At 42.0% G+C, this 72,089-nt stretch overlaps 1 protein-coding gene across 2 annotated transcripts; it reads left to right on the top strand.

The window, feature by feature from the left end:
- Positions 1-35,324: 35,324 nt before the first annotated feature.
- MANEA (mannosidase endo-alpha) lies at positions 35,325-67,379 on the top strand. Of its 2 annotated transcripts, none has more exons than XM_054022263.1 (5): positions 35,325-35,519; positions 39,731-40,320; positions 46,068-46,177; positions 54,246-54,322; positions 59,899-67,379. In XM_054022263.1, the coding sequence occupies exons 2-5, from the start codon at positions 39,774-39,776 to the stop codon at positions 60,533-60,535; spliced, it is 1,371 nt and encodes a 456-aa protein (XP_053878238.1). In that variant the 5' UTR covers positions 35,325-35,519; positions 39,731-39,773; the 3' UTR covers positions 60,536-67,379. The 2 variants fall into 2 exon arrangements, with proteins under 2 accessions (XP_053878238.1, XP_053878239.1); XM_054022264.1 differs by lacking the exon at positions 35,325-35,519 and adding an exon at positions 35,707-35,879.
- The last annotated feature ends 4,710 nt before the right edge of the window (positions 67,380-72,089 follow it).

Here is a 72,089-nt window from a genome sequence, read left to right as displayed (position 1 = left end):
CAGGAGACAGAAATGCATGCACTCTATAGCAGTTATATAAATGGCATAAAATCTAGTAGTAACCCTCCCTCCCATTAGTAAGCACTTCAACGTCAACTTGCACACATATAATTGAAGAAAACACTGATGGCTATACAAATATTTGTATTACATGTTAAATACTTATTTGCTTAAAAGGACAATAGCTTGAGTGGGATTGTAATCCCCTGTCCCACAATTATTGTACATCCTCATTATCAGCACTAAATACATATTTTCATACAAAAACAAAGTTATGGCTACAAAGAGCACTCAGTCAGAAAATGTCTAAATTTTCTATGTTTCTATGAAAAATTACCTTTGTTGCCTGGTGCATATGCATTTTGATACAGTCCTTAATCACATGCTATTTTCCCCCCAGAGGACCCCTGATCTATTCAGGACCTACTCCAAAGCCTTTCTTTTGCCTTCAGTGGGCTTTGGGTCAGGCCCTCAGTGAGTAAGACAGCTGTTGTATTACTATCAGTTAGTTACTTACATTGCAACAACACTCACAGGCTCTATTCCAGATCAGGGTACAATAGTGTTAGGTGCTATATGAACATATGAGACAACACAATCCCTATCCTTTATGTTTATCCTTAGTGTTTAGCAAGTGGACCTCTGCTCCCTCAATGCTCAATGAATGAGGCAGGGCTCCTGAATCAATCTGTTAACTACACACCATCCTGTCCAATTAGGATACAAAAGTGTCCTACCATGAATTCAGATTTACACCACAGTAAGAGAGTAAATAACATTTAGGCAGAAACAAGTCCCCAAGCCAAGCCACAGAACCATAGACAATTATATAGCTACATACACAGTATGTATAGCAATACTGTGTCTTAAGATGTTTCCCCATATCCTACTGTTGATTATTGCATTCTCACAGTGCTGAGAAAGTTTACTGGGTTCCCTACCTCCAAAGTTTTTTCCACCAAAAAAACTTTAGGAATAATTTGCTCTGTGCCACAGTTAGTGAGCAGTCATCGTTCAGACAAAATTTCCCTTTAAATTGATGAGTTAGGACTACAAGATATGGCCCTCTAACAGTTACAAAGAGAAAAATAATACAACCCAAATTGATAAATTACAATAAATTAAAATATAGAAAAATTATGGCTCAAATCTTAAGTGGGTAATTTGATCTAAAAAGCTATTGCTGTTACAGAGAAGAGGTGCCATTTATTCAGTCATACATGACAGGAGAATCTGATAAATTATACGTAGTTTAAAAAGAAAGAACAGTACTAAAAGAAAAAAGTGCTGTAAGTACATTAGTGCTATACAGATTGTAAACTACTACAGTGCAGTCAAAACTCTTCTAAATTCTTGAGGAATGTTTGAATAGTTTGGTTCTCTAAAACACTTGTATATATTAACTACATTTTCTATTACAAAATTGATAAATACATGGAAGAGCCTGAAGACATGAATACAGAGTCCATATACTGGTACAATATGTCCAACATACAGCACACCGATATTTCTCTGCAAATTGTAAAGTGTTTTTGCAAAAATTTTACCTATCTAGACATCCTTATTGTAGGAAAGTTTATTTCACAGATCCCTATAAATGCAAGAGAAGTCCTACACAGAAGCGTCTAAAGCAGTAACTATCATTTGAAACAATTGTTTTATGAAAGAACTCAAGGAGAAAACCTGGTAAAGTCATCATATGAACTATTAGGGTCTATGCATGACACAAATATACTCCCCTTATTTCAGTATTAAAGGGAATGGCTTTCTGGATGGGTCAGGCCTAGCTGACTGGCAGAGGAGTGGCATGAGTAATTTCTGATGAGGCCGAGTGGGCTAGCTCCTTTGTTTTGAGGATAGCTGTTAAGCTGAAAACAGGAAAGACAGAATGTGGTAAGAATGAAAATGTGATAATGAATACCTGTGGAAATGCTAGTTTACCCTTTGAAACAGAAACTGAAGACCAAAAAGAAACACAGCAATATGGTGAAACAAGTAGTACTATTTAGCTACAATGGTAGAATTAGGGTGACCAACATTCTAATTTGTGAAAACTGGACACTAAGCACCGGAAACTCCTTGCCCCCTGCTCTGCCTCTTCCCCTGAGGCCCCGCCCCTGCTCCACCTCTTCCCCCCAAGGCTCCGCCCTGCTCCACCTCTTACCTCAAGACCCCACCCTGTCACTCGCTGCTCTCTCCGCCTCCTTCCCCCCACCATCTGAGCAGGGCTTTAAAGGTGTGGGGTTACTGGTGTAGGATGTTCGAGGGAGAACTGCACTCTGGAGTGGAGGGTGACAGGGACAGGATGGGGGGACAGGGTTAGGGAACAAAGGAGGCTGAGAAGGGGGCTCAGGCAATGAACCTGGCCACCGGCCCGGTCCTCAAATGCCGCATGCTTCAGGATCTATCCCCCCAAGTGCCAGCCGCTGATATCTCTTTCTGCCAGAGCTGGGCAGTTCCTGAGTGCTCCTCCAGTTCCAGCAGCAGCTGCTCATCCCACTCTCCCAGTGGCAGATCAGAAGCCAATTGTGGACAGTTACTCGGGTAACTGGACTTTTGGTGTCCATTCAGTAATACTGACCGGACATCCCAGCAGGTCCCCTTTTCCACTGGACTTTCCAGTTGAAAACTGGACACCTGGCAACCCTAGTAGAATGCAGCTGTAGGAAAAACAATTTCACTACAGTATCTGTGAGTTTTCTAATATCAAGATTGTTAGTAATCTCTGCAACATTTGGTTTTGTATTCTTTTACAGATCTTTGGGAAAGGCTTAGGAGAGTTACTATAAACACAAAGTTCAGGCACCATCAAATTCTTGTAATTTCTAATACTGTGAATTCCCCATTCCCTGAAATGACTCCAGTGCTTATTGTTGTTTTGTGAATATGAAAGGGCTTTATTTTTTTTTAAAACATAATATTTTAAAAAACACAACCTGAGAAGCAAGTCATAATATATAAGCCTTCATCTCTGCCAGAAATCCTTCCGGGCCAGTGCCTTCAGAAAGCCTGAACATTTGTCAGTTGTCAAGTTTACAAGCAACATTAGTTAGATGTTAAGCTTTAGTGTAAGTGATGGACCCTAAATTCTGGTTTTGCTTTAAATCCTGGCATGTAAAGAAAGATGTTTGTATGATTTACTGTAACTCATGTCACTAACTCATTGGCAGTACATAACACCTTTGTATGTCAAGCAAAAATTCACTGCCTCCCTGCTCCCAGCATCATCTGACTTATTAAACAAAATGCAGACACGTCAGAAAACACCACTAAATATTACCACCACAGAAGTTCAAGCAGTAAAAGGCTTCAGTGAAAAATACAATAAAATAAACCTTTTAATGTATGTAAATAACTTCCCATATATATTTAAGGGTGGGAGGCAGTGCGGTCCAATGAGTAGTACACTAGACTAGGAATCAGAAGACCTCAGTTCTCTGCCTGGCTGTACTATTAGCCTGCTTTGTAACCTTGGGTAAGTCACTTTACCTCTTTGTGCCTCTATTTTCCCACATTTGCAATTGGAGCAGTGATACTTAGCCTCCTTTGTAAACTGTTTTCATATTTGTGGATGAAAAGTGGTGACTAAGACACAAGGGCAACATTTCCAAACCTGATTACCTAAAATTAAGTTCTATATTTTGATAACTTTAAAAAGTGGCCAGAATTTTGAAGGCTCTGAGTAGCTTCTATTAACTTTTATGGGATTTTAAATGTTGAGCACTCCTGAAAAGCAAGTCACTTTTGTTTAGCTGCCTCAGTATAAGTTTTGGAACCTAGCTTTAGGCACCCAAGTATGAAGATTTTAGCTTAAATATATTAGTCACAGTGATTTTATTCAAAACATGAAGGACATTTTGGGCTTAGAGCTGTTTTTCCATTTTTTTCTAATCTGTCAAACCACACCATTACGATGAGGGACAATGTGTTAAAATCATGGCACTGAACCCAGTCTAACAAGCTAAAGGTTATGTTAATGCTTTGTTTTCAACTTATATCAGTGATGTGAGATCAAGCAATTGGGACTCTAGCAGTGATTCATCGGACTTATGACATTCACTATTATCTTTATGACAGTTATTGCAAAGAGTAGATTCATGCTTTGATATTTTATATGCTCATTACAATTTTTAAAGGAGAGACTAGAATTTTAAAGCCACCTTGCCAGCACCAATGCACGCTGTATATCATTTATTATTTTTCCAGTTATGTTTAAAATACTAGATCAAACCCCAACAAATTATTCAACGTTTTTCTAAAGGTTTTCTATGGTATTCTCCATGTGCACATGAGCATGTGCTTGGCGGGTGGGGTGGGAGGGGGTGAATGCGAATGGGGGGAAAGGACTGATGAGGCTTTACTGCCGCAATCTCATCATGGCTTTAATGGAGTGGCTCTATATGGTTTCTCTGTGTTGTTCCATATATTTGCTCAGTTAAACACAAAATACTGTATATAACTGAGCTTTAACTGTACAAATTAAATGCTTTTATTTTTTTCTATTTCCTTGTCAAAAAATCAAACTTGCTACAGTGCATTTATGATCACCATGTTGTGCTCATCTGCAATGGTAATTTGTGTTTAGAAAGCCTTTTTGTGCCCTGTAAACATAGTCTTATGTTTTGCATTTATAGTAGGATTATTTTAGTCTGCATTAACAACTGACATGTTACCCTTGAAAAGCTTTAAAGTCATGATACTCACTTTAAGGCTTTAAGACCCTTTAATATTCAACACTTGTTAATACAGCACAATCCCCTATAAATGCTTGTCCACCACTGCTATAGTGTATGGCAGCAATCTGTTCCTAAAGGAAATCTGCAAGTTATTTCATTTATATTTCATGCTAAAACGCTTATGCAGAAACACTTCCAACTTTTGAGAAATATGTAGAGGACAGCCAAGCTTCTTTCTTATTTTGCTACAAAAAGAAATACCCTGGAGATCTGAATCTTTCATATATCCTGCTACCACCTTGCCAGCACTCATTTCTAAATGACAGCCATAGAATTATAAAATTTCTCATGCATAAATATCAAAAATGAAATTAACATGATCCATGAATGAAAGCCCTTCAAAGTTGTACTGTACACAGCCCTAAATTGATTCTATAAATAGATTTCAAAACATTGTTTGGAAAGTTGGTAAAATTTCAGATGCTGTTCAAGGAGCTAGGTAGGACATTGTAAAAGTGAAGATGTTGATACCTGGACCTGTGCTGACAAGATAAAAACTGGATTTTTAATGGATGGATAAATATAATATATACAAAAGCCATAACATTAGATTGAAATATGGGAATAAATGATATGTTTATTAGATGAATAGCCTATCAAATGAACACTTTGATTTAATGGACAAGATACAAAATGTACCCATCTTCCTGATTTCTCAGCCAATCTGATTTCTCCTAGTAAATGCAACAAGCATTTAAAAAAATAATCAATGCACCTAGATCATGAAACTGAAATTTTGATTCCAGACTGTCATCCAAATAACTTATTTTGCAATGTTATCTCATTGCTGCAATTGTACTGTATCTAAAAGTGTTCAGGTCATCAAGGAACTCTGTTAGCTGAATACAGAAAAGAGATGGTCTCTCATGCAATGAAATGCCTAATGTTTTAGTTCACTCTTACTTGTGGAGAAGGTTAATAAAATCATTGCACAGAGAATGCACAGCAGTTTTCACTCTGAAGGATATTACAATATTTAATGATCTTATCATTCACCACTGAAAAGCAGGTACTTCTGCAGTAAACAAAGCAACTAATTAACAGTGCACAGCAACATTACATGATAGGTTAGATAAGAACATGAAGTGGCAAGTCTCTCTACAAATAAGTACAGTAAGCAGTAATACAGTCCTACAAATTTAATAATTTATTTTTCAGATATTTTTATAGTAGTAATAAGCACCTAAAATAGGAGTTCATCATAGGATTGCCTCCCTCATCCCTGCTAAGCAAATCTAGACTTTGCATTCCATTTCGTGAGGTGATTACAGATGGAGAGTGATGTTTCAAAGCTTTTATGACAAATAGGACCAGATGAAGGTAATCTGGTGCCCTTTACCACACTCCAAATTGGACTCCTCTATGATTTCACCTCCACCCTGTCATGCTGTCCCACCTTAGGGTGGCAGGGATCACCCCCACACAAGCCATTATCTGGACTGGTGGAGGACACACCACCATTCTTTTCTGGCCAGGCTTGAGCTCTTCATTCCTCAAACTCGGATAGATGTCAGTGTATTGGTTACATTTTGTTGATGTTTTCAAGAGTCTGTTCATTGGAGCAGGAGGACTGCAACCTGGGTCTCCCACCTTCCAGGTAAGGGCCCTATCCACTAATCTGTAGAGTCACTTTTGTGCTAGGTCAATGAATATTTAAGTATTTATACACAGCAGAACAGCTTTAAGTGGCGAGACTGTGAAAGGCCTGCTGTAGAGAACTCCAGAGCCGAGTGGTAGGAGCAGCTTCTTGGGAGGAAGAAGACCCAAGTTCACACAGGCAGAAGGGGAATATGACCCTAAGTCTCACGCATCCCGTGCGAGTGTTCTGATCACAGGTAAAAGGGGGGGAGGGGAAGTACTAGCACCACCTCCTCCTCTGCTCTACCCACCCTCTGTGTGGATCAGACAGGCTCTGAAGGCAAAATAGGTGGGGAAGTGCCTAGTGTCAAGGTTTACATGCCTAGCTGCCAAAATTTGGGTGTACTGAGGACTAACATGGAAACTTAAATGTCTGGGGACTTCAGATACCTACAAGGTTAGGCAGCAGCTGTGCAGGACAGTGAATTGCAGTGGCACCTAAATGTTGGGTTTAGATGCCTAAATCCCTCTTGTGAAACCCATCATGCCTATGTGTTAATCCAGCTCTGTTTACAAACAGTGCAAGAGCCTCAGCAGGGAAGGAAGAGCAGGAGCTCTATGGGAAGAAGAGGGGGAGAAAACCTCTTTCCTGTATGCATCCTAAACTCTGGAGGAATAGGAGTAGGATTAAAGAGTGTGGGGGGAAAGTCACTCTCATAGAAAGGCAGAAGTAAGGAAGGAGACCAATCTTCATTTTCTTATCTTCCACTTCAAATGTGAGCATATGGCAGAGAGGAAGTCCTATGGCTATGCACTTGCTATCAGGAATCAGGACCTGCACCAGAGCTAGTCTCTAGGCAACCTAATCGGCACAGTTGACCTGTAGTAGGCTGCACGATTGGCTACATTGCCTGATTGGTGGGAAGAGTCAGCAGCTCTTAAGCCTAGCAGTCGTTTGGTGGCTGCTCAAACATTTCCATGTCCCTGCCTTCCTGGCTTCACCCCAGGTAACCTGGCTCTGACCATTAACTCTGATTATTGACTTCTGCTCTGACCCTTGACTGTGGCATCTGATCTCTGAGTCCTGTGCCAGCTAGTGGGCCTGACTTCTGCTCCCACCAGTAGGCATGACCATCCACTTCCTGGTCTCTGACACTCACTGGCTGATGTGTCAAGGGCTGAATACTATTACTAGTTGGACACACAAAAATTAGGCACATTTTTGAAAACGTTCCCCTTTTTTGAGTTTATCTGTTATTTGAAAAACTTCAGACAGTTTTAATCATGTTACTATCAGCAGGTACAGCAACAGAGTTTGGAGTGAGCCTTTCCATTAGAACCCCATCATTCTCAATTACATATCATGATTTTCTGACACTTTCATGAGTATTTTTCATATCTAGTCTTGGCCAGCATGGAAGTTTTTTTCTCGAGAGTTTCAGCAAACACCATTTACTGTTGGTGAAATAATTTCTGCATTTGTTTTGTTGGAAAACGTGTTGAATATTTTCCCACTACTTTTCCAACAAAAAAACAGAATATTTTTGCTGCCTAGTTGTTTCAGAAAAGACGCTTCACATTTTTCCTCACAAGGGTGTTGTGAAGATTAGTTAGTGTTTGTACAGTACTTTGAAGATGTATAGAGTTCTACAAATCCTAAGCATTATTATGATATATGAAAGCTATATTAGAGAATCTTGTAGGACACAAGGGACAGATATTGTTTACTATATGACATTTGGGGAAAATATATTATTTCTAATAGCAGCTCCTGTGGTTTCCCATGTGATTTCCTGTTTGTTTGGATATCTTAAGATTCTCACATGATAATATGTCACTAGTTGTGTGTTAAATCAAGCCACTTTCACCAGCTCCAGAATTTTTTTCTTTTTATTCAGTATTTCTTAATTAATATGTGTAACAAATAGGTTTTGTTCAATATCTTCATTAATGATCTGGAGGATGGCGTGGGCTGCACCCTCAGCAAGCTTGCAAATGACACTAAACTGGGAGTAGTAGTAAAAAAAAATGTAAAAAATGGAGATATGCCTATCTCATAGAACTGGAAGTGTCCCTGAAAGGTCATTGAGTCCAGCACCCTGCCTTCACTAGCAGGACCAAGTACTGATTTTGCCCCAGATCCCTAAGTGGCCCCCTCAAAGATTGAACTCACAACCCTGGATTTAGCAGACCAATCCTCAAACCACTGAGCTATCCCTCCCCCCTAAGATATGCTGCAGGGTAGGGATAGGATACAGAGGGACCTAGACAAACTAGAGGATTGGGCCAAAAGAAATCTGATGAGGTTCAACAAGGACAAGTGCAGAGTCCTGCACTTAGGACGGAAGAATCTCATGCACTGCTACAGACTAGGGACTGAAAGTTCTGGGCAGCAGTTCTGCAAAAAAGGATCTAGGGGTTACAGTGGACTAGAAGCTGGATATGAGTCAACAGTGTGCCCTTGGCACCTTATAGACTAACAGACTTATTGGAGCATAAGCTTTCGTGGGTGAATACTCACTTCGTCAGATGCATGTAGTGAAAATTTCCAGGGGCAGGTTGAAATCGTGGTGGAATTCTTCCAGTCTCCTTCCCATGGGTCCAAATGATGAAGATGTCATCAATGTAGCGTAGGTAGTGAAGGGGCGTGAGCTGAGGAAGCGTTGTTCCAGGTCAGCCATAAAAATGTTGGCATATTGTGGGGCCATGTGGGTGCCCATAGCTGTGCCACTGGTTGGAGGTATATATTGTCACCAAATTTGAAATAATTGTGCGTGAGGATAAAGTCACAGAGCTCAGCAACCAGACTTCAGTGAGAAACTGCTGAACTACAATTCATTTGCAAATTTGACACCATCAGTTTAGGATTAAACACAGACTGTGAATGGCTAGCCAACTACAAAAGCAGTTTCTCCTCCCTTGGTGTTCACACCTCAACTGCTAGAAGAAGGCCTCATCTTCCCTGATTGAACTGACCTCGTTATCTCTAGACTGATTCTTGCCTGCATATTTATACCTGCCCCTGGAAATTTCCACTACATGCATCTGATGAAGTGAGTATTCACCCATGAAAGATTATGCTCCAATACGTCTGTTAGTCTAAAATGTGCCACAGGACTCTTTGTCGCTTTTTACAGATCCAGACTAACATGGCTACCCCTCTAATAGTGTGCCCTTGTTGCTAAGAAGGCTAACGGCATTTTGTGCTCTATAAGTAGGGGCATTGCCAGCAGCCCGAGGGATGTGATCCTCTATTCGGCATTGGTGAGGCCTCAGCTGGAGTACTGTGTCCAGTTTTGGGCCCCACACTACAAGAAGGATGTGGAAAAATTGGAAAGAGTCCAGCAGAGGGCAACAAAAATGATTAGGGGGCTGGAGCACATGATTTATGAGGAGAGGCTGAGGGAACTGGGATTGTTTAGTCTGCAGAAGAGAAGAATGAGGGGGGATTTGATAGCTGCTTTCAACTACCTGAAAGGGGGTTCCAAAGAGGATGGATCTAGACTGTTCTCAGTGGTACCAGATGACAGAACAAGGAGTAATGGTCTCAAGTTGCAGTGGGAGAGGTCTAGGTTGGATATTAGGAAAAACTTTTTCACTAGGAGGGTGGTGAAGCACTGGAATGGGTTACGTAGGGAGGTGATGGGATCTCCTTCCTTAGAGGTTTTTAAGGTCAGGCTTGACAAAGCCCTGGCTGGAATGATTTAGTTGGGGATTGGTCCTGCTTTGAGCAGGGGGTTGGACTAGATGACCTCCTGAGGTCCCTTCCAACCTTGATATTCTATGATTCTATGAAAAGGGACTAAGATGCAAAGGTCAGATCAAGTGCTCAGCCACTCAGAGCAAATTGAGTTTGTTTCAGAATCTATTACAAATACCAGTAAGTAGTTTAGATCATAAATTTGGCCTCTTCTAAAATACTTAGTCTGGTGGACACTGGCCACTAGTATGTAAATATCAATTTACATTTAGAGTAAAACTGTCAAAGCACCATAGGCATTCAGGAATCTAAGTTCCATTTTCAAAAGTAGCTCAGGCACTCAGGGCCCACATTTTCAAAGGTATTTAGACACCTAGTAGGATTCTGACAAGCATAGGCACCAACTCCATGGGTGCTGTGGAGCTACAGCACCCACGGGGAAAAATTAGCGGGTGCTCCGTACCCACCGGCAGCAAGCTCCCCCTGCCCCCTCCTCGCCTCCTCCTCCCCCGAGTGTGACATGTCCCCGCTCCACCCCCTCCCAGCGCTTCCTGCCCGCCGCTTAACAGCTGTTTGGTGGCGCTTAGGACTTTCCAGAAGGGAGGGGGAGGAGTGGGGACTTTGCGTGCTCTGGGGGAGGAGGCGGTAATGAGGCGGGGCAGGGGGAGACTTGGGGGAAGAAGGTGGAATTGGGGCAGGGGCGGGGCCAAGAGTGTGGTGGGGGGGGTCAAGCACCCACATGACAGAGGAGAAGTCGGTGCCTATGCTGACAAGCACCTAAGAAGATTAGGAGCCCACTTTCATTTTGAAATGACCAAAAAAACCACCGTAAAAGCTAAAAATGGTCAAAATTTCTATCAGGGTGGTGTGGGGTTTGTTGTTGTTTGTTTGTCTTACGGGGATGTAATGTCTTCAGGTGTCAGTGCTGTGCAAAAAGCAACAGGAGGATTTTTCTTTCAGAGAATGGAGTGTCCTCCATTCCGGATCCTCCTCACATTTACACTGAAAGAATAACTGCACTTTGATGTGTGTCTACTAAAGTGTTGGAAACCCCCAATATATAGACAGAGGTACTAGAAGTAGTACTTCCCCAAAATGTGAAAAAATATATTCAGTTGAAAACAGGAGCTGAAATATTTTGAAAGGGCTATAAAGATATACAATAGATGAAGATCCAAGACCCCTAAAGCCCAACAGAAACAAAGCAAAATAAAATAAATCAATAAGCAAAAAACTAAACAGGAGGTAAAAGGTGAGTATTCTCCAGAAAACATATCACAAATAAGCAGGCACGGGTTTGAATCAGAATAACTTTTACTATTTAATGTTTAAACAAAGGATTCATGTTTACATAATCATATTCTTCTGGTTGTTAAATAAATAAAGCATGGCAAAAACTGATTTATAATTTGGAACATCCTGAGCACAAGTTGTGGTACTACCTGTGTCTCAAACAATGTTCAGTTTCTCCCAACAGAAAAAATGACATTCTTTATCAATCATTTTTATTTTGACTATAATTCATACATAAGACATGCTTCTCTGCCTGTGTGTTTTGAGGGCGCTGCATTGTCCAAACCAGGTGAAACTTTACCAGACAAATCTTGTGATGTGCTCTGATTTTAATCCCACTGAACTTCATGGCAATTGATCTCAATAGTGCCAAGGTTTCACCAAATGTCTTCCTTTGCAGCTGTTGCTTTACCCATAAAAGGCACTGTAACATGGGTTTTTTCCAAGTGCTTTGTGTATGCTCTTATTTTCTTTTCAGTATCATTCTATTCCACTTGTTTAGCCTTTCCCAAGAGTATTTTAGGACCCTTTATATGAATACTGTGTCATGAAGAAGTAATAATGACTTGTTTAAACTCACCTAAGCAGTAAGTCCTCATGACTCGTACATCCTATTTCAAGTTGGATGAAAGGCAGCCTGCTTTTGTATCCCTTTGTATACTGAATGGCTGATGCAACTGTAGACTCTGCAAACAAATACCAGAATATTTTCTTTTCCCATTTTTATATGCTTAGTCAATCAAATATAAAGGCTATGTGCCAGACACAGCTCTCAACCAAATTTTCTATTCACAGTGGAAAGTGCTACATTTACTTAATTATCCAGCTGACATGCTAAGATAATGGAACTGGGGAGTCCAAGGAATTACCACTTACACATCTTTTCAGGAGAAATCTTCCCCCAAATGCTCAGTGTAATGTTGGCTTTTAAAAAAAAAAAACTTGTATGCCAGTTGCCCATCGTTCTCCTTACAGAATTTTTGTTTATGTGGGAAGAGCTTCCAGAATGATCCACCAATAGTAGAAATTGAAATAGCTGAATATTAAATTAATAAAAACATAAAATCCCTAAATAACCAGCAAAGAATATGAAACTGTTGAGCGAGTCTACTCTCTATAAGAATGAATACCCTTTCCCAGAAGCAGTTCTACCTTCCTTGTATTTATAGATACCTGTTGTTCATGATCGAGCTCTATCCACTATGGTCTTTGGGTATTTTCTGTTGTGTTTTGATCTATAGTAATTTACCTTATATACTCATTCATAAGCCGAATTTTTTTAGTAAAAAAGGGAAGCACCAGAGAAGGGGGTCGGCTTATGAACGGGTATAGAGAGGGAGAAGTGGGACACAGCTCCTACCCCCAACAGAGGGAGCAAGGAGAAGCAGCAGAGCCAGAAGAGGCGGGGCCAGAGTCTCTCCACTTCTCTGAGTCCCAGCTTCTCCCCCCAAAAAAATTTCCCCACCAGTTGCTGTCCCAGCCCGGCAGGGTAAGCAGCTGGCATGCCAGGACACTTTGTTTACTTAGGTTTACCACCGTGCCTGCGGACGCTCAAGGTAAACAAACCATCTCAGCCCACCAGCAGCTTATCCTGATGACCCGGGAGCCAAAGTTTGCTGACCCCTGAATTATAGGATCGGCATATGAATGGGTTATAAAAAAATTCCATTTTTACTTATCCATCTTGGGGGGGGGGGGGGGGGGGCGGAGGTCGGCTTATAAACGAACTGGCTTATGATTGAGTATATACGGTAAATTGAAATTATCTGCTATTTAGAGCTATTTAGTGCTAAAAAAAGACAAACAAGTAATATGTATCTATTTTTCCTATTATATTTAGGTTCTTATAATATACCACATTGTGGTCTCTAGAGCATCTTCCAGCAATTGATTAAGCAAGATGATTAGTATATTATTTATGATTCCATCTCCATGCCTCTCCCTTTAGTTATGTTACGTTCCCCAAATGTGTCTGTTACCATAAATTTTTATGGTGATTTTGGCAACATGGACATTAGTGAAATTGCTCGTTTGTATAACATAAACAACATTTGCAAAAAACAAACAAACAAACAAACCACACCTCTGGGCCTGTAAGAAAATAATAAAGATATTGCCAAGAACTAGTTGTACATCAGTGAAACTATGGCGATCTCTTTTATAAATAAATGTTGATTCTGTATTTGTAATATTCAAGTTGTTCAGATGCCTGGATTAAAATTGAAGAGGAATATTTTAGTTCATGCCTGAGGATGGGGAAAATACCATCAAACCAAGTCATTGACTTATCTGAATCCCAATTATCTCAGTTCTGGACAAACAAGATTAAATCATCATCCATGCTGCCCAGTATGGAAGTCTGACCAGGAAAACAGACTTTCTGAAGAAAAATAAAGCCACCTAGGAACATGAGAGCAAGCATTCAAGTTAATTATTTTTGGAGAATCAGTTGTGAAGAAACAAAATATGGGTAATGAATATGGACTATGGTTAATAACCATAGTTGAACTGCTCCCCGGTATATAAGCAGAAATGAGGGGAGGCAAACATTCTAATGTCTCTGATGGAAAATATCAAGAAGGGATTCTTTTTAATAAAATGATAGTGAGAACATTATAACAATAATAGAGATGCTAAGCATTTCTGTACTCACTAATCCGCAAAGGTGCATAGGCCTTTAATATAAATAAACAGACCTAGCTCTCTTCAAACATACATTCCCCATTTTACCTCAGATATATCTGAATCTTGCTTACTTAATGTCATCTTAATCCATTATAAGCTTTCATTTTTTCACATATGCCTCAATAGATCATAAAAGGTGTGTGCATTCCAAGAATAGCTTGTTACAAACAGAATAATAAATACATAATTTAAGCAAGCTATTTGCTTATTTGCTTAGTGCATGTTTTGCATTACCCTAATATATTACAGTAGAGCAATATACATTTTATCAATTTGAAAAATTAACAAAATACAATTATTCCATTGTCCATAATCTCCTATGAATATCAATGTGGATATGTTGTAACTATAATATTCTAAAGAACATTCAACTCTACTGTTACAGTACAGATACTGAAGACATAAGCAAAGTCAAATGGTTTAATGCAGTCCAGGTCCCTTGAAGTTTCAATAACTATCAGCTGAAAATATATTCTATAATAGAGCTTGCTAATGATTTTCTAGTCCACTGACTTGAGTAAAGAAAGGACTTACATTTTCCCTTAGGCTAACTAGTGGATTTCAATATAAAGAGGAAGCAGATAGTGTGTACTAGAACCTGATTACTTTCCGCACTTTTAAATTTATACGATAATGAAGTAGCAAGCTCATTCTAGCCTATACAGGTTCTTATACCACACTCATCACCGTAATATCTGAGTGTTTTCCAGTAACGCACTAAGTGATGTGACTAACAACTATGTGTTTGTTCTGTCAACCTCTCCGTCAGAGGGAGATGAATGTGCTGTGGAGCGTAACTGCTGTCTCACCTGAAGTGGTATCCCATGTCAACTGTGTTGTTAAATGCTGCAGAGAGTTTTCTTTTTAAATCACAAGAAATTGTGAGTAGTGTAATTTGTATAAAACATTTATAATTAAATAACCTTTTGATTTTAACAGAAGAACTCAGAACCAAAGAAATCAAGAAGATTCCTTGAGTTCAAAAACAAAATCTACATTACCATTCTTTTAATTCGCATTTCAGGGACTGTTGGAATCTTTGGATCAGTGTTTTCCTCCTACCAACTCTGGCCAGGCACTCCTGGAGAGTGTTGGAATACTTGAGTCTGGGAGCTGTGCACATTCTGCCTGGCTTTTGCTTTATCCTCCCTCACCAATTACTCTCAGTGCTGTCTCTCTAGGTCATGTTGGCCATCCAGAACTGGCAACTGTCTGGGAACCAGAGATGCATTGGGTGCACCTTAGGACAGTTACAGTTACCCAGAACAGGAATTGGAAGAAACACCCTCTATGGCCTCCCCCTCCCTTCCAGCTACTTGGGCCTTGTCCACACTAACCCCCCACTTCGGACTAAGGTACGCAAATTCAGCTACATTAATAACGTAGCTGAATTCGAAGTACCTTAGTCCGAACTTACCGCGGGTCCAGATGCGACAGGCAGGCTCCCCCGTCGATGCCGCGTACTCCTCTCACTGAGCTGGAGTACTGGCGTCGACGGCAAGCACTTCCGGGATCGATCCCAGAAGATCGAACACTTACATCCGGACCAGGAAGTAAGTATAGACGTACGCTTGGGAGTGGCAGACGATAAAGTGAGTTGGGAGAAGGCTGCCTGGGCTGGTCCATGCCCTGACACTGGAGTCTCATCCTGCATGCAAAGAGGCATCTATCTGAGAGCACAGTTGTCTACCCCCCACTGCTGGGAGAACCAGAGCTGACACATGCTTCCCCATTAATGACCTTTCAGTTCCTCTGTGGAAACATTGTTTGGACTCTTACTCCATTCTGGGAATCTTGGGAACTTTCTCACACATTTGCAGCCTCTGGTATCCCTGAATGCTGGCAAACTGAAAAAAGCAGATGGCCAGGTATTTTGAAATTTTACCAGGCATTATCTACCTTGCCAGGCCAACCCAGGGGAGTATGAATTTGGCATGTAACTTCAAATTGCCCCTGTGGAGACAATGAAATTGGTTAAGGTCCCCATAATATCCAGAGACAACTTGCCTTTTATGCACCATCTGTCCAGGACCAGTGGACACTGGTGCTCTGGAAATATAATGGCCCATGTTGAAGTGTAGTATACAGGTTCTTTTCCCATCTGGTGTCTCCCTGCCGATAGCTGCTTCGGCCCTACAGTGGTCTCTCTTCCCATCACTCAGTTGGGTCATGATTTAAACCCATGACCTGGTGGGGTCCAAGAGCCCAGGCTTTAGCCTGAGCCCAAGCATCTACACTGCAGCTTTATAGCCCCATGGCCCAAGGCCCACAAGCCCAAGTCAGCTAACATGGGCCAGCTGCAGGTGTTTTATTGCAGTGTAGCATATACCCTAAGTGACCCTGGAATTTCTTCATTGACTAGGCCGCAGGGTACTCCAATGGCTGGTGAAACTGCACACCAAAACCATGGAATCCAGATGCATCCAAAAAGCCAGTGGGAAGCAATAGTCATTGCTATACTCAAACCAAGCAAGCAACTTGGGAAGCTATAGGCTGATATCACTCTTGTTCACAACCCTATGGGCAGGTGGTGTATGTGTGCATTCAGTGCAAGAAGCTCCTGGCCCTTAGAGACTGTGTATGGGCTTTGGAGACCAGAGTGGCTGAACTGGAAGAGCTGAGGGAGACAGAGAGGTACATAGATGAGACTTTCCGGAACACAGTAGAATGGTCCCACCCCTGGTCTGACAGCCTCTGTGCTGTTGAGGAGGATGAAAATCCCAGGAAAGGAGAGCATCTAACTGGAGCAGAAGGAAACAATCCCATAGCTTCCTTCAAGATGGTGGTATCCCCTCACACTGAGGATACCGCTCAGGGGGAGGGAACTCCAGTTATTAGGAAGAGACAGGTATTAGTAATAGGCAATTTGATCATTAGAAACATAGATAGCTGGGTTTGTGATGACTGGGAGAACCGCATGGTGACTTGCCTGCTGTGGTGACGACACAGGAAAGGAAACAGAACGCCAGGTCTGTGGTAGCTAGAGAGCTTTAAAAGCCTTAAGCAAAAAGCCTCCCAGGAAAACTTTTCTTGGGGTTTTTATTCTTTTCTTTACTTTGTTTACAACTTTTCTTAGTGGTTACATTTTTGCGCATAGAAAAGCCAGGCAGTATACATGCACATAAGATAACGAACCCATCTCTTGAGCGCGTGAATGCTAGCTGCAAGGAAACAATCAAATTAGCCAAATAAGTTTCCCAAACACAAACACTGGATTGAAGGTCACTCCTGCCTCGTTGCCATGGGAGCAGTTTGCCGCGCCCGTGGGCTGGCGATTCGGGAGCTATGCATTCCTACAGCCTGCCTGGTGCGAAGGTTGCGGATCTCTCGAGACATCTAGATAGACTTATGTGCAGTGCTGGGGAGGAGCTGGTGGTCGTGGTACATGTAGGTACTAATGACATAGGGAAGGATAAGAGAGAGATCCTGGAGGCCAAATTTAGGCTGCTAGGTAAGAGATTAAAGTCCAGGACCTCCATGGTAGCATTCTCTGAGATGCTCCCAGATCCATGCGCAGGGCCAGTTAGACAGGTAGAACTGCAGAGACTCAATGTGTGGGTGAGATGATGGTGTAGGGAGGAGGGGTTTAAATTTATTAGGAACTGGCAAAACTTTTGGGAAAGAGGGAGCCTATACAGGAAGGATGGGCTCCACCTAAACCAAAATAGAACCAGATTGCTGGCACTTAACATTAAAAAGGTCATAGAGCAGTTTTTAAACTAAGGGCTGAGGAAAGCCGACAGGTACGGAGGAGCCAGGGCCGGCTCCAGGCAACAGCTTAACAAGCAGGTGCTTGGGGCGGCCAAGGGAGAGGGGCGGCACCTGCGGCAATTCGGGGCGGCAGGTTCTGCCGCTGAACTGCCGCCGCTGATTGCGGCTTTTTTTTTTGCTTGGGGCAGCAGAAATGCTGGAGCCGGCCCTGGGAGGAGCACATGGTTCGGACATCGCTTAGGGGACGATCTATTAGTAGAAAATCTCTCTGTCCTATTGACGATGAGAGTATGGAAAATGATAAAATACAGGTAGGGTCTAATCAGAAACAGTCAAATAAAAAAAGAATCCCATTCAATTACATCGTGTAATGGCAGACAGCAAAAAGGAGACAAATTTTTGAAGTGCTTATATACCAATGCTAGAAGTCTAAATAATAAAATGGGTGAACTATTATTGATATAATAGGCATCACAGAAACTTGGTGGAATGGGGATAATCAGTGGGATACAGTAATACCAGGATACAAAATATATTGGAAGGACAGAACAGGTCGTGCTGGTGGGGGAATGGCATTATATGTGAAAGAAAGCATAGAATCAAACGAAGTAAAAATCATAAATGAATCAAACTGTACCATAGAATCTCTATGGATAGAAATTCCATGTTCTAATAATAAGAATATAGCGGTAGGGATATATTACCGACCACCTGACCAGGATGGTGATAGTGACTATGAAATGCTCAGGGAGATTAGAGAGGCTATTAAAATAAAAAACTCAATAATAATAATGGGGGATTTCAATTATCCCCATATTGACTGGGAACATGTCACCTCAGGATGGGATGCTCTTATTTTCTTTTCCTTGACACCTTAAATGACTGCTTCTTGGAGCAGCTGGTCTGGAACCCATCAAAGGAGCGGCAATTCTTGATTTAGTCCTAAGTGAAGCACAGGATCTGGTCCAAGAGGTGAATATAGCTGGACCGCTTGGTAATAGTGACAATAATATAATTAAATTTAACATCCCTGTGGCAGGAAAAACACCTCAGTAGCCCAACACTGTAGCATTTAATTTCAGAAAGGGGAACTACATAAAAATGAGGTTAAACAGAAATTAAAGGTTACAGTGCCAAAAGTGAAATCCCTGCAAGCTGAGTGGAAACTTTTTAAAGATACCATAATAGAGGCTCAACTTAAATGTATACCCCAAATTAAAAAACATAGTAAGAGAACCAAAAAAGAGCCACCGTGACTAAACAACAAAGTAAAAGAAGCAGTGAGAGGCAAAAAGGCATCCTTTCAAAAGTGGAACTTAAATCCTAATGAGGAAAATAGAAAGAAGCATAAACCCTGGCAAATGAAGTGTAAAACTACAATTAGGAAGGCCAAAAAAGAATTTGAGGAACAGTCAGCCAAAGACTGAAAAAGTAATAGCAATTTTTTTTAAGTACATCAGAAGCAAGAAGCCTGCTAAACAACCAGTAGGGCCCACTGGATGATTCAAGTGCTAAAGGAGCACTCAAGGACGATAAGGCCATTGCAAAAAAACTAAATGAATTCTTTGCATCGGTTTTCACGGCTGAGGATGTGAGGGAGATTCCCAAACCTGAGCCATTTTTTTTAGGTGATTGATCTGAGGAACTGTCCTAGATTGAGGTATCATTAGAGGAGGTTTTGGAATGTTTTGCGAATAGGGGCTGCTAACAGGGAGTTTCGCAAGGGAGTTCTCCAGGTGAAGGAGGAGCAATACAGCACCCTTTTGGGGTAAGTGACTGTCTGTAGTGTGTGTTTGTTTGTGTTTGTCAGTCTGTTTGTTTGTTTTGGTTGTTTGAAGGACCGTGTGCTGTGGCTGGCAGTTGGAAGCTGTGAGCTTCAAAGGAAGGTTTGAAAGCTAGAAGCCTCTGGTAAGTGGCTGAGCCTTCATCAGTGGGCGGGGCATTCATACAGGCCAGGGCTTTATAAATCAGCGCACAAGCGACCAGGGAGCTTTGCGAACAGGGGCTGCTAACAGGGAGTTTCGCAAGGGACTTTGGAAGGGGAGCAGGAAGGGGGCGAGGGTCCCTTGCCGGTTCCATCTGTTTTCTCTGGATTCCCCTTAATACCTATAAACCAATTACATCCAAAACTTCTTGCTTAAACAACCCTTTCAGCTGACAGGGGGCTGCAGACGGGAGTTTGACAGAGGGAGGCTTACGATGGTTAGGAAGACCCGCAACACCTGTGCCAGCACTGCTTCTGTCTCCTCCACCTGTGCCTGTAGCCAGGCAGAGCGCCTGAGCATGGATGCCTCTACCCAGATCCTGGTGTGGTTTTGCAGAGACTGTAACTTGCAATTTCCACTTACTGATATCCAGGCTGGGGGGACCATTCAATGTGAGAGGTGCCTGCTGGTGGAATCTCTCAGGCAGCAGGTGGGAGAGCTACAGGAGGAGGTGGCTAGGTTGAGGAGCATCAGAATCCACGAGCAATTCCTCGACAGTGTCCATGTGGAGACAGCTGAGGTAGCTGTCCCAGTACACAGGACTGCTGATACACCACTGGTGGAGGAGGAGAAGGCTCAGGGTGGACACTGGCAGCTGGTTACTTCTGGCAGCAGGCAGTGCTCCACCCCTGCTCCGAACCCTCCTGCCGTGGTTATAGGTAACCGTTATGCTCTTCTTGATACAGGAAAGAAGGAATCACTCCCTACAGTAAAGGAGGAGAAGCCTCGTACCCCTCAGGCTGGGAGGTCTGCTGCCACCACTGCGAATAGGAAACGTAGGGTAGTGGTGGTTGGAGACTCTCTGCTGAGGGGGACGGAGGCGCCCATCTGTCGCCCTGACATTTCATCTCGGGAGCTATGCTGCCTGCCGGGGGCCCGTATCCGAGACGTTACGGAGGCATTGTCGAGGATTATCCAGCCCTCTGACTACTACCCCATGCTACTCATCCATGTGGGCACAAATGATACTGCGCGGTGTGACACTGAGCGGATCAAGAGTGACTACAGGGCTCTGGGAGTACGGGTGAAGGAGTTTGGAGCGCAGGTGGTATTCTCTTCAATTCTTCCTGTCAAAGGTAGGGGCCCGGGCAGAGACAGATGCATCATGGAGGTGAATGCCTGGCTGCGAAGATGGTGTCGCCAGGAGGGCTTTGGCTTCCTAGACCACGGGATGCTATTCGAGGAAGGACTGCTAGGCAGAGATGGCGTTCACCTTTCGAGGAGAGGAAAGACCCTATTCGGACACAGACTGGCTAACCTAGTGAGGAGGGCTTTAAACTAGGTTCGACGGGGACAGGTGAGCAAAGCCCACAGGTAAGTGGGGAACATGGAGACCGGGGAGATGGGTCGGAAACGAGAGGGAGTGTGGGCTATATTGGCAGAGAGAAAGGAGGGTCAGGACAAAACTGGGAGGAAAGATCAAACCAGTATCTTAGATGCCTATATACAAATGCGAGAAGTATGGGGAATAAGCAGGAAGAACTGGAAGTGCTAATAAATAAATACAACTATGACATTGTTGGCATCACTGAAACTTGGTGGGATAATACACATGATTGGAATGTTGGTGTGGATGGGTACAGCTTGCTCAGGAAGGATAGACAGGGGAAAAAGGGAGGAGTGTTGCCTTATATATTAAAAATGCACAAACTTGGTCTGAGGTAGAGATGGACACAGGAGATGGAAGTGTTGAGAGTCTCTGGGTTAGGCTTAAAGGGGCAAAAAACAAGGGAGATGTCATGCTAGGAGTCTACTACAGGCCACCTAACCAGGTGGAAGAGGTGGATGAGGCTTTTTTCAAGCAACTAACAAAATCATCCAAAGCCCAAGATTTGGTGGTGATCGGAGACTTCAACTATCCGGATATATGTTGGGAAAATAACACAGCAGGGCACAGACTATCCAACAAATTCTTGGACTGCATTGGAGACAACTTTTTATTTCAGAAGGTTGAAAAAGCTACTAGGGGGGAAGCTGTTCTAGACTTGATTTTAACAAATTGGGAGGAACTCGTTGAGAATTTGAAAGTAGAAGGCAGCCTGGGTGAAAGTGATCATGAAATCACAGAGTTTGCAATTCTAAGGAAGGGTAGAAGGGAGAACAGCAAAATAGAGACAATGGATTTCAGGAAGGCAGATTTTGGGAAGCTCAGAGAGCTGATAGGTAAGGTCCCATGGGAATCAAGACTGAGGGGAAAAACAACTGAGGAGAGTTGGCAGTTTTTCAAAGGGACACTATTAAGGGCCCAAAAGCAAGCTATTCCGCTGGTTAGGAAAGATAGAAAATGTGGAAAAAGACCACCTTGGCTTAACCACGAGATCTTGCACGATCTAAAAAATAAAAAGGAGTCATATAAAAAATGCAAACTAGGACAGATTACAAAGGATGAATATAGGCAAATAACACAGGAATGCAGGGGCAAGATTAGAAAGGCAAAGGCACAAAATGAGCTCAAACTAGCTACAGGAATAAAAGGAAACAAGAAGACTTTTTATCAATACATTAGAAGCAAGAGGAAGACCAAAGACAGGGTAGGCCCACTGCTTAGTGAAGAGGGAGAAACAGTAACAGGAAACTTGGAAATGGCAGAGATGCTTAATGACTTCTTTGTTTCGGTCTTCACCGAGAAGTCTGAAGGAATGCCTAACATAGTGAATGCTAATGGGAAGGGGGTAGATTTAGCAGATAAAATAAAAAAAGAACAAGTTAAAAATCACTTAGAAAAGTTAGATGCCTGCAAGTCACCCGGGCCTGATGAAATGCATCCTAGAATACTCAAGGAGCTAATAGAGGAGGTATCTGAGCCTCTAGCTATTATCTTTGGAAAATCATGGGAGACGGGAGAGATTCCAGAAGACTGGAAAAGGGCAAATATAGTGCCCATCTATAAAAAGGGAAATAAAAACAACCCAGGAAACTACAGACCAGTTAGTTTAACTTCTGTGCCAGGGAAGATAATGGAGCAAGTAATTAAGGAAATCATCTGCAAACACTTGGAAGGTGGTAAGGTGATAGGGAACAGCCAGCATGGATTTGTGAAGAACAAATCATGTCAAACCAATCTGATAGCTTTCTTCGATAGGATAACGAGTCTTGTGGATAAGGGAGAAGCTGTGGATGTGGTATATCTAGACTTTAGTAAGGCATTTGATACAGTCTCGCATGATATTCTTATCGATAAATTGCGCAAATACAATTTAGATGGGGCTACTATAAGGTGGGTGCATAACTGGCTGGATAACCGTACTCAGAGAGTTGTAGTTAATGGTTCCCAATCCTGCTGGAAAGGCGTAACGAGTGGGGTACCGCAGGGGTCTGTTTTGGGACCGGCTCTGTTCAATATCTTCATCAACGACTTAGATATTGGCATAGAAAGTACGCTTATTAAGTTTGCGGATGATACCAAACTGGGAGGGATTGCAACTGCTTTGGAGGACAGGGTCATAATTCAAAATGATCTGGACAAATTGGAGAAATGGTCTGAATTAAACAGGATGAAGTTTAACAAAGACAAATGCAAAGTGCTCCACTTAGGAAGGAAAAATCAGTTTCACACATACAGAATGGGAAGAGACTGTCTAGGAAGGAGTACGGCAGAAAGGGATCTAGGGGTTATAGTGGACCACAAGCTAAATGAGTCAACAGTGTGATGCTGTTGCAAAAAAAGCAAACATGATCCTGGGATGTATTAACAGGTGTGTGGTGAGCAAGACACGAGAAGTCATTCTTCCGCTCTACTCTGCTCTGGTTAGGCCTCAGCTGGAGTATTGTGTCCAGTTCTGGGCGCCGCATTTTAAAAAAGATGTGGAGAAATTGGAAAGGGTCCAGAGAAGAGCAACAAGAATGATTAAAGGTCTAGAGAACATGACCTATGAAGGAAGGCTGAAAGAATTGGGTTTGTTTAGTTTGGAAAAGAGAAGACTGAGAGGGGACATGATAGCAGTTTTCAGGTATCTAAAAGGGTGTCATAAGGAGGAGGGAGAGAACTTGTTCACCTTAGCCTCTAAGGATAGAACCAGAAGCAATGGGTTTAAACTGCAGCAAGGGAGGTCTAGGTTGGACATTAGGAAAAAGTTCCTAACTGTCAGGGTGGTTAAACACTGGAATAAATTGCCTAGGGAGGTTGTGGAATCTCCATCTCTGGAGATATTTAAGAGTAGGTTAGATAAATGTCTATCAGGGATGGTCTAGACAGTATTTGGTCCTGCCATGCGGGCAGGGGACTGGACTCGATGACCTCTCGAGGTCCCTTCCAGTCCTAGAATCTATGAATCTATGAATCTATGGAATAAATTGAGAAATTAAACAGTAGTAAGTCACCAGGACCAGATGGTATTCACCCAAGAGTTCTGAAGAAACTCAAATGTGAAATTGCAGAACTACTGACTGTAGTCATTTAAATCATCTTCTATACCAGATGACTGGAGGATAGCTAATGTGATGCCAATTTTTAAAAAGGGCTCCAGAGGTGATCCCGGCAATTACAGGCCTGTAATCCTGACTTCAGTACCAGGCAAACTGGTTGAAACTATAATAAAGAACAATATTGTCAGACATATAGATGAGCATAATTTGTTGAGGAAGAGTCAACATGGTTTTAGTAAAGGGAAATCATGTCTCACCAATCTACTAGAATTCTTTGAGGGGTCAACAAGCATGTGGACCAAGGGGATACAGTGGATATAGTGTACTTAGATTTTCAGAAAGCCTTTGACAAGATCTCTCACCCAAGGCTCTTACGCAAAGTAAGCTGCCACGGGATAAGGGGGAAGGTGCTCTCATGGATTTGTAACTGGTTAAAAGATAGCAAACAAAGGGTAGGTATAAATGGTCAGTTCTCAGAATGGAGAGAGGTAAATAGTGGTGTCCCCCAAGGGTCTGTTCTGGGACCAGTGCTATTCAACATATTCATAAATGATCTGGAAAAAGGGGTAAACAGTGAGGTGTCAAAATTTGCAGATGATACAAAATTACTAAAGATAGGTAAGACTCAGGCAGACTGTGAAGAGCTACAAAAGGATCTCTCAAAACTGGGTGACTGGGAAACAAAATGGCAGATGAAATTTAATGTTGATAAATGCAAAGTAATGCTCGTTGGAAAGCATAATCCCAACTATACATATAAAATGATGGGGTCTGAATTAGCTGTTACCACTCAAGAAAGAGATCTTGGAGTCATTGTGGATAGTTCACTGAAAACATCCACTCAATGTGCAGCGGCAGTCAAAAAAGCAAACAGAATACTGAGAATAATTAAGAAAGGGATAGCTAATAGGACAGAAAATATCATGTTGCCTCTCTATAAACCCATTATACGCTCACATCTTGAATAATGCGTGCAGATGTGGTTGCCCCAGCTCAAAAGATATATATTGGAATTGGAAAAGGTTCAGAAAAGGGCAACAAAAATGATTAGGGGTATGGAACAGCTTCCTTATGAGGAGAGATTAATAAGACTAGGACTTTTTAGCTTGGAAAAGAGAAGGCTAAGGGGAGATATGATTGCGATCTATAAAATCATGACTGGTGTAGAGAAAGTAGATAAGGAAGTGTTGTTTACTACTTCTTATAACACGAGAACTAGGAGTCACCAAATGAAATTAATAGGCAGCAGGTTTAAAACAAATAAAAGGAAGTATTTCTTCACACAACGCACAGTCAACCTGTGGAACTCCTTGCCAAAGGGTGTTGTGAAGGCCAAGACCATAACAGGGTTAAAAAAAGAACTAGATAAATTCATGGAGGATATGTCCATCAATGGCTATTAGCCAGGATGGGAGGAATGATGTCCCTAGCCTCTGTTTGCCAGGAGCTGGGAATGAGCGATAGGGGATGGATCACTTGATGATTACCTGTTCTGTTCATTCCCTGTGTGGCACCTGGCTCTGGCCACTGTCAGAAGACAGGATAATGGGCTAGATGGACCTTTGGTCTGACCCAGTAGGGCCGTTTTCTCTGGAGAATCAGTGCTCTCGTCGAGTCAGTGATTCCCAAAGAATAAGCCTGATTTCAGCCAAAACACAGCTACTGTGACCAAGTTTTGGCACGTATAACACACATCAAGGCCAGATTCCAGAGGAAATCTAAGATGGGTGTAGCCTTTGTAGACCTGTCATCGGTCTACGATATGGTCTGAATTAAAGGCCTGATGCTGAAGCTCGCAAGGATCATCTCCTTCCTCAAAACACTATGCCTGCTATGGACGATGCTGAGCAATAGGGGGTTATGTGTCCCCATTGGGCGATGAAGTCAGTTCACCCCCAGTTCCTCAACAACGGACTGCCACAAGGCTCGGTACTCACACTGACACTCTTCAATGTCTACATGGGCGACATGCCACCCACAAAAATCATGCAAATTTGCATATGCATATGACCTTGTCCTTGCAACGCAAGCACCCACCTTCATCAACATAGAGCCCAAATTGAATGGGGACCTAAACAGCATGGAGGAATATTTCCAGAAATGGAGGCACAAGCCAAATCGCCACAAAACAACAGTCACTGCATTCCATCTTGATAACAGGAACACTATGCACACCTTGAAAGTGACCTTCTGTGGCAACACTGTCATCATGATCCCACTCCAAAATATCTCACAGTGAAGCTGGATCGCACGCTCACCTTCCACAGCCATCTGAAGAAGATCGCCGCCAAGACAAAGGCCAGGGTCAACCTGGTCCAGAAACTGGCAACCGCAAGATGAGGAGCATCAGCATCAGTATTATGGACATCAACAATGGTCCTTGTGTACTAGCCAAGTACTATTCAAAGGTATATCACACTCAACTTGTTGATGTCCAACTGAACACTGCAATGAGTGGTATGAGTGGTACAACTGGTGGGGGGGAGGGATAGCTCAGTGGTTTGAGCACTGGCCTGCTGAACCCAGGTTTGTGAGTTCAATCCTTGAGGGGGCCACTTGGGGATCTGGGACAAAATCAGTACTTGGTCCTGCTAGTGAAGGCAGGGGGCTGGACTTGATGACCTTTCAAGGTCCCTTCCAGTTCTAGGAGATAGGATACCTCCATTGATTTGATTTGATTAGCAACTTTAATGAGAGCCTTAACCCCAGGTGCCCTCTCTCCCCCAGTGCTGGGAAGGACCAGGTCCCAGGCTGGTGACACTGCTCTGCCAGGGCTCAGCCCTGCACACAGGTTAGGGAGCATGAGCAGTCCCAATGAGGAATGGCCAGACAGCGGGTCTGGGGAAGGCAACAGCTCCATCCTGTGCTAACTGCCCACACAGTCCCTTATGGCACAGATCTGTATAGAATCTACTAGCACATTTCATGTATGCTCCATCACATAGCCCCTTGTGCACCCCTACCCTCCTCGCACTTATGCTGATGCTAATGTATCCTCTTCTCCCCTAACCCCTGCACTCCCGTTCTGCGTCACTTCTCTTCTAACCTCTTCTATGCTCCCTTTTCCACTAACCCCCCTGTACTCCTTCACCCCTAATGCCTGCATTCCCTTGTGGCCCTAGCCCCGTGCACCCCCTCCCCACGCCTCCCAGATACTTGGCCGGTCTCATACCTCCAGCAGCTGCAAGTAACTTGCCAGAAACCAGCTGTGCCACCTATCCTCCTTCTGCCCTTCTCACCAGTACCATGATCAGCTCCCCCACCAGGATGCTGGAGAAGGGATAAACCATCTGGCAGGGTGGGCCCAGTATGCTGTACCAATGAGCTAGCCTGCAGGGCCACCATTTAGGGAGGGTGAGGTGCCTAACAGAATCTGAAATGACACCCCTGCTCCACTGTGGTATAAAACTGGGGGGGGGGAGGAGCAGGTGCCCCCTTGCCCTCCCTAAATGCCACCTCTCACTGCAAACACCTTGAAAAGATCCAGTTTTAAGAGGATGCACACTCTACGTTTTCTAAAAATCAGGCCCCTTTCAGGTATCTCAAGTTGAATGCCTAGAACCACTTGTCACTCTGAAAACCTTGGTTTATGAGAGTAAGCAGGAAACAACCATATGCCTGAATTTTACTTCCGGTTTGTTTGTGTGTACAGTAAAAATAGCAGATATGTTTAACTAGCCACAAAATAAATATTTCAGATTTGCAATCTGATGCCACTGACACCAGCTTCCATAGGCCATGCATTCTTTTCTCCCACAACCACCTGTCCTTCTACCCTATCCCTTACATATGCAATATCCTTTTGATCTGGTCTGCAAAGCTACTAACCCTTCCCTTTCCCCATCAAAGTCCCTCTGTAAAACCCACTTCTTCAGGAAAGCATACAAGAAGTTACCCAATTAAAAAATATGATTCCTTTTATTAAACCTCATCCCATCATGGAAGTATCTTATTGGTATTACCCATTTCCTCCCCCTAACTCTCTCCTTACTCTCTTGTGATCCCTTGTTACAGCATTGCTAATTAGTTTGTAAGATCCTCAGGGCAGGAAATATATGTTTATCTGTTCTGTGCAGCACTTCACACAATTAGATGTTTTAAGAAATGGTTATTGCTATTATGGATACACTGGACAAAGATAAATCACGCTCTGCCAATAATCTAATGACAAAAAAAAGTGTTAGTGACTGTTATAATGAAGTGCTTGTCCATTTGCTAGCTTAGTTGAAGACTTCCTCTTCTGTTGGCAATAAATCAGTTGCCAAGTTTGCCCATAGGCTTGAGCACAACAATAACTGCATGGAGTTCATCTCCATTTCATCACATAAAACTGTCTGCATCATGAAGGCAGATCTAATTAATTTGAAGATGTTATTGTTTTAACTGCATAATTAAGGAAATTACTGTTCTCGGCTGGCATTTTCCCAACTACTAATGCTGCTCAGTGGACTATATAATGCATACAGATATCTGAAGAAACTGCTGCACCCTGATACTGTACCTTCCTCTCAGTGATCTTGCTTTGCAGCTGCAAATTCTAATTTAAGATCCCAAAACAAGACCTAGTTTTAGGGAAAGCATTCTGTAGGTAGAACAGCTCTTCAACAACTTCATGTGTTGAAGAGTGGCTAATATAATAGTCTTTTGAACATATAAAGCAAACACTGGATAATGCTCTCTTACATCTACAAATATACATAGAGGGAGACAGTGTAATAGAGGAACCATATAATAGAGAGTGGTATCAGGTTTCCCATCCCAACAGGGGAGTTCAATATCACTGCCTTGGGGGGCAGTGTATGGTCCAATCAGGAACTGTGTTGTGTAGCTCAGTATTTTTTGACCCAACGACCTATCCATTTTTCTTTCAAGAAAATTTTAGAAAAAGGCAGAATAGTTTATTTCCAATTTACATTTCACTGAAGCTAGTAAAGGCACATACTATCTATCACCTGTCAAAATGTCAGCCTGAATACCGCATGGAGGTACAGTACTTAACTGGACTCACCCTGTGTAAAACCACTGACAGCAGTAGTTCAGTGACCCAACACTAAGGCATACCACCACTGTAGGTCTCAAAGAGAAGTATTTTTAAAAGCCTCAGAGAGATATCATGCCACAGAATGTACCTGGATCTCCAAGGAACACTAAACCCACTATCAGTGTCCCATATTCTCCTCTCTTTGAGCAAAAGCCTAGTCATAGCCCAACCCCTTCCTTTTAAAAGTTCACTTACTCAATTAATCCCAACTGCTAACCTTTCCTCCAGGCCTGATAACTTGGTACACTCCCTTTGGGGCAGGTGATATTCCTCACATAAAAAGGAATCTTATTAACCCTTTTCACTCCTTGCTGGAGACAAGGTAATACATCTCTTTCACAGGACCCAAGTAGTAAAGAATGATCATATTTCCACCTTTTGCACTGCACTGAGACATTTCTAAATGTGAAAATGTTGTATTGTGAAAAGTAACTTTCAAAATGTCATTGTTGGGTTCCATACTTTTTGTCCCTTACTAATTTCATATCAAATTGACTCAGTGTACAACTAAAAAACACTCTTTTTTAAATTGCCAGCCTTCTAAACTGAACATGGGATCTGAAAGTTAAGCTGGGCTCTTTGTTAGCTCAGGTATCAGCATTATTGTTAAAGATTCCATAGGTCAAATCTGATACTCAGTTCCACCTGCCTAACCTCATTGTCTTCCTTCAGGATGTTCAGCTAGGTGAGGGAAAATTTCAGTTATAGTCAGTGCTTCATAGAATGCTCTACCAGATTCAGCTCATCCCATCCTGCCCTGCCCTGGTTCCTCCACACTCAGTCACATCTACTTCAGGGACTGAATTAGCTGTCCAGGGGCCTCTTTAAGGAAAGAAGGTTACTGAACTTTTCTGCCATCTCAATTCCCCTCCCTACTGGCAAACTTTCAGTGACAAGGACCTGCAATAGGATCTCCATTAGGTTAAGCCATTGTAGACCATGGACTTACTCTAAGCCAGTATCTGCACTTTGCTTACCAACGTAAATCTTATTGAGGTACTGAGACAAACAATTTGTAATGGATACATACATTTTATTTCATTAGTAAAGCTATGGAAAATATTTATATAGTTGTTTCAGTGGGGAAAGTTTATGTCACACAAACCAAGGAAGTTAATCAAATTTACATCTAATTATACTGTGCTTCTATATGATTATACACATGTGCTTACTCAGGGCTAACCTTAGGCACAAACAAAGCAAGTAGCCCCTTGGAACCTTACACGTCTGAAGACCAGTGATATAGTATAACTCTGCAATTAGTAGTCCTATTTCCATTTCTGATTTTATTGACAGAATAGAAGAACTCCTTCTATCCTACATACCTACCAATGTGACTCTGAAACAAGATCAGGAACACGGTGATGTTTGGTGTTGGGAGCCTTGAGCTATCTAATGGCCCCCCAAACCAGTCAGATTTGCCTTTCTCTGACATACAGGGAGGAAGTTCTATAAATGTCTGTTTGCTTTTTAAAGTTGTGTTACCCTGTATTGTCAATAAAAAATATTACATCTTGCAAAAGTTTGTGTATATTGCTTGAGTGATAATTGAAAATGGTTGATGAGTTAGAAATGTGATGCAACAGCATTTAGCTAATTTAATTCTCTCTGGATGTTAATACTGAATCAATTAGAAAATGATTATCCAGTATTGGAGCACTTTAAAACCAAATTGATACGTCTTAAAAATGTGCACATAGACTAAATGCCTCTAGGCAAATTTTAGAAAGACAAGGTGGGTGGGTAATATCTTTTATCTGACCAACTTCTGTAAGGAGCATGTGATGACCTCTTGTTTGAGGTGGTTCCTGCTGGAATGAAGTACAGTAAGTGGTTCTTCCGTTTTTTGAAGTCCTTCTGCAGAGCTATGCGATATAGAGTAGTCAGAGACTTATGGATGGTTAGGCCTCTGGGGATGATGTTTAGTTTCTCGCCTTGCTCATGAAGCAGGTGTTCCTGTTACATTTTTGCTTTCTTTTTCTCCATGGAGTTTCCATTTCAGATGGCAACATTCAATATCTTCCATTGTTGTATGCAGTGTTGTATCTGTGTTGGTCCATGGACCACAATGTTTTGGTCCTGGGATCAGCATGGCTACAATGTCTGGTCAAATCTGTTTTTTGTTTCTTTAAAACCTTTTGGCTGCTTTGGCTCTTCTTCTTGTCAGCACAACCTATCACAAATATTTCTAAGGCATCTATCATCCTGGCATATAAACTCTCAAACCTTTGCATCATCACACATTTCTTCCCTTGAATTGTCTAGGAACTGTTCCTTCATCTATCAACATGGAGGAATTTTCGTTCATGAGGCTACCTATACTGAATCACCTACACTGCCAGTAGATGAAAACATTATTGTCCCATCACAGTTCATTTAATCTACAAAATAGCACACTTGAGGTTCTTAAAATCTAAAGTATATGGAACTCAAATCAGATACTAAATTATATTCATAGCTTGAAAAGTACTCCTGGGGAAAATTCTGTCTTGAAAACAAAATGTATGTTTTCTCTTTAATCTTCTCAATGCCAGCAAAGACTGAAAATGCTTTTGTTCCAGAGCATTATATATTATTACTACTAACAGACAACTGTTAAAAATAATTAAGGTTGCTTAATAATTAATAATTAAGGGAATGCCTCTCCACACAAATCCTTGAAAGGAAGAACTTGTCCAGTTATGTTATCCTTTATTAACATGTGTTAACTCACATATAACGCATTTCCTGCTTTCATTGCCCTTCTGTGAATAAGCTCCATACACATCCAACAAGTATAGTAACACACCATATTCCTCAGAATCACACAATAATGCAAAACCTTAACTCCAAACTCAGCAACATTAACATACATCTATTATGCATCCAAGCCCAAGCAAAGTGTATAATGTATTATTTTTACATTAGATAGATATTAATAGTACTAGTGATATTCCCCAGTGTCAGTGTAGGGAATATCTGTTAGTACCAATAAATGTATTACGTAACCATAACAAGTTAAAAGGAAACTTTTCAAGTGAACCCACTGTACTTATTATGACGATAACACCCACTTTTATTAGACTATGCTCTTTTTGAGGCTTTCGCAACACATGTTCAGACAATAGGCAAAACATGAAAGGCATTCTTTTCTAAGAAAAGCATCACCCCACGCATGCTGGACTTTGGTTCAAAATCTGATATCTGGCCATTATATAGGGATATACTGGCAGATTTTGGAAATCCACAATGTAGATCAGTCAGTTTCATATTGACTTTACTATCACTTGTATATATGTACAGTAGTTACACTGCTGTACAGTTGGAACAAATCCATAACAAATACATCTATTTAATGAGCCAGTCAATAAATACCAGGATTAGTTACATAATAAAAATGGTACTATGGCCTTGCAATAGCATTGGGTTATATTCAGAGCTTAAAAAATCCAGTCATCCATGGAGTGAAGCAAGATTAACTTGCTGAGTCCCATTCAACTTCTTCATAACCTAAGCTTTCAATTTTTAAATAATGGATATGTCTAGTCTTTACCACTGCACAACAATCTGTCAAACATGTACCAACTGAAAAACCAAAGCAGTGCTGTCTTCCAAAGTCTACAGATGGTTCCAGGTCTTCTATTGTGCTCCCAAAGCTTTTCCAAGTTGCAGCAGAATTAAAACTAATCAAACTTGGTAGTTTTCACTGCTGTTGTGTAAATCCATGTTCAATTATCTTCTGCTGCTACATAGGAAAGATATGGGTGGCAGCAGAAGCAGGCCCTGGAGGTAGCCATTGGGAAGGAAGCCTCAAAAGTAGCAGTCAGGGGAGAAGTACAAAGTATTAATATAAACAAATAACATAAGTATGCAGGGACAAAATTAGAAAGGCCAAGGCACAAAACAAGATTAAACCAGCTAGAGACATAAAGGGTAACAAGAAAACATTCTACAAATACATTAGAAGCAAGAGGAAGACCCAGGACAGGATATGCCTATTACTCAATGGAGGGGGTCGGGGTGGAACAATAACAGAATATGTGGAAGTGGCAGAAGTGCTAAATGACTTTTTTGTTTCAGGTTTCACCAAAAAGGTTAGTAGAGATTAGACGTTTAACATAGTGAATACCAGTGAAAACAAGGTAGGTTCAGAGGCTAAAATAGAGAAAGAACAAGTTAAAAATTACTTAGACCATTAGATTTCTTCAAGTCGCCAGGGCCTGATGAAATACATCCTAGAATACTCAAGCAGCTGACTGAGGAGATATCTGAGCCATTAGCGATTATTTTTGAAAAGTCATGGAAGACAGGAGAGATTCCAGAGGACTGGAAAAGGGCAAATATAGTGCCAAAATACACAAAGGAAAATAAGGACTACTTGGGGAATTACAGCCCAGTCATCTTAACTTCAGTACCCAGAAAGATAATGGAGCAAATAACTAAGCAATCAATTTGCAAACACCTAGAACAGGAATCAGCAATCTTTGGCCCGCGGCCCACCAGGGTGCTTACCCTGGCGAGCCGGGACAGTTTGTTTACCTGCCACGTCTGCAGGTTCGGCCAATCGTGGCTCCCACTGGCCGCAGTTCACTGCTCCAGGCCAATGGGGGCTGAGGGAAGCGGCAGCCAGCACATCCCTCGGCCCGCACCACTTTCTGCACCCCTGTGCACTCCAACCCTTGCCCTGAGCCCCCGGCCTCAACCTGCACCCCTCCTGCATCCCAACCCCTGCCCTGAGCCCCCTCCTGCAGTCCGCACCCCTGCCCTGAGCCCCCTCCTGACTCCGCACCTCTCCTGCACCCCAACCCCCTTCCCTGAGCCCCTTCCTGCACACCGCACCCTCCCACACCCTGTACTCCCTTCCGCCTTCCCACACCCTGTACTCCCAACCCCCAGCCCCAGCCCTGCATACAATTTCCCCACCCAGATGTGGCCCTTGGCCCAAAAAGTTTGCCCACCCCTGATCTAGTCTGACCTCCCATATAACACATGCTATAGAACAGGTATCGGCAACCTTTGGCACGCAGCCTGCCAGGGTAAGCACCCTGGCGGGCCGGGCCAGTTTGTTTACCTGCCGCATCTGCAGGTTCGGCCAATCACAATTCCCACTGGCTGCGGTTCGCCGCTCCAGGCCAATGGGGGCTGCGGGAAGTGGCGCAGGCGGAGGGATGTGCTGGCCGTCACTTCCCACAGCCCCCATTGGCCTAGAGCAGTGAACCGCGGCCAGTGGGAGCCGCAATCGGCGGAACCTGAGGATGCAGCAGGTAAACAAACTGGCCCGGCCCACCAGGGTGCTTACCCTGGCAGGCCACGTGCCAAAGGTTGTCGATTCCTACTATGGAACTTCCTCAAAATAATTCCTAGACCATATATTTTGAAAAAACATCCAATGTTATAAACTATAAGGAATGATTTTAAACAGCAACAAATCGTTTAAAATAAAGAATTTTTGAGGATTGTAGGGGTTTATAAAATATTTCATGAATCAAGTCTCCTTTACTAGCTTAAAGAAGAACAGGAGTACTTGTGGCACCTTAGAGACTAACAAATTTATAGAGCATAAGCTTTCGTGGACTACAGCCCACTTCTTCGGATGCATCCGAAGAAGTGGGCTGTAGTCCACGAAAGCTTATGCTCTAATAAATTTGTTAGTCTCTAAGGTGCCACAAGTACTCCTGTTCTTCTTTTTGCGGATACAGACTAACACGGCTGTTACTCTGAAACTTTACTAGCTTAATACATCATTTCAGATCTGCCTTGTTTAGGCACTCGGCTATATCCCAATATATATATGTCCAAACCCAGCCCTGAAAAGCCGCTGCTCAGACCTACCGTCCTGCTGGTAGGGAAGAAGCCCCGCTCACCCTATTTGGGGTAACTCTTATCCCCTCTGCCTGCTTTCCACTGCCTCTTTACCTTATCCTTCACCCAGGCTGCAACCCTGTCCCTGATTTTGTCCAACCGCATGAACCTCTCCCCTTCCCCGGCCGCACGTGTTTGAACAGCCCGTGAATGCAATTCACCGCCCACTGTACAACTTTGGCAGTTTCCCCTCCCGCCACCCTTCGCAGCAGGGAGCATGTTCGGAATCCCAAGTGCGGGCACAGTGAGGGCAGAGGAGGAGTCAGCAGGTATTACCGCGCATGCTCAACAGCCAACTATGACGCGACCGGACTCCCTCGTCTCTTCGGGGAACGCGCTCATTTCAGGGCAGAGGCTTCGCCGGTAGCTACTGCGCATGCTGAGAAGTCTGAGCATGCTCAGTAACAGCTTAGGGACCAAAACCCGAACTGACTTGACTCAGCCCATGATCACCCCGCATCCTCAACTGCCCCAGCAGGCCTCGGTGCGGACACCAACTGCCTCGCGCCCGCGAGTAGCCGCTAGGCGGAGCGCTGCTGCTTCGCTTTCCCCAAGCTGTAGGGCCGCGCCCCCGCCTTCGACTGGTGAGTAAGGGGGGCAGCCTCCAAAGTACCCGCCTCCCCCCTTCACACCCCGGGGCCCCTGCTCGCAGCGCCGCTCCGGACTGGGGGCCCCATGCTCGGCACGGCCGTGGGGGCGCGCGCAGGCAGCAGTGACGCTGGTGGGGAGCGGGGGGGATGGTGCCGGGGGGCGGCTGCTCCGACCCAGCCCCTGCGCGCTCCTTTTGCGGGCCGTGGCTGGCCTGCGAGTGAGGAGGGCGCACAGCGGAGTGACACCTGCCCCCCCGCCCCCGGCCAACATTTTTGGGCCGGACCCGCGCCTGGACGTGCCTGTGCTGGGACCCGGGGCCCGTCGCCACAGGGGCTCAGGCCCACAAGCGTCAGGTATCCTCCGTGGCCCTGAGTCCGCCTGACGCTCCCTGCTGGGCTTACAGCCCCACGTTGTTGGGTTTTGTTTTGTTGTTTAATTTAAATGTTTGTATCACTCACGTTGGTGTGCGAGAGCCACGCGAATCAAGGGGGAAGCTGACACACTGTGCGGAGGAAACTGAAAATGGCTCTTAAGCTAAAGTCCGATTAGTCCCAAGTGTACATAAACTGGCAGAACCAGCCGGCAGTTTCTCTCTTTAAACCCTTTTAGTTGTAACAGTTTTAAGTGGGGTAATGTCGTAGATTCTCCATCACTGGCAATTTTTAAATAAAAGTCGGATTTTGGACGTTCTAGTTCAAAGAGGATTTAACATGGGCCTAGCATTTGCTGAATTAGCTAAGGGGGGCAGACTAGGTGATCATGGTGGTCCCTTCTGCCTTATAATCAATGAATTTATTGAAGCCTTTGCAGGACTGGGACACTACCATGTCTAAATACAACAAAATATTTAGCATTGATGGGGAGGGGTAGCTCAGTGGTTTGAGCATTGGTCTGCTAAACCCAGGGTTGTGAGTTCAATCCTTGAGGGGGCCACTTAGGGATCTGGGGCAAAATCAGTACTTGGTCCTGCTAGTAAAGGCAGGGGGCTGGACTCGATGACCTTTCAAGGTCCCTTCCAGTTCTAGGAGATGGGATATCTCCATTAATTTATAGCCTTTTGGCAGGGAAGGAGGGAGGAGAGGGGAGGGGAACTGGATAAAACAGAAAGAACCGTGTTATAATTATATTATGACTTGTTTTAATTGTTTTAGACAGAGAAATGAAAATATGTCTCTCTCTCCTACACAAACCACTGTTGTTTTTACTGTTTGTGTCATCAAAACCTACTCAGTAGAGCACAAAGATAAAATTGCCAATGACTGGTTTCAGCTGCGGTGCTGAAGTTCAAGTAATCACAGATACCATGCAAATGAAAATTGATCTCATGATACTACTAGTTTCAGAGTCATAGACTCTTCCAGGAGGAACAAGTTAGGCAATATCTAAATGAATATGAAAAACAAGCTGAAAAAAATCAGAACTTTCAGACCTTATTTTTAATGCATTTTTTAATCCACATATTTATGAGACAAAAAAGATTATGCTTGAGAGTTATTAAAAAGGGGTAAAATTACATTAACCTTGAAGGAACAAGACCCATGGATTTCCTCTCAGGATGAGAGGCAAGAATTAGTAATATGAAAGCCATATGGAAATTATTATTGCAGGACACAAATGGTGGTAGAGGAAAAAGTGGCTTTTATGTCTGCAGTCTCTAAAGATTTGGTAAAAAGTAGCTTTTTCATATATAGGAATTTAGAAAGCTGTGAGTAAAGTAGATATGTAAGGGTTTTAGAGAAATAAAGACTAGTGAAATACGGATTACACAATCATGCACATGGAAAAATGTCAGATTTTACAGAGTCCTTATGGAATGAGAGATGTTTCAGTATCTTTATCTATAGTAGGAGTAGCTAAATTGGTAGATTTCAAATATTTTGAGTCCCATATCTAAGCCCTACTCCCCAGACCAGGAGGAAGAAACTGGAACAACTCTCACAAATGTTTGAGACTTCAGGAGTTGAGCCACCAATTTTGTTTCGAGTGAAACAAGTTGCCTACATTACTGACAACAGGTAAAAAATAAGTTAATGTGTGCAGCTGCATTCCAAGGCAAAATGCATGATAATTGGCTTGGTAGAATTCAATTTTTATTTTATAATTTCAACAGATAATATTGACTGCTTCCTTTTTAAGTATTTTTTATTTTAAATTCTTCACAATTGCGCATGTTGGGATGGGTTTTAAGCATTTTTTTGTCAATTTTTAGAGATTTAAAATTTCACAGTTGAGAAATTATGGGCAGGTCAGAAAGTAGGGAGGGCCTGACAATTATTTAATAACAGTGGAAGTTGACATTTTAAAAGTTAAAGATTTATGACAATTAAAATACAAATTGTCAACATCATGTGTCAATACACAAAGTAAATATCATTACAACAACTTAAATGAACTTAAATAAATTGCAGAAGCAGTTTAAATCCCATGGATTTACCAGTGATAAAGTATCCTCTTGAAACAGTGCAGAAGGGTTCATTTACAAACTGAACAGCCATTTTCACTGATAAAGTCCTGTGACGGAGTTGTCTATATAACAGTTAATGGTCAGTTGCCAAGTTTGTTATGATGTCTCCAAGTTCCAGTTAGGATCCCGGGGCCATTGAGCAAACCATTGTACAAATCCATACAATAAGAGGGTCAGTGTCCCAAGCTTACAATCCAGAGTCTGAAATTTGTATGTTTACTCCAGTGGGAATTCTGCGCCAAAAACCCTAAATTCCGTGCACAGTGTTTTAAAATTCTGCATATCTTATCTGTCAATATAATGCATTATAATCATACCGGTTTCAGTTATTTTGGTTTATTTCAAAATATCTGTCAGCAAGTATCTCTGTTACAATACAGATGACAAAAAAGATTCAGGAAATGTTTTTTGACAAATAGATTCCTTACCAGGCTTATTAATACAGAACTTTGCATAATAATTCATTTAAACTACAATACAGAAACTTATTTCCCACACCCTTTATCTGCACCCCTCAGAAGAAGTGCAAAGGTCTTTGCTTGGGGGAGTCAGGGGTAATGGAGGAGCTGAGCGAGAGGGAAATAATTTTTGGAAAGGAGCCTGGAAGTGAACCTGGAGGATTGTTGGGTGTGAGTGGGAGAAGTATGGAACACTTTTTTGGGAGGAGGGAGGATTGTTAGGGAATTGGGGTGCCTCCCCCAGGCAGACCCTGGCTGACCTCTAGCCTCTCCCATTCAGTCAGGCACATCTGCCTCTGTCCCCGTGTGTACCTGCACCCTCCACTCAGCCACCTCCTTACTCCTGTCCCCAGGTGTCGCTGCACCCTTCTCCCCACATCCTTTGTGTCCCTGCACTGCCACTCAGCTACTCCTTTGATCCCATGTGGCCCTCCACCCCCCACTCCCATTTAGCTCCTGGCTCAATGCTGTCCCCCGAGTAGTTCCTGTGCCCCTGCCCCAGTCTGTCTCCCCCAACCCTTCTGAACCCCAGTCAATGTGACCCCCAGCAGCTCTGGGTGCCCTGCGGTCTGTCGCCCCTCAATATGCCCTGCGGTCTGTCGCCCCTCAATATGCCGTGCCTCTTCACCTGTCCCCACGGGCAGGGGGCTGTAAGGAAAGCATCCTCTCTGGGACTGACTGCTCTAGCCCTGAGCTGGCTGCTCCCTCTTTTGGTGCTATAGCGGCCACTGGTGAGTGTAATTGCAGTGCCTCTTCAGCAGAATGTAGTATTTTGCAAAGGGGGAAATATCTACAGGAGACATGAATTCTGTGCATGCACAGTGACATAGAATTCCCCCAGGAGTATCAAGTGCACAAAATAAAAAATCACAGCTATATTATGGTGTTTCTGTCAGTGACACAGGGTAAGCACGAAGCAGTGGCTTGGAAATAATGTAACCAGAATTCCCATTTCATATAGTTTAGTGGCAGCTTGGGAAAACCAGGAAGCCAGTTGAAAGGTAGGATGTTCCTTAAAATGTATAATCCTTGGATGCTGTAAAGCTTCACTTCATGGTTCACTAAAACATGTCTGCCTGCTCTTTGAGAATGTATGTGTTTATTTTGTCGTCTTTTTCCCAGCAAAGGCGATATGTACAAGAGTATGCAAACATAGTGTATTTTTAGAAATTAGTTATGTTTATTCCTATATCTCTTATTTAGAAATTTTATGAAGAGTTTAATATTGTTGAATTGATAGGTGACAAGAAATCTGATTTAAAAATATTTTTTTCTTCACCAGTTGTAGCTGGAAACCTGTTGTTTGGACATTGAACTATGACATCATGGCAAGATTTCACAGAAGAACGTGCATTATTTTGTTGCTTTTTATTTTATTCATTTGCTCCATGATGATGGCTTTGAAGACTCTGAGACCTGACAGAGCTGGTTTTGGGGATCCATTTGGACTTGGTCTCTTACCGGAACTTCAACGGACAACACTCTTGGAAAATAAACACAGTCCCCTAACTGCTGCCAGGGGGGATAGCGTAACACACACCAATAATTTGCACACTGTTGCATTGAATAGCATTAAAACATCTATGGCCTCTGTAAGAAAGTTGGAAGAGGAATTGCCTTCCCCTAATTATAACTTTCATGTGTTCTACTACAGCTGGTTTGGGAATCCACAATATGATGGTAAATATATTCACTGGAACCATCCACTGGTGCCACATTGGGATTCCAAAATTGCAAACAATTACCCAAAGGGAAGACACAATCCTCCAGATGATATTGCATCCAGTTTTTACCCTGAACTTGGAACTTACAGCTCTAAAGACCCTTCTGTCATAGAAGCCCACATGCAACAAATGCGTTCAGCCTCTGTTGGTAATAAATGTTTGTTTATTTTTGGCATAGTAGTCATTTGTTTGACCTCAGATACTTGAGTAAACAGAACTGTTCACCTCCTTTGTTTTCTCTAGATATTGAAATGTAAGGGGACTTTGGTATTTTCTTTTTGTGTGCACAGGAGATTTGTGTCAATGATAACTTCATGAGAACTTCTGTTTTTAACAAGTGACTTTGTACTTTATGTTCAATCCCTAACTTAGTCTCTCGTCTTCCAAGCTGCTTCATACAGATAGACCTGTTCAGAGCAGATGCAGGATTGGGGGCTATATTTATAGCTGTTTAGATGAAGGAATTTAATATTATTTGTTAACTTGTTTAACAGTACTCTGTGTGTAGTGTATAAAATAGAAAAATACAGATATAGGCATTTTTGTAGTGGATATGGCGTCTATCAAATAGAGAAGATCAGTGCTAGATGTTTCTGTAATGGTTCTCAGGCAGACTTGCTTGTATTTACCTGGGTGTCAGCTCCCTCACATCTCCAGCCTGTTAGCCACCCAAACAGTCTCTCCAGACTCGGCCTTACTTTTCCTAGTTTAAAAATAGGTACACCCCAGTCCGCCCCTTTGAAGCAGTCCCTTATCCACTGAATACTTACAGAAATCCTAGGTTTGCTGCCTACAAGGGGGTAGTGTACACACCAGCTTCTGTGATCGTACTCAGGATCAGTACCTTGGTTAATATCACAGCACTGAACTACATTTATAATGAAAACAACATAAGTTTATCAAACGTTCAAGCGATAATGACTAAAGATAATGGAAACATAAGGTTACGTATAAAATAATTACAAACCACTTTCTAGAGACTAAATTTAATATACTAACTTCCAGTCTAAATAAGTTTCTCACACCCAAAGTCTCTTGCAGAGTCTTCCACCAAGGTAGGAAGAGATCCTGGTTTCATAAATGTAACTGTGTCTTCTGTTTATATCTTACATGCAGGGTAAAGCTGTGTCTTTTTGCCTTTTCCTTCTGTTCCCCAAAGTTCATTGTCTGTCCCCGGACAGACAGTGTACTGCCTTCCTGTTGATTTTTAGATCCCCCATTGTCTTTGTAAATGACTCTCCATTGCGTTACCTTACAGTGCTTAATTTACATGCGAGAGAGACTGGTGAATAGGCATCCTTTGACAGAAAACTCTGTTTATCAACTCTGCCTCGACACAGATCTTAAAACGTATATACTTACACTCCTTCTAGACAGATTCTATATAAGTTTCACAACAATATTATTGACCAACATGATTGATCCTGGCTTTCATTTATGATTTCACACGATGTTCTTTGGTGAACCAGAATGTATGTACCAGGATCAGTGTATTGTAATCGCATTGCCAGTTGGCATTGTAGCGTTTGAGTCACAGTTTCAGAGGCTGGTTCAAGAAATCCCATAATAGACAATTATGGAATAACCTGTCCACAGAGGAACATTCTAGCCAACCACTATCACCTAATAATTGTTTTATGCCCTGATTTATGAGGGATTATATCCCTTGTACAATTTTCCTCCTGTACTTTGTAACTAAGGAAATTTTTACTATCCATATACATGTCCAATGCTTCTTTGAAATTTGTTACGCTCTTGACAACATTAATGCCTGGTAGAATGGGTTGTACTGTAGGCTAATTGTTTAATTTTTTAAAACTTATAGACCAGTATTTCCTTTTATCTCTTAAATTTAAAATTTATTAATGTGATTCATTGTTTGTCCCCAGTTTTTATATTAAATGAGAGGGAGAACATAAATAGGAGCACTCAGCTTAACTTTTCTATGCCATTCTTCATTTTATATACTTCTTATTTATTTCTTCTGTAAACTAGGCAGTCATAATCTTTTCTGTTTTTCCTCTTTTGGATTTCTTTTTATGCTTCTAATTATTTTATCATATGCATCTGGACCCCCTTCTGTTTCTACAGATATATTATTTGACCAGACTTGACCACAGTATTCAAGGTGAAGACTTACTGTCAATTGGTATAATGCATTATAATGTTTTCATTAATATTTTCTATCCCAATCTTCATACTTCCTAACATTGTTAGCTTTCTTGACCACAGCTACATATTGAACAAAGATTGATATGTTCATATCAGTGATGGTGTTTTTGTTTTTTAAGAAACTTAAATTTCCTGTTGTTACTAACACTGGGACAGTTCCATTGTTGTTAGCAACAGTGAGAGCACTAGTGTGGGCAGGTTGCTGCTGACATTGTAAGCACAGTGGTGTTTTCTCTCACTGGCAAAGTGATTAAAACACTTGCAACAATTATCACCTTGTTTACAGTTTTATAAGGTATAATCCGTTAAGCTTCAGGCCATAATCTTTACCTCCAGTAAAGCTGAATTGGTGGAGAACATTAGGAAGAAATTCCTGGTGTAGACAAGACTTGATGCATTCTTCTTTTTGCCGAGTAATAACAGTTGATTTAGGACTCAGCAGTGTGTGTGAATAGTTTAAATTATTTCTTTCGGTGTACATTGCTGATACACCTATATAAGGTTCCTCTGAATTTTTATCTTGGTTCTGTCTAGTCTTGACTATCTCAAATAATTTCATTTTATTTCAGAGTTCACTTGCTTTTGTGGATCCTTAATTGCTACAATAAACATCAGTCCTAGTATGGATGTTTGGGATACTGTTCACCTTTTCCTGTGCTGCAGAGCTGACCATTATTCCCATTATTTGTCTCTTAGACAGTTTCTAATCCATCACAGTACTTTACATCTGGCCTTAGTTTTCTTACTAGCCTTTTATGTGGGCCTTTACGCTTTCAAACAGACTTAGTTAAATAAATTGGCTTTAACCAGTTCTATTATCCACTATTCTGGTGGTGTGGTCAAGGAATTCTAGAAGATTGGAGAGGCAGAATTTTCCTTTACAAGGTTCGTCCTTATCACATGGTTCTGCTAGATATTTTATAACTCTTTATTTCAATTAATTTATCTGGTTCTGAAGTGTATCTCACTAGTTTATAATGCATGGGTATGCCTAATAGGTCCAACTTTTGCTATCCTCCATCAGTGTCTGATTTTAGTGAGATTGCGCTGCTAACAAAAATATTCAATCACTTGAACCTTAAATTCTTTCAGATCTGTGGAATGAGTACCAGGTTCTAGTGGCTTGCTGCTATTTACTTTTTTTAGTTTGTTCCTCCCTTTGCCACTTCAGTCTCCAAGAGTACTTCTCTTTTTTACCTGTGAAGAGAAGATCTGTAGTAAGTATCTTCTTAACAATCTCTGGGGTGAAAACTAATACAAAAATATAAATCAGAGCAGTGCAGAGAAGCTGTCTTTTTCCTCAGTTGTTCCCTATGTGCCTTAACATCCAGTGCACCCATTGATTCTTTGCAGGCTTCCTGTTCCAGGTGTATTTTGAGAATTTATTATTCTTATATGCTTATCTATGTGCTCTCCTCATGCCCTTTTACTTTCCATCTTAAATTTTTCTTATCATATTTATCCTTTTCTATTGGTTTCACTTGAGCTGGATTTCTCTTATTTCTGTAACATGGCCATTGAACCATACTGGATTTATTTTGTTTTCCATTTCTTCCTTTTTTTATTTAGCACCATGCAAATGTCTTATGATGGAATTACTGTATACTCATAATCCTCCACGATTTTCTCAACCATGTCCCAACTTGATATCTGACCAGTTTATGTGCAGGTAGTTGCACGTTGTATTATTCCTATTCTATTAGATTTTGTTGCTGGTTCAGTCTCCTAAATGTCATGCTCTCAAATATCATTTTCTGAGCTTGGAGGTTGGTAGTATGTTCCTACTTGTACTTGTATTTTTATGTTTGTGATTAGTTTCCATACACATTCTTCTGTAAAGTCCTCTTCACTCAAAATTTTATCTCATTAGAGTGTATGAAATCTTTTAGATATAGTACCCACTCTCCCACTTCTGTGAACTGTCATTCATGTATAATTACTTTAATACCTGGCTGTAAATCGCAACAGTTGTTGTCCTACTGCATTTCAGAAATATATATTATTTCAAAGTTCTGTTCCAGTGCAGGTCATTGTTTGCTAATGTATTCTGTCTCAGCTCCTCTGATACTTTTTACAATATGCATATCAGATGTACTTTTTAAAGTAACGTGGCATTTTTCTCGAATTTACAAATAAGTTATTTGGGGAAGGTATATTTGCTTCCTTTGACTTATTTTCATATTCAGCAGCAACTAGTGCCACATTTCTCTGTCAATTAAAAATATAGGGCATTTTTCCTGAGACTTATAACTCAGGAATAATTTCATTAACCTTTTTTTTTTTTTTTCCCTTAAGGATTCTGTATCATGACTGTTGGTTTTTTATTGAGGAAGCAAGAACTAGAAAAACCTGAAAGTGTAGTCTTTTAATTGTTTAGTACAGTTGGATGGACAAGACAGGAAAAGGAGATTGCTGTTGCATTGGGGTCTGAAATTGAATTGTTTCAAGATAGTGCTACTGGCAATCCTGTTTGTGGACTTGTAGAATATGCATATGCTATGTATTTTCCTCCCGGGGAAATCCTGGACTACTGGCAATCTTATTATACTGTCTGCTTCAATTTGACTTATTTCTTAAGGAATCTGTCTAAAGTCTAAAAGTTGTTTTTGTTATTGAAAAGAAAAAGGCTCTTCAGATGGACCAGAAAACATTCTTCTGCTAGATTCTTGTGGGAATTTTCTAGGTTATTATCTTATAATTTCTTGATTTAGTCATCATAAATTTTCATTTAAACTTTAGCCTGGATACCAGTAGTCAGTGATTTATACAGAACTATGCATAACCCATGCATTAACTGAGTCTTATAATAGTGGCATAACTTATTTGTCATGAGATAGTGGGCCTGCTCTAATCCCATTAAACTCCAGAAGCTTTGCTATTGTCTTTAATGGGAACAGAATGAAATGATCCAGTGATTATATGTCGTGTTAGCGTTTCCAGTGGAATTAAAATTTTACTTGCATTTCTATAAAATACACAATGCTATTCAAAATGGTTTTAAAACATTAAGTACAGGAATAAATCTTATTGAAAAGACTCTTGTGCCAAATCAATGTATGGCTATTTTTTTTGTAAGTATGTAATGTTATTTTCAGATCTTTGTTGTCTATGGACCATATGATTTATGGTCCATTGGCTGTGTCTACAAAGTTAGACCCATGTGCCATCCTTTTCCTTGATCTAAAGGCAACCTGTGACAGTCCGTCAATAAGAATGTGGTGCAGAGATCATGGGTAGTGTAACCTTTATGTAATAACTAAGGTTTTTAGTTAGTAAATATACTGTTGCATTTAACATCACTCAGAGGAATGGGGGGGAATTGTACAAGGCACTTAAAATTCCACCATGGCTATTTCTGTACCTTGCTTATTTGACAATCTGCATACAATTATAACGTTGGTGTGTACATCTGCAGTAATTGCATGGTCAAATTAGATGTATAGCTGCATTTGAAAGCCTTGCCCTTCACTTATTTCATTTAAAAAAAAAAAAAAATTCAAACCATACTTATATATTGTTCTTGGCTGTAAGAAGTATTTACATATATTTTTTATCAAATGCCAATCTTACTCAGAAATGACAATTATTCAGTTAGCTGTATAAACTGTTATACATTAACATGATATTTATAGCTATCATGTACACACTTCTGTTTCTTTAAACTTTTAGTAGGCATAATGTTGTTTTTGGTGGTATAACTCAAGCTCATATTTTATATCTTAGGCATCATAGCCCTTTCATGGTACCCTCCTGGTATGGCTGATGAAAATGGGGAACCTGGTGAAGACTTGGTGCCTGTTATTTTGGATAATGCACATAAACACAATCTAAAGGTATAGTAATTTTAAAGTGTTCATATTCAGTACGTCTCTAGATCAAATGTACAGATATATGTTCATAAACTATATAATTAGTTCTCTTTTAACGGTTGTATATATTTTGGATTTAAACAGACTTAAAGCATTATTTTTCATGTAGCGTGGCATATAGAGAATTTCAAAGTGAATTGTTAGTAGTTTGGCTTTCATGAAACTAGACCGTTTATCTTGATTTTTTAAGGTGCTTTATCTGTGTTCATTCCTTCTTGTGGGTTTTCTTTTCACTTACCTTTTGAAGTCATTGTATAAATGTTCTAAGAATTTTAAATTTTCTTTTGTGAATTTGTACCACCTATTTTAAGAGGTCTGTAATAGATTTCAATTCATAGGAACTCCTTAAATGACTTATTTAATTGTAATATTATAGTGATGAGTAATATAATTTAAGATAGAATAAAGCATTAGACTTCATTAATTGTAGTTTAAAGTAAGTTGGGTTTTTTTTTTTTTTTTAAAAGCTCTTTCTATAGTCAAATAACTCGGTCCCCTTTTTTTGTTGTTGTTGTTGTTTTTTTTAATTGATGGAAGCAGCATTGGTTCACTTTCTACAATAGTAACCCAGAACCTCTAGTTGAAATAAAAATTGGCTTTTTAAAAAGAAAAAGTGCTAGAAAACACTAATTTCTACAAGAAGTATTTTAATAACTTAGTACTATGACTGCAACAACTTTTTAATAACTCTTTAATATTATCCTTTTTAAGAAAACAAACCCTGTATGAGCAGAATGTGCTTGGACATTCATGAGTTAAATGTGGATCCATTTCCACAAATAGCCTGTAGGCTAGTGGAAGCAGTATGTGTTAAAGCAGGGGTGGAAATTGTATGGCAGGCCATGAATGCTCACGAAATTGGGGTTGGGGTATGGGAGGGGGTGAGGGCTTTGGCTGGGGGTGTGGGCTCTGGGGTGGGGGCCAAAAATGAGGCATTCAGGGTGCAGGAGGGGCTCTGGGCTAGGGCAGGGGAGTGGAATGCAGGGTGGGGGTTGAGGGCTCAGGCTGGGTGTGCAGACTCTGAGGTTGGACTGGGGATGTGGGGTTTGGGCTGTAGGAGGGTGCTCCAGGCTGGGACCGATAGGTTCAGAGGGTGGGAGGGGGATCAGGGCTGGGGCATGGGGGGGGGGGAAGGTGCCTCAGGGGTGCTGGCTCTGGGCTGCGCTTGCCTCAAGCGGCTCCGGAAGCAGCAGCATGTCCCCTCCTACACGGGGGCGCGGCCAGGCGGCTCTACTGCGTGCTGCCCCATCCGCAAGTGTCGCCCCTGCAGCTCCCATTGGCCATGGTTCCCGTCCAGTGGGAGCTGCGGGGGCGGCATTTAGGGCAGGGGCAGCATGCGGAGCCCCCTGTCTGCCCCTATGTGTATGAGCTGGAGGTGGGACATGCCACTGCTTCTGGGAGCCGTGCGGAGTGCCCCCCGACCCTGCTTCCCAGATGGAACACTGGAACAGGGCAAACCCCAGACCCCGCTCCCCAGCGGGAGCTCGAGGGCCGGATTAAAACAGCTGGCAGGCCAGATCCAGCCCTTGGGCTGTAGTTTGCCCACCCCTGTGTTAAAGTAATGGAAACAAATTGACTTCTGAATGATCAGTATAAACAGTATCTCCACCAGTAGATGCTTATGTATCTTTATCTTAGTGTTAAGTCCATTGTCTTGTGTGTTGTGTTGGGGGTTTGAGTAGTAAGTTAAGTCCTGCCTGTGTTGCTGGTGGTGTTACCTGTAGTGTTCCAATAAATCCTGGGATTCTATAAGTGACTATTACACTTTCTTCCCAGGTTTTTTGTGGTGGTCACAAAATCTCTGGAGATAGTATGTATTCCAAAGGAAAAGACTAGGGCGATGCTCTAGATGATAGAAGAGACTCAGTGTGGGCAGTGCAAATACCATGCTTTGTCTGGGTTTGTTTGTCAACACCTAAAGAGAAGAATGCTTTGTGGTTAAGGCACAATAACTAAGAACCTCCTCAAACCTTGCCACTTTCCATTTCAAGTACAAATGTACTTCTTTGACCTTGTCTTCAAAAATAAATGCACATAACACAGCGGACATAAAGGGTACAATTTTCAGAAGTGCCTAAGTAACTTTTGAAAATAGGACCTCGGCACTTTTAAAAATTTTATCCAAAATTAATAAAACAAAACAAAAATACTTGCATTCTTTTTCTTTCCGAGAGGAAAATTAGAGAGCAAGAATCACGCATGACAAATAACAGTTGTGACACTCAATACAGTTCTGGAAGATGCTCAAGTACTACAATGGTAAGGATGGAGTGCAGGAGATCTGGGTTCAGTTCCCAGCTGGTCACAAACTTCTGTGTGACCTTGGGTCAATTTCTTTTTCTTTCTGTGCCTTGTTCTCCTCATCTGTAAAATGGGAATAATAATACCTCCTAGTCTTACAGGGTGTTATGAGGCTAGACTAGTTGTTTGTGAAGCAATCAGAAATCCGCTAAGAGTGCTGTAGAAAAGCATACACAAAGAAATACACCCCTTTGTTGTGCTGTTAGCTTTCTAAGTAATAACTGAATTTCTTCAAGCAGAGAAAAGGCTGGAGGAAGGGACAAAATAAGGATTACAGGAGTTAAAATCTTAACTTCTCTATTTCTTTTCCCAAGTCCTGGTTATGTATCTACCTTTTGAATACTATGGATAAAGGGACAAAAAGCAATTTTGACTTTGAAAGAGAGAAAAATCAGCAGATCCTATGACTGTTATTTGTAAGTCCCTACCTAATTCACGGTCTGTTTTGGTCAATTTCACGGTCATAGGATTTTAAAAATCATAAATTTTTCATGATTTCAGATATTTAAATCTGAAATTTCACAGTGTTGTAATTGTACTGGTCCTGACCCAAAAAGGAGTTGTGGGGGAGTCACAAGGTTATCGTAGAAGGGGTTGTACTGATACCCTTACTTCTGCACTACTGTTGGCGGTGGCACCACCTCAGAGCTGGCTGGCCAGAGAGCGGCAGCTGCTGGCTGGGAGCCCAGCTCTGAAGGCAGAGCTGCCACCAGCAGCAGTACAGAAGTAAGGATTGCGTGGTATGGTATTGCCACCCTTACTTCTGAACTGCTGTTGGCTGGGGGCCCGGCCGGTAGCCACCACTCTCCGGCTGCCCGGCTCTGAAGGCAGCGCAGAAGTAAGGTTAGCAATACTGTGATCCCCTTAAAATAACTTGTGACCCCCCCCCCTTTTGGGTCAGGACCATCAATTTGAGAAACGCTGGTCTCCCCCATGAAATCTATAGGGTAAAAGCACACAAAAGACCATATTTAATAGGGGGAGACCAGATTTCATGGTCCATGACGTGTTTTTCGTGGCTGTGAATTTGGTAGGGCCCTAGTTATTTGCAAGGGAGATTCAAGTTATGTGCATTTTATCAATCCCAAAGCAGAATAAATAACTCATTGATAAAAGCAGAATAATAACTCATTGAAGCTGGCAAACATGGAGCCCAAGCGTTTCTTGCCTAATTTAAGGAAAGCTATGTTGTTCTTCCAGTCTAGGTTTTTTTTATTATTATTATTTCAGTTGGGTATTGGATTTTGCATGTTTGGATTTTATTCTGAAGCTTGGCTTTTTAGGTGGTGTGGTTATTTTTTTATTTCATTTAAAGTAAATAAACATAATGCCATTTAAGTGGTTAACACATCTTTTGTGTCCTTACACTACATTTTTAATAAAGTGTGTCACTCTTGTATTGTAGCCAAATGTGTTTTCCATGCTAAAATATTATTACTAGTCAAGGTAATTTTTTACCAAATATCAGTTCACATTAAATGTTCATAAGTTATTAAAGTCAGTGTTGTTCAGTGGTTAAAGGGGACATGGAGCCAGGACTCCCGGGTTCAATTCCTGGGTCTGTCTCTGACTTGCTGTAGTATGCTGATCAACTCATCATTGCCTTTCTGTTTGTGTCTTTCTCTCCCTGGGTCCTCCTATCCATTTTAAAGTAGGGTAAAATACATTACATTTTGAACACCTCTGTGATGTAAGTATGTCGATAAAATAGTTTGAGACCCTCTGAAAGATACTGAGAAAAGCAGACTTATACTCCTCAAAAAGCTGTTGGCACCTCTTCAGATGCCATGTGCCATCAATTCCCTTGTGAAATTAAAACCAAATCCTATGAGCTACGCTTCCAGAAACTGTTTTTAATCCACTTCTTTTAACTGTGTGCCTTGAATGATTCATAGAAATAATTATCGACAAAAAACCCCCTCTGCGTCCAGTATCAGTTAAATGATAGATTGGATTAACTGAAATGAGTAGTTTTAGTGCAACTTTAGGGTTGAGAAATAACTGTTCAAAAGTCAGAGAACATTAGTTTGGCCACATTGGATATTCTGACTATTTTATTGTATAGATTATTTAATCTTTCATTAGGAAGGCTGGAACTGAGAACACAAGTTCTCTAAAAATATCATCTATGCAGGATTCTCACTTGTCAAATCTTGACTCCCTAGTCCAAGGCAGGCAGACGTTCCTAGCTCTAAAGGTTTCTTGGCCCCTTCGGTGAGTGGTAGTGCTATTGCACTGTGACCTTTGAAAATACTTACTTGTGCATTTCTTGTACTTGGGAAGTATGCTGCCAGTTTTGTGTCTTGACTTTTGAGCCAGCTGACTCCACATGTTCTTAATAAATATTTGATGTTGGTTATGGCCTGCTTATAGAGGCTGGGAGTACATGTGCTTAGACAACTGGCTGCTCAAATACGCCACTTTGGAGTGTGTCGGAGGGCAATATATGACCCATTCATGTGGTGGTGATTCATCATGACTAAGGCTACGTTTTAGTCACCAATATTTTTAGTAAAAGTCATGGACAGGTCACAGACAAAAATTGACGGCCTGTGACCTGTCCATGACTTTTAGTAAAAATACCAGTGAATAAAACTTGGGGGGGGGGGGGGCTGCCTGCGGAGGTGGGGCGACGACGCTGCTATGGGGGGAGGGGGCCTGGGTCGCGGCATGCTTCCGGGGAGCCTCCCAGGTAAGCACCGCCCAGAGCCCGCCTCACCCCGTACAGTGCCCCAACCCCCTGCCTCCTCCCACACATAAACTCTGCTGCTGGAGATGGGGGCCTGAGACTGCCCTAGCAGCAGCCAGTGCACCTGGTGCAGGGCTGCCTGAACTGCTCCTGATCCAGATGCACCGGCCACTTCAGAAGTCACAGAAAGGGACAACCTCGCAGCCTTAATCATGACAAAACAACGTCCAGTCCTAGTTTGGCCTCCAAAGACATTTGAAATACATACAAACTGCAAAATATGGCTCAATTCAAAATGTTTCTGCCCTACAACAGAATCTGAGACACTGATGATGTGACAGAAAGAATATAGAAGAGCAAGCAGGTGACCGCTCAGATCATGCTATAAACATTGGGCCTTATGGTTGTAATTGTATTTTCATGGCCTGTCTTCACATGAAACCATGTCAGTAGATATTGAGATTGTGGTGGAAAGAAATATCATAGGGACTCTCATACTGTATCACATCTGTGTAATGATACACTCTGGTTCACTCTGGCTTTGTGGCACCTTAGAGACTAACAAATTTGTTAGTCTCTAAGGTGCCACAAGTACTCCTGTTCTTTTTGAGGATACAGACTAACACGGCTGCTACTCTGAAATCTGGCTTTGTAGCAGTCTGAGGGTGATGGACATAAAGCTATAGCAAGACCCATAGCTGGGATAAGAGACCGCACCAAATTTACTCTTGTGCTGCTCTGTCCCCGTCCCAGCCTCCCACCTATTGTCATAAAGTGGCTGAGGGTCTTTTCTGTCCTAGCACACTACATCATTTTGAACCATAGATTAATGTAGCTATATGGAGCAAGTATCTCTTACTGAGACATAACCCTGGTACTATATCTATACTTTTAAGTACCCCTTATAGCCCAGTATTGGTATTACATATATGCTCATAACCCAGAATGTTAACACCCCTTTATCCTTTTCCAGTTCTCTAAGGCTAGGTCTACACTACCCGCCTGAATCGGCGGGTAGAAATCGATCTCTCGGGGATCGAATTACCGCGTCTTGTCAGGACGCGAAAATCGATCCCCGAATCGACGCTTTTACTCCACCAGCGGAGGTGGGAGTAAGCGCCGTCGACGGGGAGCCACGGAGGTCGATTTTTGCCACCGTCCTCACAGCGGGGTAAGTCGGCTCCGATAGGTTGAATTCAGTTACGCTATTCGCGTAGCTGAATTTGCGTATCTTAAATCGAGCCCCCCCCTCCCCCCGTAGTGAAGACCTGCCCTAAGGTTTTTCTCTGTTATCTATGAGACTGCCCCAGTAGTTCATACCATGAAATAAAGTGAGGGATAGGAGATACTGTATTAGTATAAGAACTAGTCAAATAATGGAAAAGACTTAATAATAAAAAGCCCAAATTTGAGTTGCTGCTATTCGTTGTTCAGGAATATGCAGAAAAATGTTCACAAATTCTGGTTTCAGATTCATACCTTAAGTACATTATTTATCTGGTAACTATTTGTCATGTGTATGTTATTTATAATCAGCGAGAAGAAACAAAACCATATGAGCATTCTCTTGAATAGTGAATACTCAAAGTGAACAACTTACAGACAACCAATAGTCTAAAAATTGCTCACCCAAAATATTTGGTGATGACTTAGGAAAGCTTAAATATGTTCTCAACTATCAGGAGTAGTTCACAAACGATGTGCAAAAAGACCCAAAATTATTTTTTGATTCAGTTAATACTGGTTGAACAGTTCTCTTCTGCATTAGGAAATATAAAGGTTGTAATGTATTATTCCCTAAAGTGTTAATGGATTAAAATTAAAATCAGGAAGTTAGCAGGAAAGAGATTAGCAGTAGCATTGGAATAATTTTTTTCTCAGTACCTATACTCAACGTCTATTCTTAGCACAGTGAATTTCATCTTCAATATTCTATTTTGCAAGCATCCTTGCAATTTGAATGAGAAAATGATTAGAGTTAAAGATGATAGACTTGTCAATAAACTCAGAATCATTATGCAAAAGAAATTATTTTCAATCTAAAGAGAGAAAAACAAGGTCATATAACAGTGTGTAACTAGAAGTACCCTTGTCAAGTATGCTTTGCCTCTTTATTGGACTGAAGTAAAAAGAAATAATAGGACAATTGAGGGAAGCTTAACAATCCTAACAATTTAGTCCAGCAGTGTGTTTCACTTCAGTTTGTGAAAAAATCTTTGTAATAGTGACAAATTTCACTGGAGACTGGCTGAATATTGGTTTTATTATATGCATTTTACCTAAAAACTGCTTCTGAAAAACTGCCAGCAATGATTAATGTAAAAACATTCTTCCTTTTAATTGGGTAGTTGAAAACAATGGCGTTTAGTTTGAAGTGAGCTGAAGTTTATAGCATAAATAATTTCATAAGCCCCATTCCTGAAATAGCATTGGTAGTATATTAGATTTAGTGCCTAGGTATTTATTGCTGTTGATGAACCTATAAAACTCTAAATTAAAGGTAAACTTCTCACATTCTGCATTTTAAAATCTAATTTCTCACTGAAAGCTCTCCTTGGAGAAATATTATCTGTAACAACTGGAATATATTGTTGCAGTTTAGAAATAGAATACAGCTGATCAAAGTTTTTTATAATCAGCTTTTGAATTGTAAATAGATAATCTTTTAGTTAACTAGCTTAGAATACTCTCTATATTTATGTATTTTAGTAGTTTTTTCCCAACATGCTTATTATAGTAGCTTAGAAAAGCAATCTTATATAAAACTAGTAATAAAGAGTAGGTGTATAGTTTTCTATTTTTTCATTGAATCTGTGTTGTTAATCTTGGCAGTCCAAAAATAGTGAGTCTTATTGAGTTAGTCTTCAGGAATAGTGGTCTTGAATAAATTACACACACAGCATTGTGGAGACTTTTCAAAATCCCTCTTTCTAGAGCTCTGTTGGTGTGCCTGATACTACTTAGACAAATAACACCAAATGGCTTTTATGTTCTGTAATGTTTTATAATCCATATTGCATTTATTGCATTTTCATTTTACAGGTCACTTTTCATATTGAGCCATATAAAGATCGAGATGATCGCAGTATGTACAGCAATGTGAAGTACATTGTAGACAAGTAAGTGCTTTCTAAAATGTATGTATTTGGCATTATCACATGCTCTGATAGATATTTCTCAGCTATTGTGTGAACTCTTAAACTGTATATGGTATGACCTGATCTTGAGAGAAATGAAAGGGGCTGCTTTGCTTGTAACTGACTGACCTAGAACTCAGACACAAGGTATGCACATTTTAAAGTATTGGGACATGCATGTTATGTGGACATGCAATAGACAACTACATTTAAAATTTCTTCTTCTTTTAGTAGTTACACATGTGCAGTCAACTCTTGGTGTTGGAGCACCAGTACATGGCCAGCAGAAACGTTTTCCCTCAGTGATACTCGTTGAGTGGCTTGAGTTCCCCCTGCTGCTGCATGCGTAGCCACTCCTAATCCCCCTCAGTTTCTTCTTAACTCCTGCAACAGTCATTGGAATTATGATCTATTCCAGAACAGTTGTTTCTCTCAGCCTTTGCGAACATAGTATGTATGTATATAATTAAGTCTAGTCTTTAGTGTTGTTAGGATAGATGTTAAGTTTTAGCTGTGTTATATAATAAAAATGAACTTCTTGTTTGTTTTTTCCCATTTGGGGTTTTTTCTGTTCACGCTATCAAGGTATGCCCTGACCACTGGGTTTCAAGCTTTGTGCTTCTTCCTCCGGCCTAGGCCAGTGAGTGACCTACAAAATAGCTGCCTGAAGTGCTTTCGGGGAAGCACAAGTGAAGGACCAGTGCCAGATTTGCAGGGAGTTCAAGCTGAGGATGAAGGATAGGGAGAGAAGGCTGAAATTCCTGCTGATATACATGGCGCTCACCATTCCAGTCTGACTGTATGCCGAGTGCTGCAGCTTGAGTGAGAAGCGCACCTTCCACTTTATTGGAATCCCGGCACTGTTCTTCCTTGCCCATGCCAAGGAAGAAATACAAAGCTTTCAGAGAGATACCAGCCAGGAGATGGTCTCCACCCTTAGTCTGGTAAGAGGATCAAGAAGGAGTAGAGTAGTGTGCACCTGAAACCTAAGCACTTCTTCTCCAAATCAGTGCCTAAGTCAGAACAGTTGGCTTGGGTTCTGCAAGGAACACTGTTAGCTTTTTTGGCCCTGCAACAAGAGACCACCTCAGTGCCAGACGTTTGCAGCAGCAAAAACCTGTTCTTCTTCTTGGTGTTGGTGTCTCCTTTTTTACAGGTGTCTGGTCCTTTGGCGCTGCTGTCACTGATTCAACCTCCAGTAGTTCAGTTGCCTGCTTCCCGGACAGGTGGACCCTTGCAACTCTGTTATGATGGCATCACTGCTTTCATCTCCAGGCCCTCAACATTAGTCTCTGGCACTGACTGGATTGGCCCTGCCATCATCAGAAGAAGGGGAATCCTCATTGGACTCAAGGATGGGATCTTGCTTATCACAACCCTGAAGCAGGACCTGTCAGTCTCCGCACAGATCCTCTCTTTCCAACTACCCCCAGAACCCTTCAATTGGACCTGTCATTGGAATGTAGCCAGGAGAGTGGGACCCTGCCCTGCATTAGTGGCCATTTTGGAACCTTTGCAGATTTCCCCCAGCTTCCAGGTATTCTCACCATACATACTCAGGACTTGTCTACGCTTACAGTGTTGCTGTACCATTACAGTTCTTAGTGAAGACGCTACCTATGCTGACAGGAGAAAGCCTTCCATCGACATAGCACTGTCTACACTGGGAGTTCGGCACACCCCTGAGCAATATAATTATACCGGCATAAGTTTGTAGCATTGACCAGGACTCAGTGCCCTCATCTAGAAGTCCTGAGTCTATGCACCAAGCAGCTCTGTCCCCAGAATCCAGCACTGAGTCCAGTATCGAGCATCAACAGGATGGTCTAGAATGGGAAAACGGCCAGTAGAAGAGGTTCTACCCTCTCAAGTCTTGGCTTCCTCTTTGGCCTCTCCAGACGAGGCCATTTCATCCAGCACAACTTCACCTCCTCTTGATGATTTGAGGTTTATCAGGAGTTATTAAAGAGAGTAGATATAGAGCCGATAAAGACTTTATGGCAGACTCCATCCTTTTTGCCGCCCACTTCTTAAAGGGCAGAAAGAAAGTAATATATACCCTCCCAAGGGTTTACCTTTATACTTGCCCACCTCTGGGCTCATTAGCTGTTGCAGTGGCTAATGAGAGAGAGTGACAGGAATACCAGCCTTCCACTCTCAAATCAAAAAATGCTAAGAGCTAGACTTATTCAGCAGAAAGATTTATTCAACGGAGGTTTGCAGTTGCATATCACCAACCAACCGGCTCTGTTGAGACAATATGATTTTAATTTGTCGGGTTCCATGGAAAAGTTCAAGGAGCTGCTTCTGGAGAATGCTAGGCAGGAATTCTCTTCCTTGGTCAATGAGAACTTCACTGCAGGCAGGATTGGACTCAGCAGCTAGAACCATGGCCTCCACAGTGGCCGTACATAGATCATCGTGGCTGCAGTCTTCTGGTCTTTCTGCTGAAGTTCAGAGTACTATCCAGGATTTGCTATTCAATGGTCCTTCTCTAGCCTCAGACTAGAGAAACAGCAAAGTCCATGGAGTTAGGGACTCTAGAGCAACCCTGAAGTCCTTTTGGTTGTGCACATCTGCCCCAGTTAGGAAGCATGGTTGGCCACAGCAGACACACTGCTCCTCTCCTCGACAGGACATATCAAAAAGAATTTCAGGGATTATATGTGTAGGTCTCCACCTCCTGCTGCGTTGGCTCCAGCTCTGGGCCCCTCAAGACACGCAGGAACCACAAAGCAGGCATTTTAATGGGCCAGTCAAGGTTGACATACTAGTCTCTATGTCTCCAGAACTGAACCTCCTTTGCAAACCATCTTTCCCACTTCGGCTGTGCTTTGTTCCAGATTACTTTGGAGTGGGTCTTGAGCACTGTGAAAGTGTGATATACTGTCTATGCGCTGGCAGACTAAGTGCCAACTCTTGCCAAGGCTGTTGGCATCAGCTGAGCACTAACAAATTCATAGCTGGAAACCAGACCAGCTCATCTGTATGTTAGTATTGTTCAAGTTAGATATTAGACTTATAAGTATGTATTTAGTGTCTAGACTTTATGGAATGCTTATAAGTTGCTGCATGAATTAATTTCACTTGTAGGTTCCATAACAGATGTCCCTTTACTGACATAGGCAGGCAAGCTCCTCTGTGCTTTCCCACCAGTCCCACTCATTCATAGAGTATTGCAAAAGATAAGACAGGACCAGTCCAGAGTCATGCTTACAGTCCCAGCATAGATCCATCAGCACTGGTTCTCCACTCTCATGGCGCTGTCAATGAAACCTCTAGTTTCACTTTCATTAGACTCGGATCTAATCTCCTAGGATCACGGGTGCCTACTCCACCTGAGCCTATAGTCCCTTCACTTAACTGCATGGATGCTCCATAAGGTAGATGCTAGAGAGCAGGCTTGCTTGAAAGATGTTCAGGTGGTCCTGCTAAATAGTAGAAAGCCTTCTAGAAGAGTTATTTACCTTGTTAAGTTGCAGGGTTTCTCTATCTGGTCTCACCATTATGGGGTATCACTGACCAGCTTCAGTTCAACATATTCTGGACTACTTACACCAAGATTTGGCAGTTCCATCAAAGTACATCTGGCTGTTATTTCACCGTTCCTGAAGTGGATAATTGCTCTATTTTCTCCAGTGAAATGGCCCTAATCAAATTATATCCTCAAGTGCAAGACCCTGTTCCCCCAGAGGATCTAAACTTAGATGTGCCCCTCCCCCCATCTGAATCATTGGCTACCTGCTCGCTGCTGCATCTGTCAATGAAGGTAGTGTAGCATCTGTGGTGGCCATTATCTTAGCTAGAAGAGTAGGGGAGGTGCGGGCAGTAATATCAAGGCCTTTATATACAATCTTTTTTAAGGACAAGGTTTACTTGTGTCCTCATCCATCCAAAGTTCATCCCACAGGTGGTTTCCTATTTCCACATCAACTGGCCAATTTTTTTGCTTGTGTTCTACCCAAAAACATATACAACCAGGGACGAAGAGTGTTTGCATACCTTGGCTGTCAGCAGGGCCAGCTCCAGGCACCAGCTCAGCAAGCAGGTGCTTGGGGCGGCCAAGGGGAAGGGGCGGCACGTCAGGCTTTTCTGCGGCACTTCAGTGGCGGGTCCCTTGGTCCCTCTCGGAGGGAAGGACCTGCCACCGAAGAAGAAAGCGGCATGGTGAAGCTATCGCCGAATTGCCGCCAATCGCGATCGCGGCTTTTTTTTTTTTTTTTTTTTTTCCGCCGCTTGGGGCAGCAAAAACCCTGGAGCCAGCCCTGGCTGTCAGAAAAGGCTTGTCCTTTCACCAGGACAGAACCAGTTACTTTTGTAAATCCTCCCAGTTGTTTGTAGCAGTGGCAGACAGAGTAAGAGGTCAGTCAGTCTCCTCCATTCAGAGAACATCTTCCCAGATTACATCCTGCATATGCATGAACTATGACTTGGCTAATGTCGCTCCACCTGACAGAGTCACAGCTCATTTGATGAGGTGACAGTCAGCCTCGGCAGATTTTCTGGCACAAGTTTCAATTGCAGACATTTGTAGAGTGTCAGCCTGCTCCTCAGTCCACATGCTTGCTTCCCACTGTACTGTGGTTCAAGACTCCAGAGATGATGCGAGAGTGGGATGACTTGCTCTCCAATCTTTATTGAAATACGCTCCGATCCTGCCCACTGTCTTACAGTTTGTGAGTCACCAAGAGCGGAATGCACATGTGCAGTCACTCGAAGAAAAACTGTTACTAACTTGTTCCATAACTGTCGTTCTTTGAGATGTGTTGCATACGACCATTCCATGACCCGCCTTCCTACCCCTCTTCATCAGACTTATGGCAAGAAGGAACTGAGGGAGGCTAGAGACGACTCTGCCCTTTATACCTACATGCAGTGGTGTGTAGCAGCAGGTGGAGCTTGAGCCACCCCAACAGGTGCCGCTGAGGGGAAAAGTTTCTGATTGCTGTGCGCTGGGCACGCCAATGCCAAGAGTGGAATGGACGTATGGACACACATCTCAAAGACTAACAGTTATGGAACCAGGTTAGTAACCAATTTTTATCACATGCTTCATGACACCTTAGACTGACATTTCTAACTGCTTTTATTTAAGCTCTTAGACACTTATATTTGTTTATTTAAAACAAAAAACTTTGTAGGCTGACAGGTTGCCAGCTAAACTTCTAATGGGCTAACCCATAATATCCTTAAATTCAATCCAGCCTGAGAGTCAAAGAAGTTATGAACAGTTTTTGTTTTATTGCTGCCACTTAGAGTATCTTCCATAACGATTCAGCGAATTAATGTTTTGCCTTTGAGAGGAAAGTGATGGCTACTTGTAGGACTTGACACTAATAATTAAGTTATGCAATAGATTATTATCTCCTTGCTGTAATACATAAATTTCCAGCATATGTATGGTTAAAATATATATTTGAATGGCCACATTACTGAATTAAATTCATCTTGAACATAAAGTTTTAAAATTCATAAAAAATTCCTCAGTTCAGTATGTGAAAGATTCTCTCCCAACTGGCATATTATTATGAATATTTACCATATTGTTTGCTTTATAGATATGGAGGCCATCCAGCTTTTTACAGGCATAAGACCAGCACAGGCAGAACCCTCCCCATGTTTTATGTTTATGATTCTTATGTAACAATCCCTGAAATATGGGCAAATCTATTAACTGTTTCTGGATCCCAGAGCATTCGCAATACACCATATGATGGATTATTCATTGCACTTCTAGTGGAAGAAAAACATAAACATGAAATCCACAGAAGTGGTTTTGATGGAATTTATACATACTTTGCCACCAATGGCTTTTCTTATGGCTCATCTCATCACAATTGGCCAAGTCTAAAAGCCTTTTGTGACAGCAGCAACTTAATGTTCATTCCAAGTGTGGGACCAGGATACATTGACACCAGCATCCGACCATGGAATAACCACAACACCCGCAACCGTGTTAATGGGAAGTATTATGAGACTGCCTTCAGTGCAGCACTTTTGGTGCGACCAGAAATTATTTCCATCACCTCTTTCAATGAATGGCATGAAGGGACTCAAATTGAAAAAGCTATTCCTAAGAAAACTGGACAGGTAACTTACCTGGATTACAAGCCTCATAAACCAACTATGTATCTGGAGCTCACTCGCAAGTGGTCTGAGAAATACAGTAAGGAAAAAGAACAATGGCTTATGTGAGGTGCCGCTGCCCTTGTTTGTAAATGCATTCAGTCCATCTCAGAGGTGAAAATGACGCTGGAAATTCTAATTCAGCCAATCAAGATGTCTTTTATCGTAAATATACTTAAAAAAAAATAACCTTTGAATGTAGTATGCGCTATTACTGTACCTGTTAGAATTAACTTTGACTCCTTTTAGGGGCTAAAATAATAGTGAGCAATATTGCATCTCTAGGCTATTTTAATTCGAGAATATTTTGTGAAATGCTAGATGCTTTTTATTCATAATCTTTATGTAAAGCTTACAGAAACTCTATCTGGAATAATTCAGAGGTGACTCAAGTAGAGTGAGACAGAATTTAGCATATTTACATTTATTACCTTTAGCTATAAAGCCGTGTTTCAGAGTTGAATACTACTGTGATTAGAATTTTGTCTCGATCGTTCCTCAGAGGATAAATATTTGTGGTGCATGAAATAACATAGCAATTGTTATATCATGTGTACACCTTGTAGCACGCGGAGAGTTTACTTTAACATTTGTCTTGTCTGTGGTACAAACACTAAGAATGGTGTGAAATTGTTCTGAAATTTACAGCTTTTAAAGCTTTTGGTTTCAAAAATTGATGAAAGGTTATTTAACTCCAGATTAGTCTTGTATTTGGATTTTGCATTCTGTATTTTTTTGTAACTATGGAGTGTCAACAAAATGCATTGAGATCTTCTAACTAGATTAAAATTAAAGAAGGAATAACAGTAACTAAAATGAGGGGGGAAAGTATCTGAGTGATGACATTGCTCAAAATAAGCTGTTTCTTAAACAAGATTTTCTTTAATGTTTACCAGGGATAGACTTTTGTATTACTTATTGCAGACCTAGATCCAGTGTTTGGAAAAAGTTGAAAAGATTACAAGTCACATAAATATTTACTAGTCCTACAATTGATTCATTTTCTAGAGCAGTCTTTGTTACATGATTTTAGCAGCACATAGTCTTGGCCACTAGAATGAATTTTGTCTGTTAACTTGAAAGCTAAGATTTCAAATGGTTTCAGACAGTTCATTGATTTCCTGCAGTACTAAAGGTAGCAGCTACCAAAATCATGTCAGAATTCAGGTGAGGAGAAAATAAAGCAAGATAGTAATTGAGTGGTCTTATTGCATTTCATAACATGTCATTGCTAGAAATGAGTGCTTAATACTGTTTGAAAGCTGAGATTCTCAGGTTTCAATTATTATAAATCATTCATTTGTAGACCTGGTTGTTTCTGAGACACTACTCAACAATGGTCTATGTCTAGCAATGCTTTTTTGGCACTTACCCAGTTCTGAATAGAGCAAATCCCATAGTGGTCCAAGTTTGGGGTTTCACTATTTGGTTTCATAGTTGTGGTAAATTTGAGAGTATGTTGGCAAATATTTAATCTGTAGCATAGTATAATTGCTTTTTTTATTTTATTTTATTTTTACTTACTTTAGGCCCTGATCCTGCATTGTGATTTTCATGTAAACTGCCCATTCGAGTCCCATTGACTTAATAGAATTTTGTGCAGGCACAGTAATCTGCCCATGCAGTCGCAGTGCAGGATTGAAAAAGTGAAACTTTATTTCTGAAACATGTTTAAATTTAATCTTAATGACATGATGTTGCTGATATTTGTTAGTGACCTCTTAATGTGAAGGAAGGAAGAGTTTATCTGAAACTTGTCTCCGTAGATTAAAGACAGTTTTCGCCAAACTTATGCAGGGAAACTGTCTGAAATTCTTTAACTGTTTTATACATCCAGGATGGCAAATTGTATGTAAGATTTCTCTTCCGATTATTTAAATGATTCTATTAGTAAGCCCCCAAACATCATAGGCATGGAAATTCCAACTTATTTTTAACTAAGATTAACATATAGGACCATATTCTCAGCTACAGCCAAGGGGTGTGGGGTGTAGTTTACAAAAGGGGCTGCAGAAGAGCCATTTGTGGTTCCCAGTGGTGGGATCAGTTCTGCGCTTGTTGGGTCCTAGTGTAGTTTAGAGCAGCCTCAAGATTGTGTGTGCGCGTGCGTTTGTGTGTGTATGTATGTATGTAAATAAAAGGAGGGAGGGAGAGGGAAGGGGAGAAAGAATAGAGCATTGCCCTGCATCTTGTGTAGTCACTTGTATCGGGGCAGAGTGAGTGTAAAATTCTACTAAATCATAACAAATGCCCTGGTGTGACTACACAAAATACAGAATAGAGAGAATCTGACCCAAAGTGTGATAAGCAATAATCTTGGATCCTATCCTGCATTCCATGCATACCCATTGAAGATAAATTTGGGTATGCAAGGAATGCAGGATTGTTTCCCTTTTGTGTATTGAGAAATGAGTAGCTTGGTGCCTTCAACATGCCTGAGAAATGCCTATCTTGACTAAGGGTTGTCTACACTAGAAGCACTACAGCAATGCAGCTGTGCCACTGCAGCACGTCTGGTGATGATGCTCTATGCTGACGGGAGAGAGCTCGCCTCTCAGCATAATAAAACCACTTCTGCGAGAAGGTCTCCCACCGACATGGTGCTGTCTACACAGCGCTTATATCAGTGTAACTTATGTCACTCAGAGCGGTGGCTTATTCACACACCTGAGCAACATAAGTTATGCCAATATAAGCTTTAGCGTAGACCTAGCCTAATATGTAGTCTGGGATGTTACAGTGCACCTTCAATATGTTGTATTCTGTTAAATGGTATCTTCTAAATATTTTGCACTGTCAGACTTCATTTCTAAGGATCTCAAAATTCTTTTTCAAAGTAGGTAAGTAGTATTTTTATTTTTCAGGTAGATAAACTGAGCTATAGATGATTTAGTGACCTGACCACAGTCACACAGTGAATCAGTGACAGTGTAGGACATAGAGCAGGTATCAACTCTCTGCCCCCCCGTTCTAACCACTTTCATACAGTCTCGGTAGGAAATTAATGTATGCCCTTTTAGTATTAGTTCCTTAAATAACTATACCTTTTTATTTGTTTATTTGTTACTTCTTCTTTAAAGTATTTACAAGCCTGGGAGTGCACAATTACTTTAGTTATTTCCTCATTTCTAGCTTTCTAGCTCTCAGCAACTTAAAGGGATGCTCATGCTTCCTCCTACATGAACTGGGAAAGGCTCAGACCATCAGTAGTACTTCTGAAGTAAGAGGTTTTGAAGGGAGGAAGTCTCTTTAACTTAAAGTTTTTCTCAGCTTTAGGTCCTTTTCATCTCTTGCATACTGCTTCCTAGCACTTTTTAGACAGTTTACATTCAACTTTTGGTTGCCTGTTTTTCCCCCACAGCCAACATTTACTCTTCAAATTTGACTGCTACAGTCCCTCCAGTTTATGCTGGTTTGAAATTATTGTAACCCCACTAGTCAATTGGAAATATCTTTCCCTAGTTTAAAAAAATATTGCTTCTTAACCAGTGACTTTGCAGTGGAAGCACATTGTTCTCAAAGGTTCACATAACAGCACCAAAGGGCAGATTTTAAAAAATATTCAGATGCTTGAAGATGCAATTAAGTGCCTACGAGGATTTTCAAAACCACCTAGGTACCCAACTCCCATTTTATAATCAAAATTCCACAACCTTCTTAAAATCTGGACTTACTTTCTACCCAGATAGTACATTTATCAAAGTTTGGAATTAATTTGAGATTTGCCTATAGATGAAGTGGCAGCATCCAGAGTCCCTGTTTTTTAGAAGCAGCAAATATCAGTGCCTGGATATATAGTGAGTGTGTGATAAGGTATTTGTTTTTGAGGGGTGGTGGAGCTGCCTTTTACTTTCTAGTAGGTGGAGTATAATAGCTCAGAGTAGAGAACACTTTCATAAAATTGGGTTGAGGGGAGAAGACTTCTGCAAACACAGTGAATCTCATTTCTTCACAACATGTAAGCAATCAACCCAAAAGAGTCAAATGGCCTTGAAAAGGGTTTGGAGTCTGTATTTTTTAAGTTTTTAGGAACAGCTGCCCTTGAAGTATGTTCAGCTAAAAGTCTGAATTTGGGTTGCAGAGAGCGATCCAGGTAAGTATCTTGATCCACTTTCTCACTGTATTTGAGCTTAGACTCTGGACTTGGACGGTATCCTCCACCTTTCCCTGAGTCTAAGTCAAAACACATTGCAATGATTGCCATTAAAATCTTTATTGTTAGATGTAGGTAACTGTTTGCCATAGTATTCATAATAGATAATACTGCATTAATGGTAATTAGGCAAAAATAAAAACTATTAATGATTATTAAAGGCAATCACTCGCTATTATACCTGTGCTCCATAGCAATGCTTAAAATCACTGGTGACATACTACTGAGCAACCGTGACAGGGGAAAGCAGTGATGACCATACGCAAGAAATGCTCTCCAAGGCCAAGTAGCAATGTTTCTAAAGCCAGATAATTCATTTATAAAAGTGTGTTAAGGCCCTATTAATTCAGTTGTAGACTTCAGCTTCTGACAGGCCCACGTAAGTTTTTTATATACTTATTTATTTCCATAGGCTATATCTAAACTGAAGCGTAGTCCATCCCCTGTACTCTCAGAACCCTTGTCTATATTGCACAGATTTGAAAAAGTTGCCTTGCCTTTTTTCCCCAAGCAAAAGAGCATGTCCATCTATTTTGCACATACTGTTAACCCCTTATGGCTGTCATCTTGTGAATGCACAGCTTCAATCTTGGATCAGCTTTATTTGTAGAGTTCCTTTTGTCTTGTGGTGCCAATGTTCTGTCACAGACTTAACAAGTTTTTGGAACAGAAGAATCCTTAATAAGTGTCTTTCACCATGAAATTCTGTACACACTGTGTACATAGTATATACTTGCATATTACATACCTTTTTTGATAGTCTCTTGCATGGATTTTTCAGGTGCCCTTTATAATGTTTTACAGGAAAATATATTGTATATAGAGTTTTTATTGCTGGTGGTAGGAAATAGAGATTAGATCAATACATTTTTATGCACTTGGACAAGTAAATTATTTTTTGGTGTCTTAGGTTTTTGCAAAACGTCTGTACTTAATAAAAGAGAAAGACATAATTTGATTTAAAAGAATCCTACATATATTCTATTTAAGATAAGGTAGAAATCTCTGGCAAATTGTTCTAGATTCTGTAAGTATTAGTTCTGGTCCTTTTACTTGCAAAGAAGTTCTAACTTTCTATTACCTATATTAAACAATTCAGTAAACCCTCACCATCTTTTATTCCTTTCTTTTTGTGAACCTCTTCAAAATATTGTCATAGTCTGCTACTTCTGTCCAGATTTAAATCTTAAATCTGTTTTTAAAGTAACTTTATTTCTAAGAATTCCTGTATAGTTCCAATGTAACCAACTTGTTACAATATTTTGTAAGAGAATGTGCTTATATGTATTTTATAAACAAAGCATGCATTTTACAAAATGTGTTTTTATGACTTTGTTGTGGATATTAATATTTTGTTGTGTGCAATTGACAGAGTTTAAATCAGTTACATTTTAGGTGTGTTATTTTCCTACCTGGCTGTAGAAATGTATTACTAATGTGGCCTGATTCTGTCACCCTTATTCAGGGTACTACTCAATGTATGAGATTTGTGGTACAATCTAGCTCATAGCAAATCATTTGAGTACACAGTGTTTTCGTTTATAATCATGTTTACAAAAACCTAGTTGCTTAAATGTTGATGAAGAATAACTGTGTGCCCAAAATGCCATAGAGTGTATGATAGTAACAATCTCTAAGCGGTCACAGTGTAGAAAGTGAATTTTCTATCAACTATGACCTTGGAATTGAGGTGTCAGATACTGCATTTGCTCACATAAAACATGGCATACTGGTTCTTTCTATTAACTGTCTGCTGCTCTAATTTGTATATAAAGGAGACTGGTTCACCAAAATTTACTACTTATTCAGCTGCCAATCAATTTCTGCTTTGTGAGCCAGTGGAATGTCTAATGTAAGACAGAAAAAAGTGAATAGTGATGCAGGACTTCTAATAGTACAAACCCATGAAACATACTGGGTCTGATCTTTATGTTTTTAAATAGGCAAAACTTCCACTGAAGTTGCATTTAATCCAGTAAAAGGCTCTCTCTATAGTGCACAACTCACAAAAATACCCAGAGGCCTTTGAAAAAATTACACAGGAGGTACTGCTATGTTTAACCAAAAGATGAAAAATGTAGGATTTATGTTTGCATTTTAAAGTGGTAAAAGGAGGAGACTCGTGTGTATTTTTACAATTCTAGAAAAAAGCATAATAGCAATAATCACCTAGTCTTAATGCAGAAGGGTTTATGCCTGTTTTGCCTGTGGGAGAAAACTGGGATCAGGCCCAAGATGCATTGTTCTATTTCAGTTAAGAAGCAACCAAAATATAAATGCACCACTTGCTTTAGTTATTGAGGGGAAATCTACTTGTAAATAACCCATGGTTGGAAAATAGCCTGTTCAGATATTTATAATATATTTTACTATTCACTATAGTGAAGTAGATGTATTCTAGTAAGAAACTACTGGGTTAAAAATGTAATGTACTCATTCATTACTACGTGTTTCTAGATATAGTCTAAGGTATTTTGAAGCCTAGAATAGTTTAATTCTTGTTGCACTTCAATTTGTTGACCACTAAAATTTCAGTGACTTACCACTGCTCTTAATGTAGAATGTTTTGCTATGCACAGTGTTTAATTTACTATAGCCTAAAGAAATGCCATGCATGTCTCAGGAAATCCAAAATTTAATCAAATACAAAATGTGCTTGAAATTTTAAAATTATATTAAGTACCTTGTTATGTAATTGTCACTCTAAAAGAAGACTGTAAATTTCTGGCTGTTTTGGTAAATAAAATATCTCTATTACAATGTTTTGTGTAATTTACTGAAAATATGGTATTAAGAACTGATGAGAAAATAGAATGAAATTTTAATTGCTCTTTTGTTTAAGTTTTCCATCAGCCTCTTATACTGAATGTGGGATGCGTGTTCAATAAATCTTTTTCCTGTGAAACACAATGACAGCTGCCATAATCTAACATGGTTTTTTTTCAGCAGGATATCAAAGGAAAAAGACAGCAGCTTTATAAGAAACAGGTATAGATACAACCAGAACAGCTGCAGGTATTCCCAAATATCAATATTTATTTAGTATTTTTTTTATTTTCAATTTATAAAAGTGCTTGTAAAAATTAAAAATACAGACCAGAAACTTACTGAGTCAAAGACCTCCAAAAGAGCCTCTTTCAAGCTCATCTAAATAAATTCTTCCTGCGACCTCCTTTTCCCATACACTAGTATTATAACAGGGGTCCGCAAATTCTGGCACGCGGCTCGCCAGGGTAAGCACCCTGGTGGGCTGGGCCAGTTTGTTTACCTGCCGCGTCCACAGGTTCGGCTGATCGCAGCTCCCACTGGCCGCAGTTCGCCGTTCCAGGCCAACGGGGGTGGCGGGAAGCCACAGCCAGCACATCCCTCGGCCCACACTGCTTCCCGCAGCCCCCATTGGCCTGGAGCAGCGAACCGTGGCCAGTGGGAGCCGTGATCAGCCGAACCTGCGGACGTGGCACATAAACAAACCGGCCCGGGCCCGCCAGGGTGCTTACCCTAGCAAACTGCATGCCAGAGGTTGCCGACCCTTGTATTATAAAATCAGAATAGAAACTTCAATATGATAGGTGCCATACAGACACGTAGGAAGGAACAGTTCTTCGAGTACTTGCTCAGGTCAATTCCAAGTAGGGGTGTGTGCGCCATGTGCACAGTCATCGGAAGGTTTTTCCCCTAGCAGTTCCCATCAGGTCGGCTGTGGAGCCACCCTTTCGTGGCAGTGTATATAGGTCCCTGCCGATGCACTGTCTCTTCAGTTCCTTCTTACCACCAGTGTGATGGTCGTTGGAGCTGAGTGTCTCTCTTGCTTCAGCGAGTGTTTCCTCTAGTGATCTCTCTCTTTTCTGTTAGCCTGTAAATAGTGTTAGTTACAGTAGTTAGAGTTGGGGGTTCCCCCAACCCCAATTCCTTCCCTTCTTGGGGTTCAGGGCATGCCTCAATCCCAAGGCTTTAAACCGTGTGGGACCTGCCCACAAGCCCATGCCAAAGGGTGATCCCCATGAGTCCTGCCTAAAGTGTCTGGGGGAGGCACATCAAACCGATTGCTGCACGATCTGCAGAGGGTTCCACCCGAGAACAAAGGAAAGGGACTTAAGGCACAAGCAATTCCTCATGGAGGCAGCCCTCTGTTCCTAGCTGGCTCTGAGCCAGCAGGACTCTGCACTGAGCACCTCTATGTGGAGCTTTCCGGCCTCCGTTAGAGAAGCTACGGCACTGCGGGAGGACTCTATGCATAGAGACTCTTGGAACAGGCACTCCCCGGCGTTGAAGCCCGCGGTGGCAACACAACACCGCTTGCGCACACCAGTGCCTCATAAGCTCACAAGAAGACTGACAGAGGGCACTCGCCCACGGTGAGAGCAGCCAGGATTGACAGCGCTAGCAGTGTGCATCCTGTGCAGGGGCACCTGACACCTCTCTCGCCGGAAACAGCACTGTCAACTTCAGGCCAGCAGAGGGGTCCGTCGAGTCCGGCACTGTTGGACTCCCCTGCTAGAGAGTGCCAGGTGAAGGAGTTGGAGCTCCTTTCCTCCGCAGACACGTTTGAGGTGGCCTGATTGCCAATAATGCACCCCAGCCCCCCGCCAGGTGGGATAGACCTCTGGTACCGCAATGTGTGCCGTCATCTAGAGGCAAGCCCTCAATGACGAGGCACCACTTGCCGTCCACTCGGCACTGCTGTGGTCTCTACCCTCGGAGTCCTCCAAGGCAGTCCTCTTACTCCAGGCGCAGCCGGCTCCAATCAGAGTGGAGCCGCTACAGACAGGAGGCAGGGATGTTGTCGTGGCTGGCGCATTGGCAAGGGCCCATGCAATGGCCTTTCTGGACCCTGTGGGCATAACATCAGGCTCGGGGCACCTATTCCAATAGATAATCTCAGAAAGGCATGCACCTTTATCACCCCAGGACTGTCCCCTGCCAAAAGGCAGCAAGACAGCTTTGGACCCCATCTGGATCCCAGCTCTGCTGCTGGCACCAGACAGGACCATTCTAGGGAGCCAGAGGGACAGGAGGGCCCAGTACTGCCTAGGGCATCTTTGTCGTTCTCGCCTGACGAGGCGGTGATGGGGTCATCTTCCTTTGGGCCGCCCCCCATTGATGATAGAGCACATCAGGAGCTATTGTGCAGGGTGGCTCATAACATGGAGCTACAAGCCGAGGAGGTGGTTGAGTCTGTGGACCCCATGGTGGACATCTTAACCCCCGAGGGGCACTCCAGGGTGGCATTACCCATCATAAGAACCATTCAAACCACCACAAAGACCTTCTGTCAGACTTCTGCCTCCATTCCCCCTACAGCTAAGGGAGTAGAGAGAAAGTATTTCATCCCTTCATTCTAAATCCACAGCCTGCATCGCTGGTCATAGTTGCAGTGAACGAGAGAAAGAGAGACTGGCAGCAGGGCTCAACTCCGAAAGCGAAAGACTCAAAGAAGCTGGACCTCTTCGGCAGGAAGGTGCAATCCAGCGGGGGGGCTCCAGCTTCAGATTGCTAACCATCAAGCAATCCTGAGTAGATATAATTTTAATTCATGGAACACCATGATGAGTTAGGAGTTGATCCTGTCAGACTCTAGCGCAGAGTTTGCTGCTCTGGTGGAGGAGGGCAAGGCAGTGGCATGGACCTCTTTACAGGCCTGGATGCGGCAGACTCGGTACCTGAACCATGTCCTCCACCATACCCATGAGGAGGAGCACATGGCTCCAGGTGTCGGGCCTTCCCCCAGAGGTCCAGCAAACAATTCAGGACCTGCCCTTTGACGGTGTGGGGTTGTTTTCAGAGCATACGGACTCCAAGCTCCATAGTCTAAAAGTCTATGGATAACATTGAAATCGCTGGGTTTGCCCTAACCCCTCCACACTTCTACCTTCCCCAGCCTAGGCAGGAATGGTAGGCGCAAGCCTCCCCATCCACCACTCAATCAAGGCTAAGGCTTGGTGAGGCAATCCTCCGGCTCCAAGCACGCCCAGGGGCGACTCACCAGTCCAGTCACCGGATCCTTCACCCTGTTTTCTGAACCATCTGTCCCACGTCTATCATGCTTGGGCCCAGATAACCTCAGATCACTGGGTTCTCCGCACTGTAGAAGTCAGATATTCTCTCTAATTCTCCTATTCCTCTACCTCCCACCTCCCCCTTCCCTGTCCCTCTTCAGGGACACTTCTCATGAGCAACTCCTCATGCAGGAAGTTCAAACGCTCCTGACTACAGGAGCAGTGGAAGAGGTTCCTCAGGAGCTAAGGGGCACAAGGGTTTTTACTCCTGATATTTACTAATCCCCAAAGCCAAAGGGGGTCTCAGATCCATTCTTGACCTATGAGGCCTCAACAGATTCACGAAGAAGCTGAAGTTCCATAGGGTCTCTTTGGCTGCCCTCATCCCATCCCTAGATCAGGGGAACTGGTACACCATACTCAACCTGAAGAATGCGTTCTTCCACGTATCGATAGTTCCAGCCCACAGACACTTTCTGAGGTTTGTAGTGAACCACAACCATTACCAGTTTATAGTCCTCCCCATCGGCCTGTCATTAGCCCCTCGAGTTTTCACTAAGTGCATGGCGGTCATTGCCTAAGTTCCCTCTAAGCTGTGCAGCCATGCAGCAGCCTATTAAGCACCACACAGGTGCTCAGGGCTGAGGCAGGAAGAGATACCTCTCCCCAGGCCCAGACCTGCCACGGTGGGGAGACCTGCAGAGGCCAGGGGAGAAGCCCAACCCAGCCCCAGCCCACACCTGCTGCAGCCAGGGGAGAGAGCTGCGGTGGGGGGAGTCCCTTGCTGTACCCCAGCCCTGGGACAGCCTGCACCCCAAACTCCTCATCCCCAGCCCCACCCCAGAGCCTGCACCCCCAGCCGGGGCCCTTATACCAACTCTGCCCAAACCCTGAGCCCCCTCCCACACTCCGAACTCCTCAGTCCCACCTCCGCCACATGAATTTTGTTATGTGCACCAATATGGAGGTGATGTGTGACACATCACCTCCATATTGGTGCACATAACAAAATTCATTCAGCACATGCATGGGAAAAATTAGAGGGAACACTGGTCATAGCCACCTTCCTGAGAAAAAGGCAGGTGCAGGTATTCCCATACTTTGGTGACTGGTTATTCAGGGCCTGCTCCAAGGCACAAGTGTAGCAATGTGTCAGCATAAGGTCTACCTTTGACAGGCTGAGTCTCTTGCTGACTGTCCACAAATCAACTCTATCCCCTACTCAGAGAATAGAGTTTTATAGGGGCAGTGTTGGACTTGGGTCAAGTCAGAGCCTTCCTGCCAGAGTCTCGTTTTCAGACAATGCACGACCTCATAGAAGGCTTCAGGCAATACCTCACCACTACAGCAAGGAATTGCTTGAAGCTCCTCAGACATATGGCCTCTTGTACTTATGTAATACATCATGCAAGGCTGAGGTTCAGACTTTTCCTGGCCTGGCTTGTGTCAACTTATCACCCAGGCCGCGACAGCC

The sequence above is a fragment of the Malaclemys terrapin genome, chromosome 3, assembly GCF_027887155.1.
Source record: "Malaclemys terrapin pileata isolate rMalTer1 chromosome 3, rMalTer1.hap1, whole genome shotgun sequence".
NCBI classification, from domain to species: Eukaryota; Metazoa; Chordata; order Testudines; family Emydidae; genus Malaclemys; species Malaclemys terrapin.
The sequence above is the reverse complement of the archived record's forward strand: the minus strand, read 5'-3'. Positions and strand labels throughout refer to the sequence as shown.

Coding starts and splice junctions, on each gene's coding strand:
- MANEA (XM_054022263.1), top strand. CDS start 39,774: ATGGCAAGATTTCACAGAAGAACGTGCATTATTTTGTTGCTTTTTATT. Junction 46,178..54,245: donor CACATAAACACAATCTAAAG/GTATAGTAATTT, acceptor TTCATTTTACAG/GTCACTTTTCATATTGAGCC. Junction 54,323..59,898: donor GTGAAGTACATTGTAGACAA/GTAAGTGCTTTC, acceptor TTTGCTTTATAG/ATATGGAGGCCATCCAGCTT.